The sequence below is a fragment of the Mya arenaria genome, chromosome 2, assembly GCF_026914265.1.
Source record: "Mya arenaria isolate MELC-2E11 chromosome 2, ASM2691426v1".
Taxonomy (NCBI): Eukaryota; Metazoa; Mollusca; class Bivalvia; order Myida; family Myidae; genus Mya; species Mya arenaria.
In genome coordinates this window covers 34,261,104-34,333,192 of record NC_069123.1, presented here as the reverse complement: position 1 = coordinate 34,333,192, position 72,089 = coordinate 34,261,104, and the positions used below count along the sequence as shown (strand labels likewise).

The following is a 72,089-nucleotide window of genomic DNA, read 5'->3' as shown; positions in this document are numbered from 1 at the left end:
GTGGCAAGAGTAAACCACCAATTATAACTAATGAAGACGCTTTCTTGCTTTCAGACGTTTGTCTGAAGACTTTTGATTTAGCTCATACTAGTACAGTAAGTTTGTTTTTGTTTCACTTTAGTTGGTGTAATTTACACGAGAAAATGCACATGACAATAAAACGTTGTAGCTATTAGGTTAAATTAAGTTAATGTACAGATGGTGTCAATATACACTTTCCTCATAAGTGTCACTGTCATGTCAGAATTTGACTGGATAAAATTGAGTTTAATACTTCATGTCATGTGCATTGTTTGTGTTGGTTATCTTGTTAAAAGATGATTATTTGAATTGTCATTTTTCTATTACAATACAACAAATACAATAAGAAGCATATGTTTTATAATCCATAAATATGATCATGATCAAACACGCCACAATACTTAATTAATGGTGTTTTTTTTTTTTAAATATTGAATTAAAATAATTGTTTTACTTATTCAAGCTTTGGTATTGTTTCCTTTTAATGAAAACGGTAATTATACCACCTTCATAGAGAGGGACACATAGCGTAGCAAATGTAATTAAAGTAGAAAAGAAATTGTCAGGGATTTTTATTGAATGTTTTTCATTTCTAGCTGACGAATGGTGAATTGCAAAACACCATAGATGGCTTGCACTTGACAAGTAGATCATCCTTATCAGTTTGAAGTATATTCGTGAAAGGTTAGGGTCAAAGTTAACACGTTCAGAATCATAACTAGGGAATGTTTGCATCGGCTTAGTTTAGCCTTTATTGTATACGTAGTAGTATTTAAAAATAGCTATTGTTTTACAAACGTTTCTTATCGCTTATGCAAAAACGTTTATGATACTTTCATGGACGTTGTATATGTATGTCATTTACAGTAAGTAGTAAAAGGTGAAAGGTGAGACCCTTATAGAAATATATCTCATTTAAAACAGCGGCAAACCAATAAGGAGAGGCCAAGTTTCCAAAACCAACATCCGTTCTAGTTTTATACGGTCAAATATTTTACAAAATGAAAAATCATTTGTTATGAGGCATATACGAACTATTGTAACAACGGTAAATCTTCGTCTACATTAACTTAATATATTAAGAAATGACCGAAAGTGTTAGGATGTGCCGAAACGCGTTAATATGGTAACTGAAATTGGCAATTGGTATAAATTAAACTTGAATTTATGTACAGTCTGTTCAAATGAGGGTTCACCAGTTGATAGTTGATGTTTTTGGCTTAGCAACATAAAGAAAATTAGGTGCTAATGGAAATATATGATAAAGTCCCTTTAATGATACGCACATATTGCAGACAAGCTGACCTTTACGAAGGTACTAAATCGTCGACGTTATCTCTATGACCTATGTATAAATCTTTCTTTGTTCTGTAATTTATGCCACCATGGTAATATTTCAATTTGTTGTGCAATTTATTTTCTATCAATGTCTGTGGCTTTCGATTACAGGTACTGGTTTGTTACGCCTTTTAAAATATAGTTTTGTTAATACGATTGTTTAGATACCAGGAGTACTAAGTGTTCGATATCCATTTTAGATTCATTGTATGTTCGTCGTTTTCTCCATGAACACACATCTCAATTAAAATTAGTTTATATCAGAAGCTAGAGAGATTTTACCGCCATCGTTTACATGGATAGATATTGGAGCCTGGATTGGCAGTGCCCGAGTAGGCGTTGCATTAATGCGGTCTGACAAAAATGCTTGTCTGAAAGATTGTCTAGAGCAAAGGTATTGAAATGAATATTAAGAGTCGCAGAGAACCTATATCAATGAAATTGATTTATTTTCTAATTTGTGTAGGATTGATTCCATTGCATGGCGCAATGTTTTCTTATACTGACAGGTTTTGTGGCCTGGTTGACCAATTAAACTGCCAATCGGTCAACTTATACCACTCACAAATTGTGTATAATCAATGAAAATGTGATAGAGAAATAAACAGACTACAAATGATACTCTTAAGGGTGTCTTTAACTATGTGATTTGGCGAAACATGCGTTGAAATAGGACTTCAACTTTTGAACATCAAAAATTTAGGACATAGAAATTGAACTTTGAACAGTTTAAACTATATGTATTAACGTTGACCCCTATGTTGAACGTAAGTACTCATGTAATCAAATCCCGTCTGATGTATAGATGCATGATGCACTCAAAAACAACAATAACCTTGTGGAATGGATGTCGACGGTTAAGTATTTGCATTATAATCGATCGATGAATTACCTCAAATAAACACATTATGATATATTAAGCGGTGCGCGTTGTATGTGCATTTATAAAATTTGAACAGTGTATTCCTACGTTATGCATGTATGTGTTTAGGTTTCGGAGACGCGTTGAGGTGTATGTCCTGCCACAGTACACCCACTATACAGCAGTGTCGGGAAACAACAGCATGTAAAGAACATGAGGTAGATATGATGACCCTACTAAATACAAATTACAAGCATACGTTGTTTTCAACACAATTTCCTACCATTATGGAAATTATGATTTATTCATTTTTTGTGAGACTGTTCAACGAATTGAGGTCATGAATGCATTTTTGGAGCAACTTTGTTCACAAAGATTCTAATTTCATTAAAATGGTTGTTCCTTTTTGACTGATAATATATTCCCTCATTGTTTTTCATTTTTAAACCTTTCTTTTCTGCCCCAACACAGCAATTTCTTGACACATTTAGTAAAAAAGTATAAGAACTTATCTTAAATATACCGTAAGAACTCAGCATTGATTTTGCAGATTTGTTCTGTCGAGGAGTTCATTTCTGCAACTGGCGAAATTAACTACAAACTTGGGTGTCAGTCTAAAGGGGTAATTGATATTAATTTCCGAATAATCGAACAGTGTTATAATAATCATCCATAACTACCAAAAACTTCACCATTTGTATTCGTTTAAAAGGTAAATATTATCATTAACTGTCATTGTTTAGCCAACTAATTGAAAATAACCCATTATTAATTTAATACATTTAGACATGCCAAAACTTAGGCATGGGAAGAAGGAGCGCTACTAACATTACGGGTGAGGAAGACGTTGGTGATATCGCCATTTGTGCAGAGTGTTGCTCCTCCCCGTTCTGTAATATGGAGGGCTGCGGGCAACCTGGTAATGGATTCTACTACTATATTTTTGCATTATATCGCTAAAAAACAACAACAGCAATATTAATAGCAAAATCAAACACAGCAAGAACCAAAGCAGATATAGCAATAACAACTACAATAGCAACCTGTTAAAGGATTCTACTACTATAATATATCGCTAAAAGACCCACAATAATTACCACACAACAAAAACATTAACAACAGCCAAATTATTGCTAAAGTGCTCTTAAAGTAGCGCATGAACTATTTTTTGCATTTCGTTGTTGCAATCTATTTAACATTTATGCATGGTATATTCTACAAGAGATTCTTTCCTACTAATATTTTTTTGTGTTTCTATTTGTCCAGCTCTTCCAACTAGTGAACGAGGACCCTATTGTTTTACGTGTGACAAAGCGTCCTCCCCAGATGGGTGTAACAACGTCACCGTCTGTGAAAAAGGAGATGTACGTTAACGGCACCAAATATGTTTGATAAGATTATAAAAAATAAAGAAAAATGTTGCATACAATTACATGGTATGTTTTAACTGTTAGTACTGCTTTGGGCGTGAGCTTGTTGTTGTTTTTAAAAATGTAAAATCATTTAAAAAAATCATATAAAAGTTATTTGTGACAATACAATATGTTTGTAATCGCCTTGCTTCACCATTGGGGTTGTTTCCAGTAACACTTATATTCTAATGTGGAATTTTGTGAAATAAGAATTCCCATGTTTTAGAGCTGTATGCTGTACATAGACGCCAGCAACCTTGGACAATCTGGAAATGTTTCATACACTAGTCTATGTGAGATAGATCTTGTAAGCAGACTTTTTTTTAAATGTTGCCATGCCCAAAATGTTCTTGCAATCGTTAGTTCTTTAATACGGGGGTCATGCTCAACACAATGCTTTGGTGTGTGTACATTTTGTGTAATACTTTCTTATTTTAAATAGTGTTTAAACTTTTTAAAGATGAACTATTTCCCATTTTCTAAAATAAATTTAAGATGGCAATCTTGATAAACCGAGAAAATTTGGCGGGTACTGTTAAGCATGATGTTTCTATTTATATTCGTAAACGTATTAATACAATATACAGTACATTGTATACTACATTATGATTATTACGTCAGGTTTGTTAAGGGCGACTTCTGCAATACAAAATGTGATGATATATCTACAACAGCGACATCCCTTTTGCCTTCAATAGACCATACAACTCACAGTAATGCGAGCTTGACAACACAAAAACTATGTAAGTTGTCCCATATACATTCATTTCACATAATACAGGGATTTTATTATTGTAAGTAGATTAAATGATTGTAAGTGTAACAACTTTACCATCAGTACATTTTGTTTGTAAAAATGTTCCTTCTGCATTATTACCTGTAGACTGTCCACCAGACCATAGTTTCGATTCATTATCGTTGCTTTGTATAAAGTTGGAGGAAGCAGCTAAATTCAACTTCAGCGAAGCCCAAGCGTTCTGTCGTCAAACCGGGGACGAACTTGTTACATTGGACACGTACGCTAAGTTTAACTTCGTACAATACGCCATCATACATCATTCAAAGGGTACGTATGTCTTGTTTGTATGATATAATTTGCAAACTAAGGCTGGTTGTGTATAACCGTTGAGTCAATTTTAAATGATAAGTATCCTGGTTATTATCAATAAGGATCACATCCCTTAATGCAGACGAACAGCAGCAAAGAAACTACTGGATCGGTGCACATGCAAATCTGACTTTATCAGGGAAGGTTGTTGGATGGGAAAGTCTGCGTACTTGGAACTTCACCGCCTGGGGACCAGGCGAACCAGATGTCGACCCGAGTCAGCTCTGTGGGGTGCTCAATGTCTTGGAAAATTACGAATGGTTTGACACTCGATGTGACAGTCCTTTCCATTTCATTTGTGAGCGCGATATTTTAGTAAATGGCGGCTTCACTACAGACATGCCACACCCAACAGCGTCCTCTAAACCATTAACGACACCATCCACACCTTCAACTTCTCTCCGACATCACATTCGTCATTGACTTCGTCGTCAACAACAGTCTTAAGTATGATTGTTTCGCAACTACGGTCGTACGCAAGAAACATGATTTCAATAAAAGACCATGATCCAAAATTAGTCTCAGCATTGCCAAATGAATATATTTATATACGCCTTGTCGATCCAATATACTTAACAAACGTGCGATGAAACTGTAAACTGTTTTGAACCATTAATTTCAGCTACAATGTCACAGCTAATCTGCGATACGACGATCGGTTTTACTCTTTTGTCCAATGAATCTACCAGTTTGTGTTTGAAAGTATACAATTATTCCGCTCCCTGGGACGTTGCTCGATCTATATGTCATTCTGTAAATGCTGATTTGGTTGTTCTGGACTCATATGAAAAAGGCTTTCTATTCAGACAATGGATATCTGGTAGGTTTTAATGACACGTTACCATAAATGCAAGATAATTTTCAGTGACATTCTATTTTTAGAATACTCAAGTCAAATTTTAATTAATATAGTCAAAATAACCTTATATATTACTTTTCATTGTGCATAGGCAATCTGTCTAACATAAATATTAACATTTAGCATAAAAACAATAAACATGTATTAAACCGCCTTTTATCCCTTTATTTGTTTTTGAATGATTTGCAAGGAGTGTTTTAACGCTGTCATCTTCATTATTCCGCAATCCAGGTTTTAACGATCCATTTTGGCTTGGAGCTAAGGACCACAGTAGTAGCAGCAATAACCGTCATCACTTCAAATGGATAAATCAACATCCTATAGACTCGCAGAGTGAATTTTGGGGGTCTTCTAAGCCAAGTTCAGACACTGGTCAATAGCATTGCCTCATTATATTCCGGTCCAACGACTGGCACGACAGACCATGTATGGAATCCCATTTGTTTATTTGTCAAAGAAACCTTTAAATAGTATTATATCATGTCGTTTTGACTTTTTCATAAGCTATGTTGATGACAATGCTTTTTAATGTATTCTGGTATTAAAAAATACACATTTGAAAAAACAAAGTTAGTTTTAATGCTTTGGTCGCAAACACGATGAAGTCTGAAACGACGAAAGTGAAACTTGATCATGTAATTATATAAAGTATTAATATTCATATGAAGTGGTACAATGTTTTTGGCAATTGAATAGCTATGGACTAGATAAATAAATTTTCAAAAATGAATACAAACACACTCTTTCGTCTTGTTTATGTAATTATAAATATACTTTTTTATATAACTATTTTAAAATATAAAGTAATTACGAAGGACGGACTGAGCGAGTGTTTCTTATCTCATTAAGATTTTACACAACCTGTAATAAATGGTTGTGGTTACAACGTGTTGTTCTGCAGGTAGGGGACCAAAATTAATTATAATGTCAACCTCATCCATTATGTGTAATTCTGTAGTTATAAAAACTACGATTTCTATATGATCCCATTATTAAGAAAATACCATTTCCCAATTGTGTAAACTTGTGTGGCAACTCATCTTGTTAAACATTTGCAATGAATTTGAAACGCCAATACTCATTATATTCTTTTGTTCAAGTATATGCATATATAGTTCACAATGCTCTGGCCAGGCCTGACTAAATAGCCCCGATGCAAACAAAAGTCTTCAAAATTTGAGATACATTCATATTGCAGAATTGGTGCAGGAGTAATATTGCAAAGTGCTTCAAAGAGATTGACTAAAGTTGTAATCGCGAGTTATATTTATAACAAACCTATACGAAAATTTCGAATAGCAAATAAAGCGGTTGTCCGGTTAGTTCAGTTGTAAGTGCACTGGCTTCTCACCTTCACGACCCAAGGTTCGATTCCCGGCCTGGGCGCATGTGGGTTGGTCTGTGGTCACCAAGTCGGACAGGTGGGTTTCCTTCGGTTCTCGATGCTGAAAAACAAATCTTTAAAGCCAAACACTGAAAATATAAAATATAAACTACGGGAAAGTAAAGATTTACCAAATCATCCTGATCAACTGATAAACGTGATAACAAAATCTATTTTTGCGTTTATATGGGATAATAAACCTGACAAAATTAAAGGAGAACAACTATACCTCTCCCGTGAAAATGGAGGATTAGGTCTCCAGAATTTAAAAATATTTATACAAGCTATTAAATCAAGCTGGATTAAAAGATTAATTGATGAGAGTAATCATGGGAAATGGAAAATACTTTTTAATAAAATACTTTATAAAAAGGGTGGAAATATCATATTTGATTGTAATCTGTATGAAAACGATATCAAAATTGTATGTGGTCAAAACGGGTTTTTTTCAAAACATCCTTACATCTTGGAACATGTTTAAAAAGAAGCAAGCCAACACACACATAAGAAAAGTCATAATTTGGAACAACTCCGAATTAAAATGTAATAATGAAACAATATATTATAAAGAATGGCACGACAAGGGGATACTCTATCTCGAACATATCTTCGACTTCAGATTTAAGAAGTTCATTTGATAACATGCGACTTCTGTACGAAATCCCCAATGGTGACTATTTAAAGTATCTACAACTTATCAATAATATACCGCAATATATGAAAAATGAACTAAAAATATCAGATATTACTGTTTTGGCTGAAAAAAATTCGATTTTGGAAAAAATTAAGACCCCAAAAACGATTACACAGTTTCTGTATAATAAACATATTCAAAATAACACTATTGAAATAAAACATTATAAAGAAATATGGGAAAACTCTTTAAACGAAACACTTAATTGGAAGAAAGTATATTCACTGCCATATATAGCAACAATTGACACATGTATACGAGCCTTTCAGTTTAAGATAATCTGCAGAATTATACCAACAAATATATATCTTTTCAAATGCAAATTATCCAATTCTAGTCTATGTAACTTGTGTTCCAGCTTTGATGAATTAATAAACCACATGTTCTAGGAGTGTTATATCATACAAAACCTGTGGAATGAATTGAAACGCTTTCTCCACTCACAAAATATTAGAATTAAACTAAATTTAAAAAAAAAATGTTTTATTAGGAATAAACGTTGAGAGCAACTATAGCTGCATTAACTTCATAGTTATACTTCTAAAATACTACATTTTCTGTTCAAAAACAGAGAAACAATTCCTTACTTCCGAAATTTTGAAAAATACTTATATATTCGAATCGATATTAAACATGAAATAGCTATTATGAAAGATAAGCTAAATGTCCATTTCCAAAAATGGGTTTTTCTTTTATAATCATCAGATATATAATACATTTTAGAAAGCCAGTTTATCTCTTTTCTTTTTAATTAAATCCATTTATGGGCATTTTTTTTTTCTTTTTTTAGCCCAATCCCCCCTTTTTTCGATATCAGGAAATCGCAAAACAACTGGTTTCTTCATACGAAAGATACTTTTTTTGGATACAAGTCAAATGTTTACTACGTATAATTGTATGAAGTGCTTTTTGTATACGTTTGAATGAAAAAAAAAAATTTACCAACAAAATAAAAGTAGAAACGTTTGAATACTACGGGATCTGCGTCTTCATTTTATAACGATGACAGAAACCTTAAAGGCTTCGATAGCGGTCTTATTTGTAGATACCTCCTGGTTTCATGAATGATTATACACATTCTTTTCATGCAGAATAACTCAAACCAAAATGTCAATTACGTACATCATCATGTGCTTTGTTCGTGTTATTTGTTGCCAAACTCGAAACTGATCGCCTTCATTTTAAACAGTGTAAACACAGTCAGACGGATTCGATTCCTGCTCAATCTCAATGACATCTGTATCATTGGCCATTTATCGTCCACAGATGTTAGTATGTTCCCATCAGATACTCACCACACGTATTCTTACAAACAAAACAATGTTACCTTAATACCTCTTGTGTTTCAAAGTCAATCTCGCTATTACACATTCATTGTGCAATTTTGTAAAAATACTTCTTTCATGAAAGGATTTCGATAATGTCGCTGTTTTAGTATTTCCGAATAAAGTGGTGATATGATATCTTTAAGTTTAAATTTGTATATAGGTCTTCTTTTTTCTCGAAACTTGGTAAAATGCAATGATAAAGTAAATATTACCTTGAACGTTTCTTTTACACGAATAATGTTTTATTAAAATTTAACACCGACAATAACGCCGTATCAAAAATGTTCAGCGCCCATATAAAATACATGGTGCGTTATCATATCAAGGTAGGGACAATCTAATAATAAAACATATAAGTCCATATATAACAGTTTCAATTTAAGGGTCTGGTTTATTTATTTAAAAGGGTAAAAGTCGTTCAGACGTTTAGTGTGGTTAAATCAGTCTGTACGTTGTGTCTTCCCTTTGTTGCTCCAAACTACTTTGCTGTTCTTTTCTGTTTTAAAATCCTTAATGCAAGGAAAACCACGGATTTTCATATCCAGTCCATGTCTTTTTTATCACGATTAGCTACAAGGTCCTCTCCATTCGCAATGTGGATGTTGCTTCTACCAAATTACTGGAATAACTTACAGATGTAACAGACGTACATTCCCGTTTTAACGATTGACGGAAGTACATGCATGTCACCATCTCTTCGTAAATTATCATACAAAAAGTAAGGTTGGGTTCTACCTCATTATTAACAGTAGTGTACTATTATATATCCATCATGAATAACTAATACAAGTTCAACATTTGGTGACAGCTCGTATTGTTTCGTCGGTACATCCGGAGACAAGAACTACCGTGGATAATACACAATTTAACGTCATGTATTCATAGAACTTTCTAAATTAATATTAATGAAGCATATTATATAATGTGAATGATAACCTTATACAGTCTGAAGTTTAAATTGCAATGCATGTCATCATGCTTTGTAAGAGTAAACTGCTTAAAATAAAAGAGATTGATGAAATCGTATGTATTGCAGGCCTATAATTTATGATATCGAGTCCAAGGTTGAGAATATTAATATTTGATTATGCAAATGTATTCTTTTTTTTGAGCTGCATATTGTTACCGAATATTGTTAAAAATGTTTCAAAACATGCATTTAATTTCAGTCATTTCTGTTCATCAGTGATTACACCAATTTCACGATGGCCAATAAGACGGTTTCAGTGGAAAACAAATTTAATCCATATTTGTCCCCAAGTAAAAAAAGACTGTTGTGATTCTTTTAATAGTGTGGCAATAATTGTATTTGCACAGAGTTGTCATTACTTAAAATGTGTGCACATTTTTTTAAACCATATATTGATACCAGTTAAAAAACAACAAGATGCCTTCGGCCATAAGGCTTATCCCTGCAGTTTGTCCTGTATTGCGATTAAAAACCAAACTGTAATAGAGAATTCAGCGTTAAGCCAGGTAATACTACTACATTGATTCATCAACTGTACAAATGAAAAAACGCGTTGGAATTTTCTGAGAAAGAAATTAGGCTCCGGAACGGGGGCTATTATCAGTGGTTGAAAGTTCAGAAATTCAAATAGAGCTTTTGTTCAACACTTTCCCTCCGATAATTATCGCATAAGAAATCATTTTTATGACTTTGGTAGTAATGATCTGTTATTTAAATCTAATATATTTTGTTGTTAGATTCGTTGAAGCTATTATACATGTAAACTTATTAATTTCCATGCAAATAATTTTTAACGGAGTTGATGGGATAGCGAGGCAAATGGGACCCATTGTTCAAAAGTAGACATTAGCAATGTGACACCTCGTCTCCAATGATGTGTCGCTTTGTATTTGGAAAACGCACCTCTGGAGAAAAAAAAATAAAAAAAAAACATCAATTGTCATCCATTTCAATAATAAGTAGAATCTGTTTGTCATAACCATTAAAGAATGAATTATTATGATGGAGCACAGATAATATTTTTATAATATGAAGTTCCCACATTCGTTTTTAGGACTGAAAAGGCAATAATGTAATGTTATTGTTCTACAAATAATATGATTTGTTTTAGATCTGATTGAAGGAAAACATATCATCACAAGAGGTTTGCGTTATTATAGCTTTACAAAAATACATTTAAATTTCCGTGTAACATACTTTTACACATAACTTCGTTAATGCAACAAATTATGCAGAGATACATCTTGTCTGTAGAGACATCTAATTTGACACATTACCGATGTGCGTAGCCTTTGACTGATCAGCATCAGTTCTAGCTAAAGAGCAATGTCAGGATAAAGGTAATGATCTCCGCTATATGACTCTGATGAGTGACTTATAGTACAGTCTAGCAATAAAAGGGCTCTTTGAGGAAGACGGTTGTTTTAGAGTTGTTGTCATCAATCCATCACTGCATTTTTATTTCAAGTGGTTTAGCTTGTCAAAAAGACTCAATGGAGAATCTTTTGAAAAATGTAACTACGCGGTAAAATATAACTTAAATTTTCGCAAGTTACAATCGACACATAACTATGCAAAATTATGAAACAAAACGTTTACAACGTCAACGTGATATAAAATACCAAAAAATGCAATTAAAAGCAAGGTTGTTTTTTAAGAGTTTTTCTTTCTTTACATAATTTTATGTAGTCTTTATAACGCACATACAGTACATACAGTATTTACAAATTGAGCTTCATCGCCAAAATATATAGAACTAATAATAACTCTTGTCTCATGTCCTTTTTACATGCAGCACTGATCAATTAACTGCATTTTAAATGGGGATGTTTATAAAACCATGGTTCTCTGTAAAATATGTTTATTTTGATTTTCAAATGAGTGGTTTCATTAAAAAACAATTGTTAATCTTAATTTATTTCGTCCGTCTGCGGTAGGGGGTTTTACAGGTGCACTGGTTCCTGCCGGCCAGGGATGTTTTGGCAGGTAATCGGGCGAAATTTAAGTACCTGCTGCCCAACCAATACAGCAATACCGTCATATGTTCGACTTATTTATGTGTTGTCGACTGCTGCTTGTTGATGAAAATGAAAGGGTTGTTTCTTTTAATGTGCTTCTTCAAAAATGACATGTCCCCACCTTTCTGGTTGCGCTCAAGCGTTCGTCTTTCATGTTTATAAATGATCTCGTACTTCTTCAATTGTTCCAGACAACAATATTATATTGCAGTGTTCTATTAATGTGGCAAAACATTAATTTACTACTCTATGTTGAATTATTCTGCGGTCTGAAATGTATACACCCGCGGGTAATTGTAGATCGGATACCCGAGACCCAATTATGTTCCTTCCCATGTCTGTGATCGTTTCGTTGAAAACATGCAAGCGATACTGTTTTCTTACAACAGTAAATTGCCAATAAACAGCCTCTTGCATATAAAATGGTATAAATTATTCTGTTATTGAATGTTTGTGACTACGCTGCTTCTATTACGTTTTCAGGAAAACGTTTAGGAAAGGAATAGTTAAACTTTTAAAACAAAAGATTGATTTAGTCCATCAAAATTGAATCAAGTCCCCATCTATTTCCCTTTACACACATAGAAAGTATTTCACTGTTTACAACACACCAAGAGGATTGACAAGTTCTTTGCAACTTACAATGTGGATGTTGGTCCTACTTAAGTTCTGCGACCACTGTGTTAGCTAGCGAACGTAAATACCCGTTTGTAATATTGACCAGTGTAAATTTATATAACCGTCTCTACGTAGAAGTTAGGTTGAACTCATTTTTACTAAGTGCCTGAGTAAAGTCAGATATTGCTCTAAAACGGGGTCATTTACGACTATTAGAAGCTTGACATTTAGCGATATGCTGTTCACCATTGCTGGGAAGTCTGTAGATATAAAGAACCTCGGATGTTTAACAATCGTGATCTCGTTGTCACATGTGACTGGATCTTTGATCAGAAAAACAGGCCACACAGGAACTCTCCCTGTCCCAATAGAGTAATAGGTATGACACTACACAAACGCAATTATAATCACCTTCGGAAGTCTCCAAATGGTTTCGTTTAGCGGCTTTCTGATTGATACTTTACCCAACAATGACCTGTTACTTAAATTGAATTAGGTTCTTGTATGAATCATTGAAAGTTTTTACTTCTTCCGACAAACAGAGTTTTCTCCCAGAAAGTAAACATTGGCTCCAACACCAAGTCAATTTACATATTATGTCTAATTTTGTGTTTCTCATGGTCCTTTTACTAATATATGAAAGGTAATGACAACTGTTGTTGTCAATACTCTTAATGTAACAGGCGAACTAAAACATCACTTAATGAAAAAAAAAAAAAAAAAAAAAAAACATACTTAGGTATTTTCTTGTCTAAAGAAACTGATGTCACACAATCATATTTCTTGATGAAACAAAATCACCAAGTTTAGAATTCCCGTGCGCCAGTTATATCAGAGCATTAGAATCAATCTGAACTTCTTCAAAACATATGTATTATATTGAGATACAATACAACAAATCAAATTAACTTCCAATGATGGTTATTCTTGTGATGTAATTAATTTTATTAAAGGTTTATTATTGTAATTGTTGCAATACATTTATATGAAAAACTACGGAAACAAACTCACTAGTCAAAAGTTTAAACATAAAACCCGTTTAATGACACAGGGTAAACGCCAAAGACATAGAACACAAAAACAAAAAATCGCAAAACAAGAAACATTGAACAAAAGCACGAAAGTCCACAAACAACACAGTGCATATATATATAATATATAAAAAAACAAGAACTAGGAGTGTTTATCAAGGTTGGTTACGTACCGCCTTGAAACGGTCTGTAAAATTACTAGGGGTTTAAACCTGTTTGAGTGCACAACCTCACTGTTTTCCCAACTATTCGGAATAAACTAAAAACCTAAAAGGTAAGTCTTGTAAAGCAAGACGACGCAACCCAATGACGCTATAAGACGTTCAAAAATACCATTATTAATTTTCGAAATTGATATAATGTTTTTAATAAGATATTTACTGCAGACTTACTGATGTCTTTACAATATCACCATTGCAAAGTTACTTAAACATGCAGTTCCATTTGGCTATAAAACAAGATGTCTGCATATTAAGCACAGCACGGCGAGATAACGTCGCTATTTCATGTAGTATTTGTCGTTTATTTGATGTTAAAGAACCCAGAGAATTTCAAATGATGACTTCAAACTGCAACATATAAATAATATTTAACTGTAATCACTACACTTATATGTACTTTTAGAACAGTTTTAAAAAGAAAACTTTACCTATAGGAAAGTTTACGAAAAATAGAATGAACTGTGCGGGACACATTCCAACGTCATCAATTTCTATCTCTCATATCAGTTTTAAAAGCTTGATTCCAATAAAGTTGGGATCAGATTATTCATTATTTGTTTTACTTACCAATAATGCATTAGAACACTCCATCACAAAGTTTGATAACATTCTACGTAGCTATATATGTCTTTTCACTAAAACATTTACATGCAACCCCCATTTTAGTCCTTGTGCTCCGTATCAGCCTTTTATTGTTTAAAAAAATCAAAATACCCAAATGTTAATGCATTTCATCTATTTTTCTGGCAGTATTTTTAAAATCACGTTCATTGATATAATCACCAAATCACAAACTTAATTACTTATTACAACGTTTATTTTAATGGCATTCTTTTATTTACAAATGTTTTGATGAGTCTGATAACGTGTTTTTATGATAGTTAACACGTCTGGTAAGAGGGAGCGTTACCCGGCGCTGAATTTAACATCCTGTAAGTCCAATTGCATCTAAAATCATTTTTTGATAGGATACATGTAACAGGATTGAGGTGTCTTTGTGAGCTTCAGGTAGTGTGAAGATATATTGAGTTACCATCGTCTGGTCTGGCGAGTAATTGGTTTATTGTTGTTCGCAGAGATTAAAAAATGTGTTATGGTTTCTAAGTAATCATTTTACTATTGTACCGTTTTCAGCATTCGACGACAAATTTGTTTCAAAATTGGTTTGGAACTTAAAGGTTAAAATATCTCTGCATGCTTTTGCATAAAATAAAACTACAGAAATTCCCAATGCAGTGGTTTCTATGCAAATGGGATAGTGGTTTGTACAATGTGTGTACGCATATAATCTTGCAAAGGACAGCGTAACTATCCGATGACGTTTTATTTTATTTGCACTTTGAAATATGACTGTAATACTATTGATTGTTCTGCAAACGTGGGTAAAAGAAACCATTGTAAAATAGTGGGTTATGTGTAGTACTTTTACCCGTTAAAACAACATCGAAACATTGATCATCCCGGGTGAATTTGTTCCAGCGCAAAACTCATCTGGAACATTTCAATTCATAAATTTGTCTTGAACGACATTTCCCAGATATCAAAACCGACTTCAATGATGCATACATAAACATCCATAGCTTATAATCGATCGAAATGAAAAATCAGATCACAAGCAATTCTTTTACAGAAATTTCCAGTTTTAAAACTGCACGAAAATAGCAAAACAAGGAGGATTTCAGTTGATAATTATTTAGTTTGTATCACCTAAAAATCAAATGTCTATGTGACAATATCTTTAAGTGCCAAAAACAAGACGTTTCAAGACGTTTCCGAAATATTTTCCCTTTTCGTCTTGCTAGTGCATTCTTATGTCATTTACGTGGAACTGTTCCTTTCAAGATATCGAGAATGAATAAATGCTTAATCAATTAGGATAAAGTAGCTTACCACAAATATCGGTTCAAATCAACTACACATCTTACCCTTTCATTTAGGAAGTAAACTTACGCAAAAACTTCTAAAACAGGGTTTCCGATATTTTAAATTAAGGAAAATTTTCTCTAAATTTGTTAATGGTCATTATAATCTCACATCAAAGTACAATAGTAGTCTTAAATCGCTCATTGCTGATAGTATTGCTCATCCCGATTTTATGGTGATGTTTTAAAGAAAATTCGTAAAATTAAAATGTTTCCAGCAGGCAGTTGGGCAGATAGACTTAATGAACTACTTGGATTTTATTCAAACCGTGGATATAAAGGCAATATTTTGAAGAGCACTTGCCTTCTTGTATTTGAAGATGAATACCTGAAACAAAATATTGGGTTGAATATAGCATCCTTTCATAACTAAACTTTCAGTGCTTTGATTTTATGAAGAATTTTCTAATTCATGTTATCTTTAAAACCGTTTTTGGCGGACTTAAATTTCTTCAAATATTTTACGTTTTCAAATCAATTGGAAGGAGAGAATAGCATATACTAGTATATACTATATATATAGTATTTATGCACTGTGCTGTTTGTAGAGTTGTGTGCTGTTCTATGTTTCTTGTTTGTGAATTTGTGTCCTATGTCTTTTGCGTTGCCCATTGCCACTAAACCGGGTTTATATTTAAACTTTTTGCTACTGAGCATGTTTCTGTAGCTTTTTGCATATATATTGGAACCAGGCCTTGCATAAATCAAAGCTCATTTTATATCTTGATCAAAGTGACTGCGACAAACAAACGCAACAGCATCCCTACCTTTTTATACGTTGTTATGGCATCCATCGTCTGTCCGTCTGTCTGTCCGTCCGTTAGCAATTCCGTGTCCGGGCCATAACTTGGTAACTAATAAAGCGATTTTCAAATAACTTTATACAAATCATCACTACATTAAAAGGATGTGTCGCGCGCAATTTCCAGGTCCATACCTCAAAGACTAGAATCACCATGGGGGTGCGTTAGCAAATCCGTGTCCGGGCCACAGCTTGGTCACTAATAAAGTCATTTTCAAATAACTTTATACAAAGCATCATTACATTAAAAGGATGTGTCGCGCGCAATTTCCAGGTCCATACTTCGAACACTAGAATCACCATGGGGGGGACGTTAGCAATTCCATGACCAGGCCATAACTGGGTTACTACTTAAGCAATTTTCAAATACCTTTATACAAAATCATCTCTACATTAAAAGGATTTGTCAAGCATGCTTTCAGGTCTGTACCTCAAAGGCTAATTTTACTGGGGGGAGTTAGCAATTCCGTGTCCGGGCCATAACTTGGTAACTAATAAAGTGATTTTCAAATCACTTTATACAAATCATCACTACATTAAAAGGATGTGTCGCGCGCAATTTCCAGGTCCATACCTCAAAGACTAGAATCACCATGGGGGTGCGTTAGCAAATCCGTGTTCGGGCCACAACTTGGTCACTAATAAAGTCATTTTCAAATAACTTTATACAAAGCATCATTAAATTAAAAGGATGTGTCGCGCGCAATTTCCAGGTCCATACCTCAAACACTAGAATCACCATGGGGGGGGGCGTTAGCAATTCCATGTCCAGGCCATAACTGGGTTACTACTCAAGCAATTTTCAAATAACTTTATACAAATCATCTCTACATTAAAAGGATTTGTCAAGCATGCTTTCCAGGTCCGTACCTCAAAGGCTAATTTCACTGGGGGCGTTAGCAATTCCGTTAGCAATTCCGTGTCCAGGCCACAACTTTGTGTTACTACTAATAAAGGAATTTTTAGAAAACGTGTCCTAGCCACAACTTTGTAACCAATAAAGCAATTTTTAGATAACTTTATACAAATTAAATTTGCTACATTAAAAGGATGTGTTGTGAGCACTTTCCAAGTCCTGCTACTTGTATTCTCAGATTTTCTAAGGAATCTTCTTCGGGCGTATAATGCTCCGTTTCGCGGTGCTCTTGTTGGTGTATGCAATCCGTTTGTTTCTAAAATAAAACGGACCATGTTGTTATGTAATGAAGGTTAAAGTACCGTGTTTTTGATTGTCAATAAGCAGCTCTTTTTGTGTTCTCATTAACTAGTGTCGTTTATCGGAAAACACTTACATGGCGCCGTCATTACAGAATAAGCGATGTTCAACAGGTCATCATCTTAACCGAGACCAAGGTATTAACAATCATGTTGCTAACAATGTTTTACGATTTATTTATCAGGTTCAACAAACATTCGCTATTTAAATTTCAAAGAAATACATGAAAAGGTGCTGAGGAATTGAACACAACGAATTCACCTTTATGGAAAGGCATACAAAACGAGTCCCGATTGAGGAAATGACTACCAAACTTCTCATCGAAATTAAATGTGCACAGCTAGCTATAAAGACATACATATTTTTATACACATTTTAAAAGCAAGTTTGTAAAGATTGTAATATATTTTTAATTTAAATGGGTCCGAGATAGTATGCTTGTAAACTGTGTTCAATAAGGATTGGAATAACAATTGTCGTATTGGAAAACGGACAACGTCTGATCGATCAATATCTTAATTGATCAGCCTGTCCTGACTGTTTTTGAAACTCATTGAAGTCGTTACAAAGTTTGGAAAGAATGAAAATAAAGATTAAAAGCGGATAAAGTCAATTCAGCCATTTCAAAAGTAAATATTGGTTCATAACCCCGGCGTTACTCTACTAATTAGGTTTTGTATATTTGCTTTGCTGAAATTTTGCCGGTCTAATTTATAGTCAAATGATAACTAATTGGTTACCTAGCACTTTGTTTATAGAGTGCAGTGTTTTTTTAATTGTTTACATAGTAAGTGTAGATATATAATAACAACGCTATTTAAATCACCATTCGTGACCTAAGAAAAAGTGAATGTTTAACGGACTTGATAAAGAAATCGACAAACCTTGTTAGCAACATGGTAATCAGTGGTGCCTTAATCTCGGTTAAGAGGGTAACCTATTAAATCCCGCTTAGTTTGTTATAACGACGCGATATGAGTGAAGATTTCAAATAGACGACACTATTGAATGAACACAAATAAACACCAGTCGGGTATTGGCCGGCTAGTTTGACTGACAGCGTTATGTCAATTAGTGACATGATCATTTGCTTTTAAAAACCACATGGCCTGTAGGTCATAAAACTATACAAAATACAAAAAAACACACATTCTAAAACTTATTAATTAATTCGACAGATTGCAGGAAATTTTATGACCTGATTAAATATAAATAATGGAAAATAAATACAAATATAAATAGCCAGCTTCCTCATCTCACTAATTATTGTATTTCAACTATTGTGACAACTATCTAAAATAAGAGGCATCTGTTTTCAAAGAAATTAGACGAAATACTTATTAAAATCAAGAACAATAATTATTAATTTCAAGTTTGCATGATATTGAAAGTTCTGAATTTAAATTTATTGTTCATCTTCGTGGTTATAAAAAAAACAGTTTAACAATTAAATCAAAATTTAAGAAGCAGCAAACCAGATTTTTTCTATTCCTAAATTTATTTTTGACGGCTGTAATCGTTAGCTTACTTTTTCATAGTGTGTTACCCATTATTAACTTTATTTTCATTGATAGCGGTTGACCCTAACCCATCCATTGGTATGGTTGCAATAAAGATGCCCTATCTTTAAAGTTGCACTCACTTAAGTTTGACAATTTTGACTTATTAATAATAATAATAATAATAATAATAATAATATTAATAATAATAATAATAATAATAATAATAAAATAATAATAATAGTAAATAAAATAATTTTGACATCTAGTTTCAATTTTCAAAAAATGCGTAAGTTTATGCCAAGATTTAGCTGCTGGTCATTTAACCAATCAAGAGCGTATAATCAATAGCCAATCGTAACAGCCGGATGCAGAAAGCTCGAAAATCGATAATATCTGTTTCATTACATGTGCCAAATAGTAACAAGGAAGAAGACCAAACAATTATGAGGTAAGACTAAGAGCTAGCATATTATAAGATATAATTGTAATTTGTTTTTTGATGGGACTTCGATTATTAGTTAGTTATTATGTCTTTGCACCGTGCATTGTTATTTATAATTTGAACGTGAACCATTCAACAACCGGATAAACTTTAATTCTGATGAAATGTGGGTTTGTTATTTTAATTAAGGTACAGCATTGTGAGCTTAAAATATTTTTTAAGTAGAAAAAATGCACGTCAGAATAAAGACGATAATCTAAAAGGTTTGAACTTTTGACATTAGACAATTTTTTGCTCGCTGGCACAATTTTGAGGGGAAACAAAATGATAAATAAGTATGCCTTTATGAATTAATATAAGCTATGTATTAGATTTACTTTGATTAAATATTAGTTGGCATACATTGACAATATTTTATAGAAATGTCATGTACAACACAGATTTATGTTTATGTATTATCATCACATCTGGAAATTGACTGGATGAATTGTTCAGAGCTGCACTCTCTCAGATTGACCGTTTTGACATAATTTTTTTTAAAGATTTAGCTAACTTTTGTATAAATGTTTACAATTCAAGCACAAAGATCACAGTGAAATGCTTAAACACTGTCAAAGATTACAGTTTTAATGCTTTGAGAGTGCATCTTTAACAAGTCTATACTTAGACATATATAAGTTGTGTCACATTTTCTAATAGTTTGTCTAACTTCATGGTGATGAATTTGTCATACTGCTGTATTATATCAAATGTCATAAGCTTGTTGTGTCTGTATTATTTCTTTTTTCAGTGACCTGATGTCCGTGCGTAATTTGACCTAATGCCTGAAGCCAAGTAATCGCAAAATGGAACTCATATTAGATGTGTAATGTTTTCTGTTTGTTTTAACAGCCTGTATAATTGTTGTTGGACAAGACAGTGGAATTTTAATCATACAACATTTTGTTTGAGCAAATGCCACAATAGAATGGTTATGTTAAGGCAGATCTAGAATGACATTTAACATTGATTACTCAAACATGCTTTTTTTCAATCTTATGAATTTATATAAATAGTAGATTTTCCTATTTCTATAAATAATGTTTTATAAAAAAAACAGCATGTATCTGTTATTTCTTATCATCCGTGTCTATAACACGGTCAAACCCTACCTAGGTCCATCCCGTATAAGGTTCGTACATTCATCCGTGTACGGAGTCCGTATTCCAATCCCTTACATGTTGCGTGTACGGGTCCGTATATCCATCCCGTACACGTTGCTTGTACGGAGTCCTTTATCCATCCCGTTCACGTTGCGTGTACGGGGTCCGTATATTCATAACATACACGTTGCGTGTACGGGGTCCGTATGTCCATCCCGTACACGTTGCCTGTTGGGATGCCTATATCCATCCCGTACACGTTGCGTGAAGGGGGTCCGTATATTAATCCCGTACATGTTGCGTGTACGGGGTCCGTATATTGATCCCGTGCACGTTGCATGTAAGGGGTCCGTATATCCATCCCGTACACGTTTCATGTATGGGGTCCGTTTATTCATCCCGTACACGTTGCATGTACGGGGTCCGTATATTCATAACATACACGTTGCGTGTACGGGGTCCGTATGTCCATCCCGTACACGTTGCCTGTTGGGATGCCTATATCCATCCCGTACACGTTGCGTGAAGGGGTCCGTATATTAATCCCGTACATGTTGCGTGTACGGGGTCCGTATATTGATCCCGTGCACGTTGCATGTACGGGGTCCGTATATCCATCCCGTACACGTTTCATGTATGGGGTCCGTTTATTCATCCCGTACACGTTGCATGTACGGGGTCTGTATATTCATCCCGAACATGCGAGTGTACGGGCTCCGTACATCCACACATATATTTTTTGCCAAAAAATGATCTGCATTAAATATGTATTCCATCAAAAATACGTAATTTTTTTTTTTAAATTACACATTTTTTTATATACATTGATACCTCCGTATATCCACGGGTACGGGGATGTATATACGTTAGTCCGTACACGTGGTGTTCCGTATACGTATTCGTGTACGGGTCCCGTACACGTTGGGTGTATAGGTCCGAACACGCCCGTATATTCAAGATGTACGGGGCCGTTCTCTCCCGTATATTCAACCATTTTCCGCAGTGGAAGTTAGTGGGTCAATGGTTAAATTCAATAACTGATGGACTCTAGGGCCTAAGTGAGCTAAAGAGATTTGGTGTACATCCTACAGGAATAACCCTTGCATCCGAACAAGCCTACAAGTAATATGAATAACAACATGAACTCTCAGTTAAGCAATAATGAATATTTGAAAAAAAAAAACAATGTAACACATTAAAATACTAACTTATTATTAACTAAATCAAGAAATTCTAAATTTTATGTAATTGAATTCTACTTGTATGATACAAGATCTGTTGAGTACCCATGTTTGCTTATTATTACCACTGTTGGCTGGTCGATCTTGACTGGTTGATAACACACATTTGCTGGTTGATAACACATATTGGCTGGTTGATAACCCTTGTAAGCTGATTGATAACCTTTGTAAGCTAATTGATAATCCCTGTGAGCTAATTGATAACCCTTGTTAGCTGATAACCTTTGTAAGCTAACTGATAACCCTTGTAAGCTTGTAGATAACCCTTGTAAGCTGATTGATAACCTTTGTAAGCCGGTAAGATAATCAATATTGACTGGTTGATAACCCTTGTATGCTTGTTGATAACCATTGTAAGCTGGTTGATAACCATTGTAAGCTGGTTCGATAACCCATATTGGCTGGTTGATAACCCATATTGTAAGCTGGTTAATTACCCTTTTAAGCTGGTTGATAACCCTTGTTAGCTGGTTGATAACCCTTGTAAGCTGGTTGAAAACCCTTGTAAGATAACCCTTGTAGGCTGGTTGATAACTCTAGTAAGCTGGTTGATAACCTATATAACTTAAATAAATTACTAAAAAATATTTTAAATAAAAAATATGTCTATTTGGATTTCCATACATCATCATTGTTCTTAAATCATGCCATCATCATTGTTCTTAAATCATGCCATCATCATTGTTCTTAAATCATGCCATCATCATTGTTCTTAAATCATGCCATCATCATTGTTCATAAATCATGCCATCATCATTGTTCTTAAATCATGCCATCATCATTGTTCTTAAATCATGCCATCATCATTGTTCTTAAATCATGCCATCATCATTGTTCTTAAATCATGCCATCATCATTGTTCTTAAATCATGCCATCATCATTGTTCTTAAATCATGCCATCATCATTGTTCTTAAATCATGCCACTATTGAGTAAGTATATGACAAGACGAAAATAATTTATTAAGATTAACTTAATGCATAACAGTTAACATATTTGCATAAAGAACATCATTTAACAAAGAGTTGGCAAAAAATGTAAAACATGAACTATAAGCTTTTCTACACTCGTGCAGTGGATCCGATACATTCCTTGTTGCAAACAAGCATGTAACAAACGGTATACAAATGAAAGATTTATAGAACAGTGTTAAATATTTCTCTTTAAGTAACACGATACTTATATGAATAGTATGCTTATTTTAGATGCCAGTTGACCCTGTAACATTTTGAAAAGTTTTAAATGTGTATACAAAGAATATGTAACATCTATACCAAACATTATATTCACAATGAAACCATTGGCCATGAACTGTTTTATATTTATTTAAAAACACTTTATTTGCAATGTCCTTTCAAATAATACCAATTATAGGCAGTCACAAAACATCAACATTCAAAATGATGAGTAATGGAAATATCTGATGACTAGTTTATTTGTTGGTAGGATGTATTAAGGTAAGGTTATAGCGGTGACAAGGAAGTTAACAAATTCACGTATAATTATGAGGTACAATACGCGTATTATTTTTTCCGGGTACTTTTGTATATTTATCAAAAGAAGAACACTTGTGTTTTTAATATTTACCTTATTACTATTTTTCTTCCGAACGAGACGAAAAATCGCAATTATTTTCCTGGGCTATTGTAAATGTGTCCATAAAACCTTCTTATACATAATATTATTAGAAAAGAACAGCTTTTATCAAATGTTAGTGTATAAAAGATGTAAACAAGCAAGATCGCCTGAATGTGTGATAATCCTGGTGTCAAAATATTTCAAATAAAATATTCACGTTGTTAAAGCCTCTAAATATGCCGCATTGTTTCAATAAGCGTTCCAATTTTTATATCTATAACGAAATGGTACTATAAATATATCATTCAGTACGTGTACGTCTATACTTTAATTTCATTGAGTGTCCAATGGATTATAATTCATTCGTTTCGAAAATAAGACATATATAGTATGCTCTTGAGAAGTTGAGATTGTCAGAAGGTTCTTCGAATTCACTGACCAAACTGACCGTGGTCTTCAGACGCTCTGTATGCTGTAACGTCATATTATGTTTCAACAGTTTCGAGAGACAGACAAGATGCGCCAATTATCAATACTTATTTTTGCGAAACTTAAATCTTACTAATGCCGTAATATAGACTGTCATATTGCAATGTTACTTGTTTAGAAAATGTGCTTTTTGTAAAAATAAACTTTAATATTTATTCATTTATTTGTTTTTCTTTTACAATTTTACATTCAGTAACAGTCTTTGAACATATCAGCGATATCCACAACGCAATACATATATAATCGGTGTCGAAGTAAACATTTGGTTTGACGGCTTCAACCTTAATAATTTTATACACTGACAGATATTTCATAAAAGAATTGGATTGTGAAACTCGGTTCCCTCGAGGTTTTAGCTCGGACCCCGGCGTCTTTGAGCGATCGCAGTTTTACTGTATATTACCTCTCCGCTACCATAGCCGCTTAATCCAGACCCCAAATTCGGGTGTCTCCTTTACCTCTATCGTACACCAGCGAACTACCGCAGCAGTGTAAACCGTACACAAATTTTCGGCTTCTGATTACCGCTATCGTACAGCGTGGGAATACCGCTTATTTTTATTGTAATTATTATTAATTTTGTACATGTTTTGCTAAAAGCAGAGACTTAAACCTCACGATTAAAATGCGTAAGCAATTAGGTAAAACGTTTATCAATTTCGAAACAGTACAAATTTCTAACACAATTAATGAATTTATTACAAACATTATATAGTACATAAAATTATATAATATAACACCCTTATTAAATCAAGTTTGCATTTCACGAATGTGACGTATACATTATCCTTAATTAGGTAATGTTCTAGTAAAAATGTACATTTTTCCTTTTACTTAAACTCCTTGATAGACATATTTATACACTAAAATGCATTTGATCGGTTTTATTATGTAAAGTAAATTAAAATATTAACTTATAAATAAATATGTCATATCGGCATAACTACGCTCTGGTCGGCTTTGGAAAAATACACAACTCTCATTAATACACTACGGATATGATGAATATTGAAGAAATGTAGCAATAACCGTAGACGTGTGTTGTAGTAATTTAATTGAAGATCATCATCAGTAGGTAAACGCACATGCAAGAAAGCGCAATGGTAATCCTGTGATATGTAAATGGTGGTATTTTTCATCTTCGGTATTGGCTACTTTCAAAAAAAACTCCTATAGGCGAGTTTTGTAGATAGGAATTGCTTTTTAACAATTTGTTAAATACATAAAGGATAATAATATTCATTAATACACTCTGGTAGTTCTAGTACAGACATTTCATCTATATGTATTTTAAAATTGCCGTAGACGTTTAATGTTATTATCAATCTTGAAATTATACCACGTGTGCGTGCATATACCATTGCTTCATCAACAGATATGTATCGATGCATGTTGTATTAAGTCATGCTACTTTCCCATACAGCTTCCATAAGAGAGGTCACTGTGAATCCAATGAAACCTTGATAGCGACCTTGGGATATTTGTCCAGTTGGTTTAATTTCTATTGCAGTGGTCTCCATGACAACTATAGAGCTATTTGGTAATGGATGGTCTGTTCATATATTTTGCAGTCACTTTGGTTTCCATGATAACGTTATAGCGACCAGGTAATAGGAAGCCGGTTGGGTTTAAAAGAATGTTATAGATTACATTTCAACAGTTAAAAGGAGCATAACTAGCGTTAAATGACCTTCAAATACAAATTCATTCGCCTTTGAAATGGGTTGTGTTATGTTGATTACGTATTATGTTTATACCGGAAATACCGCTGCGTAGTTTTGCATACTTCTAGATTCGAAAACGCTGCCAAAGTAAATTTAAGTGACTTATTATAGTTTAATTCAATCATGAAATGTCTACCTTATCGCAGCTAACATGCCGCGGCCTGTCAGTCAAACTCGCCGGACTATATCCGACTGACAAATCAGCGTCCAGATAAGGCGGGGCTTATCAGTTGCCCGTTGCTATCCACCATGACCTCCGACAATCTGCACTTACCAACAGTAGTGTAATTACTCTGTTTTCTGTATATTAAACACAAAATAGGTTTTTTAATAACTGAGAGATAGTAAAGACAAGGAAATTTATATACTGACATTTTCCCTTATTGCTGCTCAAATTATGCAAATTATGCATTTTAAATGTGAACGTACATATGATAATATACGTATCTTTTTCGTTAGTCATAAAACACGAAATATCCTTATGAGTATTAATGTATAATATTGACGACATCTCGCGATTTATTTATTTATTTTTGATTTTTTTTCTCAATATGCGTAAAGTTTTAAATCCGAAGCATATATATAAATTTGCTTTTAAATGTGTTTGTACAAACTGTTCATATAGCTAAAGGTCACAAAACGTATATACGTATAGATAAGACAAAATCATCTTCGTAAATGACGCAAATTAATGTATAAACCTGTACATTTATAATGACTATGATCACTTCTAACTCCTACATGTATGTTCCTTGTAAGAACAGTTTCGCATTTCATTTAATACGGATATTAATTCATAGAGCGAAATATTACGGTAGTTATATCAATAATAATAAATCACTAAACTTGTATAAAAGGTGTTTTTTTAATGGAGAAAGGAAGAAAAACAGCAAAATCCATTTTATCTAGACAATAGTCATTTTTTGTTGACTTTCGAAAGTTAATTAATGCATGTTTTGTGTCCCTAAATTTTATGTTTACATTACTACTGAAACAAATTCCGATGTTTTTTAGAAATTAATTATTTAAAAGTTTAGACATTAAATTATTTCTACCTGAATCAAGCATTGAATTTAATAAATTATAATAATTAACTGATTTAATGTTATACTTGTTTTTATTGCTATGTTTTACTATGTTCCATGCATTTTTTAGCTGATTGTAAATAAATTATACGATTATTCTGTATGATTATCGTCTGCTTCTGTGTTCATGTCGGAGGGCCCTTAATGAAGGGTCACGTGACACTGTAGGCGTAGCCTTATCGTAATCGGCGTGGTGTCAGTTAACACACAGATCAGTGAAACAAATCTCACAGTAATACCAATACGCAGTTTTGCTGATTTTTAAATTTAACAGTGATACCACAGCGTACTCTTGATACAAGAGGAAAAACATAAGCATGCTTTTTTATTAAAGCAAGTATACAAAAGCCAGAGCCGAAAAATGTTGAATGACGATTTTTAAAGAAATACCGTTGCTCATTTTTGCAAAGCTATTATATTGGAAAGAAATTCCGTAGTGTAGTTACTGTTTCTAAGACAAAGTACCATAGCGTACTAATGCTGTTTTTAAAATTCACAAACCTTCTTATTTTACCATAAATTTTGGAAAATGTGCGTTTTGCGGCTGTGGAACTGGATGTACCTATTATTTCGGTACGTTTTAGTCGTGTACAGTATTCCTACAGTAAAACAGTAGCGGTAACCAGCACCCTTGAACAATTGGTCTGCAGTAGGCGGTTACGGTAGCGCGTCGATGTCCGGTAGCGGTATTCGAAAGGATATATATATATATATATATATATATATATATATATATATATATATATATATATATATATATATATATATATATATATATATATATATACCCGCCGTCCTTGAGCGATCGCAGTTTTACTGTATATATATAATCTTGAAATTGATATTATTGTAACCCTCTATCTTCATTTCCTACACATTTTCTTGACATTGTTTTGAAAATAATATCGTGTTTAATATTCTAATTAAGATTTCTAATTTCATCTTATTTCTTTTTTCTATTCCTCCTGTTCTCAAGTTTGCACGACATTCACAAGTTACCAGCGGTCATTTTGTTCTTGCTTCTTATTCACTCTATTTCATGAAAACATCTTAAAATATGACCCCGACCGCTGGTTTGACACAATTATACGTCAAGTTGGAAAAACAGTGTCATTTTTATGTTTTCCATTCCAATCCTGTGCAGCGTATTAGCTCTGATTTCTCGTAAACATATAATGCTCCACACCCGAATGTCTATTGGTCGAGATTACACTAAATAACCGTAAGAGATTATAATTTGGTTCATTTTACAGACCCCCTAACTCCTCTACCACATTTTGCGATTTCATAGAGGATTCTGTGGGACTTGCCTTTGATACAGGAATTAGTGATATAAACATCACTGGTGTCTTAAACAACAACACCAGCAATATCAGTTACTACAGGTGTATTCAAACTTTATGTTCATAACATGGTCTATCGCAAGTGATAACAAAGCCTACTCTCTTCACTGAAAGTACCGCATCCACACTAGATCTGATTTTCAATGCCAACTCTAATATCTTGATAACATCGGGTGTTGGAGATCTTTTCCTTCCATCAAATATTCGCCACCATTGTCCCATATTTGGCATTCTGAAATTTGCAAAATGTAAATCAACCTCTTGCTCGAGACAAGTATGGTATAACGATAGAGGTAACTACGATGAGTTGCAAGGTTTTCTCGATGGAACTGAATGGGACTCTCTTTCTGATTTAAATATCAATATATACACTGAAAATGTTACCTATGCCATTTTAACTTTCGCAAAAAGATGTATCCCGACTAAAACAGTCGTAATTTGACCAGATTACGTACCCTGGATGACATAACATGTAAAATATATTATTCGCAAACGTAAACGTTACCATAATAAGGCTAAAAATACAAACTCAACTCAACTATGGGGTAAAGTTCGAAAGCTTCGGAAGGAAACAACTTTGGCCATTTGTGACGCAAAAAAATCTATTATTCTAATCTCTCAGAAAATATTTGCGCTGAGTCTTTCCAGTCTAAAGGGAGGGGGACGGATCTGAAGTCGTCTGTTAATCCTCAACCGAAGTCAAGCATTAATGTAATCCAAGATCCCTCTGACGGCGAACCTTGTCTAGATGACGCTGGTAGAGCTGAAAATCTCAGTACCCACTTTAAAAATCAATCTTTATTATATGATAGCGGTCGCGTTGCCCCTCCAGCAAACAAACATTACAGTTATCGCAAAATTGACAATTTCACAGTGCTATCCCACACTTCCTGTTAACTATCGTCTTACTATCGTTCCTTCAATGAAAAAGGTGTTCGAAAGGGCAATATCTAAACATTTCTTTAACCACCTTCATGACATGAACATTTTTACCCCGTTCCAGTCAGGCTTTCGGCCGGGTGATTCTACTGTCAATCAACTTACTTATCGTAACAATACATTTTGTATTAGGGATAGACGATGGCCTTGAGGTTAGAGCAGTATTCTTTGATATCGTTGTGTTCTATGTCTTTGGCGTTTACTCAGTGCTATTAAACCGGGTTTATGTTTTAACTTTCTCTACTGAGCTTGTTTCTGTTCACATAAGTATCAGTAAGGCATTTGATAAAGTTTGGCACAAAGGCCTGATGCCGACGCTACAGGAAACTGGTGTCAATGGCAACTTACTGTCGTGGTTGAGTGACTATCTTAGCAAGCATAGGAAAGGTGTAGTTCTCAATGGCTCCATGTCTGGTTGGGTCTTTCTTGAGGCTGGTGTACCCCAAGGTTCTATTCTAGATCCCCTTTTATTTTTGATATTTATAAATGACATTGTTGTCATCATTGGATGTAATGTTACAAAAAATACTATTTGCAAACGATACTAGTATTTATATTCTCGTTGACGAGCCCTTAAGGGCCACTGAAATACTGATAGCATGAGTGCATGGGCTGTTAAATGGCTAGTGACCTTTAATCCTGCAAAGACTGACTCAATTTTGTTATCCAAAAAACGACCACCGCGTATTTATCAATATTTGTCTGGGTATGGTCAACAAATCTCAGAAATTATTTCGCATAAACATCTTGGTTTTGTTTTTTCCAGTGACTGTACATATCATGAACACTTTGAGTACACCAGGAGTAAAGCCCTTAAAAGAATATGCATCAAAAAAAGCCCAAGTTCCGTCTGGACAGGAACTGTCTAAAATCTATTTACTTTTCGTACATTCGTCCTATTCTTGAATATGCTGATATTGTCTGAGATATTTGTACGGACTACGAAAAAGACTTACTGCAAAAGATCCAAAATGAAGCCGGAATAAAGTCTGTGAAGCTATTAAGTTAATTTCGATTTATGTTCTCCATGCGGAGCTATGTACACCAAGTAGTTTAAACCTTGTATCACCGCATGAAGATTTGAATTTTGTTTTAATGGAGCTGGCAGAATATTCTAGTGTTCCAATCTAAACCAACTTTGTTTGATCAATATTTACTTTTAGACCTGATAGTTGTGAAAATCTATATTAATCCTCTACAACAGTTTTCACTGTTTTCTCTGTATCATATAATAACAAAAATGTGTCCTATGTAAATTACAAAATCTTGTATTCCTTTTAATCGATACATATACCCATTATATCATTACAATACCTTATCATCTTAATAGAAAGGATTTCTGCACATAAAATAGATAAATATGGAGAAATTGGACCCCCATGTCTACAACCTATACCTATGTTAAAGAAATCTGACAAACATCCATTTAATTGAACATCAACTTCAGTATTATATACAAACGTTCTAATTCAACTTTTAAACATATCCCCAAACAAAGTTTATTTTCAATAAATCTAAACAATATATAATTAAACGCCTTTTCAAAGTCAATCAGCAATATGAGTCCAGGAATTTTCTTATCATCACACAATTTCATTACATCATACAATAATCTAGTATTTTCACTTATATTTCGACTTTTAACAAATCCAGTTTTTTCTTTAGAAACTAAAACATCTAATACAGTTTTAAATCTAATTGCTATGCTCCCTGAAGCTATCTTGTAAATAACGTTAAGCAAAGTAATAGGTCTTCAATTTTTCAAGAAGTGTTCAAGTTTTATTTTCCTTTGGTATACACACAATCGTACCTTTCTAGAAAACAAATAACAACTAAAGACATGGCTAATTGCTCTTACAACAAAATAGTTTTTATATTCCAAAACATTCTGTAAAAATTTACTGCAAACCCATCACGTCCCGAATTTTTTATCATTTTTCATGTGTTTAAGAGTATATGATACTTCATCATATGTCAGAATGCCCTCTTAGGAGCTCCACTGATGTTTGTTTAATACGTAATAAACACAGTTAGCTAGTTCTTCTTGAAGATCAGAATCAATAGATTCCCTTTGACAATAAAGATTTTTAAAATGTATAAGACTCCTTCAGAATCTCACCCTGTTCATAAATATAAGAACCATCATCTCTTTCAATAAATGGTATATGTTTATAAGCAAAAGTTTTTCTTTTCTGGATTGAAAAAATATGAGGTAGCCTTCTCTCCATTTTATATCCTTTGAACATATCAGCGATATCCACAACGCAATACATATATAATCGGTGTCGAAGTAAACATTTGGTTTGACGGCTTCAACCTTAATAATTTTATACACTGACAGATATTTCATAAAAGAATTGGATTGTGAAACTCGGTTCCCTCGAGGTTTTAGCTCGGACCCCGGCGTCTTTGAGCGATCGCAGTTTTACTGTATATTACCTCTCCGCTACCATAGCCGCTTAATCCAGACCCCAAATTCGGGTGTCTCCTTTACCTCTATCGTACACCAGCGAACTACCGCAGCAGTGTAAACCGTACACAAATTTTCGGCTTCTGATTACCGCTATCGTACAGCGTGGGAATACCGCTTATTTTTATTGTAATTATTATTAATTTTGTACATGTTTTGCTAAAAGCAGAGACTTAAACCTCACGATTAAAATGCGTAAGCAATTAGGTAAAACGTTTATCAATTTCGAAACAGTACAAATTTCTAACACAATTAATGAATTTATTACAAACATTATATAGTACATAAAATTATATAATATAACACCCTTATTAAATCAAGTTTGCATATCACGAATGTGACGTATACATTATCCTTAATTAGGTAATGTTCTAGTAAAAATGTACATTTTTCCTTTTACTTAAACTCTTTGATAGACATATTTATACACTAAAATGCATTTTATCGGTTTTATTATGGAAAGTAAATTAAAATATTAACTTATAAATAAATATGTCATATCGGCATAACTACGCTCTGGTCGGCTTTGGAAAAATACACAACTCTCATTAATACACTACGGATATGATGAATATTGAAGAAATGTAGCAATAACCGTAGACGTGTGTTGTAGTAATTTAATTGAAGATCATCATCAGTAGGTAAACGCACATGCAAGAAAGCGCAATGGTAATCCTGTGATATGTAAATGGTGGTATTTTTCATCTTCGGTATTGGCTACTTTCAAAAAAACCTCCTATAGGCGAGTTTTGTAGATAGGAATTGCTTTTTAACAATTTGTTAAATACATAAAGGATAATAATATTCATTAATACACTCTGGTAGTTCTAGTACAGACATTTCATCTATATGTATTTTAAAATTGCCGTAGACGTTTAATGTTATTATCAATCTTGAAATTATACCACGTGTGCGTGCATATACCATTGCTTCATCAACAGATATGTATCGATGCATGTTGTATTAAGTCATGCTACTTTCCCATACAGCTTCCATAAGAGAGGTCACTGTGAATCCAATGAAACCTTGATAGCGACCTTGGGATATTTGTCCAGTTGGTTTAATTTCTATTGCAGTGGTCTCCATGACAACTATAGAGCTATTTGGTAATGGATGGTCTGTTCATATATTTTGCAGTCACTTTGGTTTCCATGATAACGTTATAGCGACCAGGTAATAGGAAGCCGGTTGGGTTTAAAAGAATGTTATAGATTACATTTCAACAGTTAAAAGGAGCATAACTAGCGTTAAATGACCTTCAAATACAAATTCATTCGCCTTTGAAATGGGTTGTGTTATGTTGATTACGTATTATGTTTATACCGGAAATACCGCTGCGTAGTTTTGCATACTTCTAGATTCGAAAACGCTGCCAAAGTAAATTTAAGTGACTTATTATAGTTTAATTCAATCATGAAATGTCTACCTTATCGCAGCTAACATGCCGCGGCCTGTCAGTCAAACTCGCCGGACTATATCCGACTGACAAATCAGCGTCCAGATAAGGCGGGGCTTATCAGTTGCCCGTTGCTATCCACCATGACCTCCGACAATCTGCACTTACCAACAGTAGTGTAATTACTCTGTTTTCTGTATATTAAACACAAAATAGGTTTTTTAATAACTGAGAGATAGTAAAGACAAGGAAATTTATATACTGACATTTTCCCTTATTGCTGCTCAAATTATGCAAATTATGCATTTTAAATGTGAACGTACATATGATAATATACGTATCTTTTTCGTTAGTCATAAAACACGAAATATCCTTATGAGTATTAATGTATAATATTGACGACATCTCGCGATTTATTTATTTATTTTTGATTTTTTTTCTCAATATGCGTAAAGTTTTAAATCCGAAGCATATATATAAATTTGCTTTTAGATGTGTTTGTACAAACTGTTCATATAGCTAAAGGTCACAAAACGTATATACGTATAGATAAGACAAAATCATCTTCGTAAATGACGCAAATTAATGTATAAACCTGTACATTTATAATGACTATGATCACTTCTAACTCCTACATGTATGTTCCTTGTAAGAACAGTTTCGCATTTCATTTAATACGGATATTAATTCATAGAGCGAAATATTACGGTAGTTATATCAATAATAATAAATCACTAAACTTGTATAAAAGGTGTTTTTTTAATGGAGAAAGGAAGAAAAACAGCAAAATCCATTTTATCTAGACAATAGTCATTTTTTGTTGACTTTCGAAAGTTAATTAATGCATGTTTTGTGTCCCTAAATTTTATGTTTACATTACTACTGAAACAAATTCCGATGTCTTTTAGAAATTAATTATTTAAAAGTTTAGACATTAAATTATTTCTACCTGAATCAAGCATTGAATTTAATAAATTATAATAATTAACTGATTTAATGTTATACTTGTTTTTATTGCTATGTTTTACTATGTTCCATGCATTTTTTAGCTGATTGTAAATAAATTATACGATTATTCTGTATGATTATCGTCTGCTTCTGTGTTCATGTCGGAGGGCCCTTAATGAAGGGTCACGTAACACTGTAGGCGTAGCCTTATCGTAATCGGCGTGGTGTCAGTTAACACACAGATCAGTGAAACAAATCTCACAGTAATACCAATACGCAGTTTTGCTGATTTTTAAATTTAACAGTGATACCACAGCGTACTCTTGATACAAGAGGAAAAACATAAGCATGCTTTTTTATTAAAGCAAGTATACAAAAGCCAGAGCCGAAAAATGTTGAATGACGATTTTTAAAGAAATACCGTTGCTCATTTTTGCAAAGCTATTATATTGGAAAGAAATTCCGTAGTGTAGTTACTGTTTCTAAGACAAAGTACCATAGCGTACTAATGCTGTTTTTAAAATTCACAAACCTTCTTATTTTACCATAAATTTTGGAAAATGTGCGTTTTGCGGCTGTGGAACTGGATGTACCTATTATTTCGGTACGTTTTAGTCGTGTACAGTATTCCTACAGTAAAACAGTAGCGGTAACCAGCATTCGAAAGGATATATATATATATATATATATATATATATATATATATATATATATATATATATATATATATATATATATATATATATATATATATATATATATATATATATATATATACCCGCCGTCCTTGAGCGATCGCAGTTTTACTGTATATATATAATCTTGAAATTGATATTATTGTAACCCTCTATCTTCATTTCCTACACATTTTCTTGACATTGTTTTGAAAATAATATCGTGTTTAATATTCTAATTAAGATTTCTAATTTCATCTTATTTCTTTTTTCTATTCCTCCTGTTCTCAAGTTTGCACGAGATTCACAAGTTACCAGCGGTCATTTTGTTCTTGCTTCTTATTCACTCTATTTCATGAAAACATCTTAAAATATGACCCCGACCGCTGGTTTGACACAATTATACGTCAAGTTGGAAAAACAGTGTCATTTTTATGTTTTCCATTCCAATCCTGTGCAGCGTATTAGCTCTGATTTCTCGTAAACATATAATGCTCCACACCCGAATGTCTATTGGTCGAGATTACACTAAATAACCGTAAGAGATTATAATTTGGTTCATTTTACAGACCCCCTAACTCCTCTACCACATTTTGCGATTTCATAGAGGATTCTGTGGGACTTGCCTTTGATACAGGAATTAGTGATATAAACATCACTGGTGTCTTAAACAACAACACCAGCAATATCAGTTACTACAGGTGTATTCAAACTTTATGTTCATAACATGGTCTATCGCAAGTGATAACAAAGCCTACTCTCTTCACTGAAAGTACCGCATCCACACTAGATCTGATTTTCAATGCCAACTCTAATATCTTGATAACATCGGGTGTTGGAGATCTTTTCCTTCCATCAAATATTCGCCACCATTGTCCCATATTTGGCATTCTGAAATTTGCAAAATGTAAATCAACCTCTTGCTCGAGACAAGTATGGTATAACGATAGAGGTAACTACGATGAGTTGCAAGGTTTTCTCGATGGAACTGAATGGGACTCTCTTTCTGATTTAAATATCAATATATACACTGAAAATGTTACCTATGCCATTTTAACTTTCGCAAAAAGATGTATCCCGACTAAAACAGTCGTAATTTGACCAGATTACGTACCCTGGATGACATAACATGTAAAATATCTTATTCGCAAACGTAAACGTTACCATAATAAGGCTAAAAATACAAACTCAACTCAACTATGGGGTAAAGTTCGAAAGCTTCGGAAGGAAACAACTTTGGCCATTTGTGACGCAAAAAAATCTATTATTCTAATCTCTCAGAAAATATTTGCGCTGAGTCTTTCCAGTCTAAAGGGAGGGGGACGGATCTGAAGTCGTCTGTTAATCCTCAACCGAAGTCAAGCATTAATGTAATCCAAGATCCCTCTGACGGCGAACCTTGTCTAGATGACGCTGGTAGAGCTGAAAATCTCAGTACCCACTTTAAAAATCAATCTTTATTATATGATAGCGGTCGCGTTGCCCCTCCAGCAAACAAACATTACAGTTATCGCAAAATTGACAATTTCACAGTGCTATCCCACACTTCCTGTTAACTATCGTCTTACTATCGTTCCTTCAATGAAAAAGGTGTTCGAAAGGGCAATATCTAAACATTTCTTTAACCACCTTCATGACATGAACATTTTTACCCCGTTCCAGTCAGGCTTTCGGCCGGGTGATTCTACTGTCAATCAACTTACTTATCGTAACAATACATTTTGTATTAGGGATAGACGATGGCCTTGAGGTTAGAGCAGTATTCTTTGATATCGTTGTGTTCTATGTCTTTGGCGTTTACTCAGTGCTATTAAACCGGGTTTATGTTTTAACTTTCTCTACTGAGCTTGTTTCTGTTCACATAAGTATCAGTAAGGCATTTGATAAAGTTTGGCACAAAGGCCTGATGCCGACGCTACAGGAAACTGGTGTCAATGGCAACTTACTGTCGTGGTTGAGTGACTATCTTAGCAAGCATAGGAAAGGTGTAGTTCTCAATGGCTCCATGTCTGGTTGGGTCTTTCTTGAGACTGGTGTACCCCAAGGTTCTATTCTAGATCCCCTTTTATTTTTGATATTTATAAATGACATTGTTGTCATCATTGGATGTAATGTTACAAAAAATACTATTTGCAAACGATACTAGTATTTATATTCTCGTTGACGAGCCCTTAAGGGCCACTGAAATACTGATAGCATGAGTGCATGGGCTGTTAAATGGCTAGTGACCTTTAATCCTGCAAAGACTGACTCAATTTTGTTATCCAAAAAACGACCACCGCGTATTTATCAATATTTGTCTGGGTATGGTCAACAAATCTCAGAAATTATTTCGCATAAACATCTTGGTTTTGTTTTTTCCAGTGACTGTACATATCATGAACACTTTGAGTACACCAGGAGTAAAGCCCTTAAAAGAATATGCATCAAAAAAAGCCCAAGTTCCGTCTGGACAGGAACTGTCTAAAATCTATTTACTTTTCGTACATTCGTCCTATTCTTGAATATGCTGATATTGTCTGAGATATTTGTACGGACTACGAAAAAGACTTACTGCAAAAGATCCAAAATGAAGCCGGAATAAAGTCTGTGAAGCTATTAAGTTAATTTCGATTTATGTTCTCCATGCGGAGCTATGTACACCAAGTAGTTTAAACCTTGTATCACCGCATGAAGATTTGAATTTTGTTTTAATGGAGCTGGCAGAATATTCTAGTGTTCCAATCTAAACCAACTTTGTTTGATCAATATTTACTTTTAGACCTGATAGTTGTGAAAATCTATATTAATCCTCTACAACAGTTTTCACTGTTTTCTCTGTATCATATAATAACAAAAATGTGTCCTATGTAAATTACAAAATCTTGTATTCCTTTTAATCGATACATATACCCATTATATCATTACAATACCTTATCATCTTAATAGAAAGGATTTCTGCACATAAAATAGATAAATATGGAGAAATTGGACCCCCATGTCTACAACCTATACCTATGTTAAAGAAATCTGACAAACATCCATTTAATTGAACATCAACTTCAGTATTATATACAAACGTTCTAATTCAACTTTTAAACATATCCCCAAACAAAGTTTATTTTCAATAAATCTAAACAATATATAATTAAACGCCTTTTCAAAGTCAATCAGCAATATGAGTCCAGGAATTTTCTTATCATCACACAATTTCATTACATCATACAATAATCTAGTATTTTCACTTATATTTCGACTTTTAACAAATCCAGTTTTTTCTTTAGAAACTAAAACATCTAATACAGTTTTAAATCTAATTGCTATGCTCCCTGAAGCTATCTTGTAAATAACGTTAAGCAAAGTAATAGGTCTTCAATTTTTCAAGAAGTGTTCAAGTTTTATTTTCCTTTGGTATACACACAATCGTACCTTTCTAGAAAACAAATAACAACTAAAGACATGGCTAATTGCTCTTACAACAAAATAGTTTTTATATTCCAAAACATTCTGTAAAAATTTACTGCAAACCCATCACGTCCCGAATTTTTTATCATTTTTCATGTGTTTAAGAGTATATGATACTTCATCATATGTCAGAATGCCCTCTTAGGAGCTCCACTGATGTTTGTTTAATACGTAATAAACACAGTTAGCTAGTTCTTCTTGAAGATCAGAATCAATAGATTCCCTTTGACAATAAAGATTTTTAAAATGTATAAGACTCCTTCAGAATCTCACCCTGTTCATAAATATAAGAACCATCATCTCTTTCAATAACTGGTATATGTTTATAAGCAAAAGTTTTTCTTTTCTGGATTGAAAAAATATGAGGTAGCCTTCTCTCCATTTTATATCCAGTCTGCTGTAGATCTAATTATTAAGCCTCTAAGCTTACAGCTTTAGCTCAGTCTCTAAGATTAGTAACTATTATTTTTTTCTTATTTTCTGTCATATTACTTTGTAGTTTTTATTAACATTTAGCAATATTTCTCCTTGTTTATTTCTCTTTTAAGATTTATAACTTGCAAATTTAAAAGTTTTACCTCTAATTTCTATTAATTCTAAATATTCAAAATCTAATAAAAGTGAATTATTAAATTTCAAAAGGCCTTTACCATGCTTGATTACAGAAAAACATAATTCTTTGGTAATAATGGAATGGTATGATTTGTAACAAATATCTGTTTCACATTTCCTCACAAGATTTATCAAATTATTTGATATAAAAAAATAGGTCAAGTCTCCTCTGCTTAAAAAGGGTTTAATCATCTCCAAGTGTAAGTTTTTGTATCTCCATGCAGTTCTTACGGATCTAATAAGTTTTTATTAGAAACATAATTTTAGCAACCTTCTCCTAGCTTTAACATTATGATTAATTGATTGATAATTATTATAGTCTAATTCTGGAATTAATACTAGGTTATACTATCCACAAATCACATACTTATCTATATTAATAAGTGTGTCTATTTTTTCGAAAATCATAATTAAAAAAACTCTGGACAATGCATGTTTGGTGGGTAGATATTTGCTAACAGAATAGATACATCATTAAATAATATTTACACCTCAACTTCCATTTCTTAAATGAACTGCCTTTCGGCAATTGCATTTATCAATCGATGAACGCAACATCTTCGGATATGTTCGGATCGCAATTCATCGCATAACATATACATGAAAACTATTGATCTTGTTATTGTTTGTATTGTGTCAGCAGGTCCCGTAAAATATAAATCAACATTTTAGAAAGTGTTAATTTATTAAATTTTAAATGTATTGTTGCCATTAGTGTTTAAATTTTACGTTTAAAGTGATTTCAAGTGGTTGATCTTTTCCCGCGTTATTGTGACGTCATTTGAAAAAAATCGTTTCCGGTTACACTCGGGTCGTTCTATTTACCGAATGGGTAAGAAAGGATAACTGAAAGGTTTTCTTTAATGATATGAAGTATTTTTTTTAACCATTCTTGAATGAAATAATGTACTTTTGGTGTAAATATAAGTAATAAATTGCAGGATTGATGTCATTATCGGGGATATGAACGCAATTGGGCTGGTCAAAGTACGCGTGGAGTCCTTCGGACTCCACACACTTTGACCAGCCCAATTGCGTTCATACCATCTATCTTATGAAAAAACAGTTACAAAGATTTGAGCTCGGGGTAGTCTAGATATGATACAACATTGTTGTTCAGTTTAAGTTCCCTTCTTGGCCGTTTTACTTAAATATCTTATTATTCAAATGCATAAAAATAGACACATGTATTTGATATATTACGGGAGGACGAAATAAGTTTGAATTTAAAAAAAAACACCATTTACATCGTCGATTTTAACATCATTATACATGTATTATTAAACCTTAACACGCCTTAAGGTTAATGTTCTCATACACATTTCCAATTCAGATGAGTGTCCCCGCAAATGAAAAAAATAAGGTGGCACCAATCTAAATTGTCATTCTTTAGGCCTAAAAAATAAATTGTGTGGTTCGGGTCACCTTTGATCAATAATTATGCTGACCTTAGCTACATTATCATAAATGTTACACTTAATCCGTTCCTCTCTATGCGTTTGTGCAAACACTGGCCCATTAAAAACATGCAGTTTCTATCTGTTCGTGTGCATACAGTCTGTTTATCAGTCCGGTGTTCCGCCGTCATTATCTCTTTTAGCTTTCTCTTGATGGGCGATTGAACACTTTTGTTTATAGTTTTAATAAGTACAGGCCTTTGGCCAACCCCCCATGTCGGAATGCGGTGTATAACAAGTATTTCCTACTTAACAAGCTCCGCCCTCTGGGCCTTAAGGATAACGTCAACCATCTCCGTCAATCGCGCCTCGGTCTCGTCCCGCTCCACGCTCACGTCCATAATTTTGAGGTTGGTTTTACGTGAATGTGTTCATTGTAATATGAAAATTTTAAGGGCATCTGTCGTTTTATTTTCCTTGGTTAAAACTTTTTGTTGAACAACAGTTCTTTGTTTTTGTAAAGTGTGAGAAGTATTTGAAAGTATTTTAAAGTTTATCTTCCTGCTGCTTCCTGTAAAATCTTAAGGCGTCGATCAGGACGTGCAATTTTTAACTCTCTTCCGTCACTTTTTATGCTATTTCATTTTGCTTGTTCACTTCCAAAGTTTTCATAATGGTGGTGATTGTTCCCAAAACTAATTGTTCAAATCGCTAAATGTCATCGTTTTCATAACGTCAGCCCGTAGCCCTGATTTTAATGGTATGTAAGGACATACTTCTTTTGTGGGATAATCGTCAACCTTAGTTCTCGAAATCTAGACACACACACGCACGCGCGCGCACGCACGCACCCACGCACGTTTGCACGCACGCGCACACACACACACACACACACACACGCTCACACACACACACACATATATATATATATATATATATATATATATAGAGAGAGAGAGAGAGAGAGAGAGAGAGAGAGAGAGATAGAGAGAGAAAGAGAGAGAGAGAGAGAGAGAGAGAGAGAGAGAGAGAGAGAGAGAGAGAGAGAGAGAGAGAGAGAGAGAGAGAGAGAAAGAGAGAGAGAGAGATAGGGGGAGAGCGAGAGAGCGCACGTGCGAGAGAGAGAGAGAGAGAGAGAGAGAGAGAGAGAGATGAGAGAGAAAAGAGAATACTTGATTTCATCATTAAATAAAGAAAACATGATGAAAACAAAAGAAGCATCTTACGTACACGACACAATCTCAACTTTTGAGTATATGGTATTCTTCGGAAGAATAGGATGCTTATGTAATAATTTGGAGGCCAAGAGAACATTCTCTTGAAGGGGATCAAACTCAACATCTCTTGTGTGACATGCAAACCCATGACCTCTTTAGCGAAAGGGAGATACATATACCATAAGACATTCCTCATCATGGTTGGCCTTAACCAGGAACCTCTGTTTCTTTAAACAATTTACCTTTATAACATTGTTGGGACTTAAACTCTCGACCTCTTTGGTGAGAGGTGAACACCTACACTACTAGGGCAGTTTCACATTGGTAACTCAAACTCACCAGCTCTAAGGTGAGGGATGTACATCTTCAAAACTATCATCTCTCACATTCAAAGAACTCGAGCCAATGACCTTTTGTTTGACAGGTTGACACCTATACCACTACACCATTTGTAGAATAATTGGCGTATTAAGCGTCCCCTATTTACAATACGTTTAAAATTTACCATTCAATGTTTAAATACTATTTTGACAAATGTATAGCTTATTATTTTAGAAGGAAGTTTACAAACAGCTCAGGCAATAAATGTTTACCTCACACATTATTAAAATCGGAAGATTTTATGATATTTTGTTAAAATAACAAACCGTTCTTACACTGTTCTGATTGGACTAAAGCAAATGAAAGAAACTGTTTGACACATACAACATTTTCCGTCTTAGCTATTATAAATGCAACCTTGTTTGGCAAACGCTTAAGTCCGCATACAGGTTGTAAGCACGGAAGTCAATATTTTAAGTTGTGGACATCATTGTTATAACAAAATGTGCAGAATTGTGTTTGCCGTGTGTGGATACTTGGCGCTAAGCGGTGGCAAGTGCATTCATTTAAAACAAATTATTACGTTATTTAAAAAAAAAAAAACACTACATTTGAAGGAAATAAGAATGATTTGGAAGCTAAGGATATTATTGTAGTTTTGTAGATTTTCTCGAAAACGAAGTTAAAATATAATAAAGATCTATTGTTTTAATTTGTTTTATGTGATTTATTATATCATAATCTTATTTGTAACATTTCTATATAACGATTTCTTCAAACCTTAAAGCTCAGAACGGGCGGATCACAAAACGTTCTGAAATCAGTCAAAAGGTTCCTTAGCCGAATCTAAGACTTTTGTGGACGACATCTGCGCAGACAAAACAATCATTACCTAGCTAGCAGTATTTCTTACGAGATAATTTTTTTAATTAATTTAATCTTATTATTTCAGTTGTCGGCAACGTAATTGTATGCGAAAATTCAAAGGTCTACTTGTCATGCCCCGAGGGCCAAAAAATAGCGATATACAACGCCAACTACGGGAGGACCAGGGATGCAACCATCTGCCCCCATCCGCAAATTATAAGCCACAGCTGCTACTCGTCTGGTTCCTTCACCAAAGTCAAGAAGAGTTGTAACGAGCAAAACGTAAGTTTAACAAGTTCTTTTTGCAAATGTGTTTCTCTTTTGTAAACATTAAATGGCTTTAGCTTCTAAAAACCTTCAACTCCATTAAAAAGGTATCAAGAAAGATACCCATTCGACGTAAATTAAATCGTCCAATTTCCCGCAATACAACAAGGAAAGAAATGGGCGTCTTCAAATTATAGCTAAGATCGAAATAATTTGTACTTGTGCATATATAGTTTATGTAGTATTTTTAATCTATAATAGAACTAGACATTCCGTGGAGGGTCAAACTTTTCAAAATGTGTTTTATTTTTGTCCCTTTCTTGAGGAATTTTCTTTCAACCTTAGCCCTGATTATGTTACCAAATTTTCAGGGCAAGAAGTGCTATATTTATTTGTGTTTTATTAAGTATAAAGAAGCAATTGAGGTAAACTGCCTTCAAGAGCAATCACAATAGTTCATTATTCCATAAAAGTATTCACGAAACAATATGTTACAGCAATCCGATTAATTAATAATAAGAAATCATGTGGCAGCAAATTATTTGCTGGATATGTCAAAGTTTTTGTAAAACCAAGTCCATATGTTAAATACTAAAGGTATAGTTGGGAGGGGGGATGTGAAACCAGAATGAACAAATAAAAACATAATGTTTTCACGTGAAGCACTACTTTATTACATAATTTATTGTTTGGTTGCTTATTTTAAATTTGATGTATGTGTCTATTTACAGGAATGCACTTTGTACGCATCAAACTCGGTGTATGGAGATCCGTGTGGCGGCACTTACAAGTACCTGGAGATTCAGTACACATGCATCTCTGCATGAAAAACGTGGGCATTGAAAAGAACTTGATTTGAACTGGTTTTATATTATATTTTTTAATTTGATTGACTAAAAATAACAACTTTAAATATGAAGCTACAGGAATTATTGCTTACTGTAAAATGTTATAATGCAAATAAATTTACAACTGACTGTATTGAAGTTTTCATGCGCGTTCTCTGTGCAAAATACCATACAGGTATGTTCATAACATGCAAAATAGGTTCTATTAAAACACTTTAATATATTCAAATATTCGTGTATATTAAGCACCAACAAAGCGCAATAAACGCGTTTTTTCATTTGTCATATACATGACGTGTATTCCCTGAACCATAGATGCTTTAAAGAAAGCCTGCATGTCCTAAACCGAGCAAGAGACAGAAAAAAGGAAAGGTCTTTCTTAGAATACAACCCAGGTTTACAGCCAATGAAATTACAGAAGATTTGCAATCATTAAAACAAGGCTTAATCATTAAGAATTTCAACTTTCGAGGGGTTTTAAAAGGTCCGCCCACTGCTAACTACCCAAAGCATAATCCCTGCGTTATATTCTGCGTTTACAATGTTTCAGCCAATGATGTTGTATTCTAAGTCAGTTAGCTACGCTTATTCCGCCCTTCTTAATCACTAAGATTTTAACTGATGGTATCTAACTATTCCTTAAAGTTCATTTAACACAATTCGCATTGCACCCTTAACAACGGATAAACCGCCTTGAATTAATTATGTCAAGGGTTATAAAACAATAAGTTGGATTACCACCGATTAGTCAAGATAAATGTTACTAACTTATCTTGCCCACGAGTATTGTTTTCTTTAAAACAATAAGGAATCCCTATCAAGTCCGTTATTTTGGAAGAACCTAGTACAGTGACGTCACGTCAAAATTCAGGCCAACCTATGGATTATGTTTTTTCCGCATCAGTTCTGTATTTTTAAGTATTGTACGACGATTGTTATATCATGGACATCAGCACACAGTCGGGCGTTTCCAATAGTATTTTTATTAAAATGCTTTATGACATCAAGTTAAGATGACCCCATATGCACCGATGAAAGCTTTCAATACTATATGAAAGTATTTGATTAATATTATTAAAAATGTATATTTCAGATGTCCAAGATTAATGTTTGCGTGCGTGTTATTCATTCAGTCGACTTCCGAATTAATATCAGACAATGTATTTAAGGTTTGTGCTTTTATTGAAATAAAAAAATGTTTCTATAGTGCGATTCACAATTCTTAGTACTGCACGAAACAACAGTTTTCCATTGGTGTAATTAACGCAATTCGTATGTAGGCCGACATTAGAGGTTTAATATATGTGCTTTATTTCTGTGTGCTTTTTTAAATGTCGACGGAAAGTTCATTTGGTGAACATTGTAAGTGAGATGAGGTAAAGCATTGACATCTAAAACTGTGTCGCTTGGATATCAGGTTGTAACTCAAAAAAATGTGTTGCTTTAAGTTGATTAAATAATTTGAATAGACTTCATGTTGATTTGTGAGAACATTTTCCTGTCACTTAAGAACTTAGAGCTCTGTCCTAAAAATAGGAGAACTTAAATAAATGTCACTCGAAATGACAATAGCACGACAAAGTGTATATCATTTAAATGCCGAGTATCAGATAAAGAGCCTACGATCTTTGTGTTTTAGTGACATTATGAGAAGAGATTTGTACGGTTAAAGCTGAGAATGGATGTGAAAACAATGCAATCATGTAAATGTATTTGTTTTGCTATAGCTTATTTAAATACTATGGAAACTATTGACACTAAAAATACACTTGATATTATAAACTCGGCAACTAAACTGACATAGTTCCATTGGAAATAGAAAAAAACGGCTTGATATGAAAATATAGTGAGAACACGACATAGAAATAACGGACAGTATTATGGATTTGCGTTTGGTAGACGGAATAAAATAGCCCAAAACAAATGTTTGTTCCCGATTTTACTACCCGAAAAATAGACTGGTTGCAAACCGAGGGCAAATTTAATTACTGGCTGCAAATAATATCATTATTTATCAATTCGATTGGTCGCATACTATCTGAACGTTTTATTCATATTTTCAATTTGAACATTATATTCACTATACTACCGGAAACTGACGGTACACAATGAAATATTATCCCAAATGTACAAATGAACTTCAACCAAACACGGTATCATCGACATTAGAATTTTGATCAAAAGCCCATATCTATCACTCTTAGGCATTGAAAGTACAGTTATGTTAGAAGTCTGCGTGTGTCAAGTATTGATTTTCTTATGCCGCATATGTCCTTGAGTTTTTTTATCGTGTACTGTTGATATTGTTTAGAAGGAAACAATGATTGCAATTTAGTAAGCTAAAGTCTAATTACCTGAATAGATCAGTCTGTAAAATATCTGACTATATCCAGCATGAATATAATTTTGTATGCTATTATTTTAAACTGAAAGTGAACGCTTGACTATGATGTGCCTGGCTGTTTTATCCTGTTATGTTTTGACGATTTAACTGAATACATGCTATAATTCTAGAACCAGAAGAAATAGTTTGATGAAAGGGCTCAAAAGGATCTGCGTGTATCGTTAAGAGTGTTTCTCTTTGTAAAATGGTATAAAATAATTAAACATAGCATATTGATTTAACATATCATTTTTAAGAAAGCAGTATCATACCATTCAAACTGTGATATTTAGGTGTATTTTTGCCCATCAGCAAAATCATCAGCATACGACTTGAACTGGATATGCATTGTTCCCGTTTGACAACACAGAAGTATGTGTATAAAAGTCATTTTTGTTTGGAGTCCGATTATGAAATGTTCCGCTTAATGTTTTTTTCTTGCATACCTAATGAGAGTGCCAAGAAACGTGTAAAACAAATGTTGAAATGTCTGAAGACATTAGGCCTGTAACTGTAATGGTGTTCGACCAATTTTTTTGCCCCTACCAATTATAAATCCCCCTTTTAGCTGCCATGTTATGCAATTCAAAATAAGGATGTTCTCATATAAATGATTGTTTTTGTTCAATCGAAGTTTTAAAAAAGGAAAACTATAATTTATCTCTACAAATCAGAAATCCATCAGCAATTTGTTCCGGGCAAACATGTTCATACTTTACAAATAATAGATACCAAATATTTAAAATATTTAAAATGTCTTCAGTCAGGATTTATTTTTAAATATTTTTTACATCTTTTTAATCAATTCAAATTATTGGTACATAACGCTACAATTTCAGTTAATGTTTCTTAGTATTATGTGCACGTTAATTCGATCGTAAAATAAGCATACATAATATTCGGTAAAATTGTATTAACAAATAGTCACTATTTCTCGAGTAAATAAAGAAAAACTCCTATTTCCAGGCGAAAGGGGTTCCAAAACCAGTATAGATTTCAACTTCAGTAATAACATATGTATATAAACAAAAACTAACCAACAATCAAAGGATTCTACCGTAGTCTTTACAGACAAGAAAGTACATCAGCATACTTTTTTGTATAAAGTGATGTTTAGATCCTTTCTTTCAAAAGTTGTTTCCCGTGTTTTAATAAAAATGTTCGATTTTTCAATGTCTTATGTTGTGTAATTTTTAAAATGCAATTTAATTCTAACAACTGAAGAACAAATGAACAGCAATTTCAAAAAGAAGAAAACTTCGTTTAAGATAATTACTTTACAATCCCTTGTAATATTTCATGAGCGTGTGACAGTGAGTTATTTGTTTTTCTGTTCCACTGTAGTTGGTGGTATTTTCACGAGACAATGTACTTGACAATCAACACTTGGAACACTTTAGTAAATGTACAAAGGGTGTTGAAATATTGAGTAAATAAACACTTCCCTTATTAGTTTCACTGTTATATCACAGTACTTTATCAATTGTGTTGTTTTTAAAGATAAAAATTAAGACCCATTATATGTTCTTCGATTTATACATAAACACATGATTATTACATAGCAGAAGCTTAAAGGATTTTTCCGTCATAGTTTACATTGTTAAACCTTTGGGCCTGGATTGACAGTGCCCGACGTGGCGTTGCTTCAATGCCGTATTGCATAAATGCTTGTCTGAAAGCTTGTCTAGAGGTATTGAAATGAATTTAAAGAGTCAAAGAGGGCCTTTATCATTGTAAATTGATTTATTTTCTTATAAGTGTAGGGTTGATTCCATTGAAGTTCTAAATACTGGCAGTTATAGTTGCCAAATGAAACTGCCAATTTTACTTCATTATACACTTACGGGGGCATTTAAGTACGCGAGTAGGCTAAAGATGCGTTGAACTATGACTTCAACTTTAGAACATTGAAAGCTTAGGAAATAGCCATTGGACATTGAACATATTGAATTATATATGTTGAACGCATGTGAGCAAAAACCCGTTTGATTTATAGATGCATGATGCACAAAAAAATAGAAATAACCATGTGGAATGGATATCGCCGGTTTAGTATTTGCATTATTATCAGTCAATGACTGATCTTTAATATACATAGTATATTATATTAAGCAGTGCGAGTTGTATGTGTATAAAAACTAAACAGTGTATTCGTACGTTATGCTTATATGTGTTTAGGTTTCGGAGAAAAGTTGAGGTGTATGTCCTGCCACAGAACACCCACTATACAGCAGTGTCAGGAAACAACAGCATGTAAAGAACATGAGGTAGATATGATGACCCTACTAAATACAAATTACAAGCATTGTTTTCAAAACAATTTCCTACCATTAAGGGAAATTATAATGTATTCATTTTTTGTTAGACTGTTAAACTAATTGAGGTCATGCATGCATTTTTGGAGCATATTTGATAAACTTCCCTTTTTCACTTTTTTCATTTTTAAAACCTTTCTTTTCTACCCCAACCCAGCAATTTCTTGACACAATCAGTGAATTAAAATATAAAGACAAACTCATCTTAAATTTACCGTATGAGCATTGATTTTGCAGATTTGTTCTGTCGAGGAGTTCATTTCTGCAACTGGCGAAATTTACTACAGACTTGGGTGTCAGTCCAATGGGGTAATTGATATTATTTCCGAATAATCGAACAGTGTTATAACAATAATCCATAACTACAAAAAAACTTACCACTTTAAGTCGTTCAAAAGGTAATTATTTTCATTTACTAGACAGTTAACAAAAACTTACGCCATTCTTTATGGTTACATCATTTACTTGTCACTTCACCTTTTGTGCCAACTTATTGAAAATTACCAATAATTAATTAAATACATTTAGACATGCCAAAACTTAGGCATGGGAAGAAGGAGCGCTACATACAAGACGGGTGAGGAGGACGTCGGTGACATCACCATCTGTGCAGAGTGTTGCTCCTCCCCGTCCTGTAATATGGAGGGCTGCGGACAACCTGGTCAAGTATTCTACTACTATATTAATGCATTATATCGCTAAGATAAAGATCAACATCAATAACCACACAACAACAACATCAACAACAGAGAAACCAAAGCAGATATTACAACAACAACTATAATATCTACAACAGCGATATCATTTTTTATACCACTACAATTACCAAACCAAAATAACTACCTTTTTGTTGTCGTCGTCGGTTGTAGTGGCAAGTGCTCTTAAAGTAATGCATGAGCTCTTTTTGCATTTCATTGTTGCAATCATTTTCACATTTATGCATGGTATATTCTACAAGAGATTCTTCCCTACTTATTTTTTGTGTTACTATATGTCCAGCTCTTCCAACTAGTGAACGATGGCCCTATTGTTTTACCTGTGACCAGGCGTCCTCCGCAGATGGTTGTGATAACGTCACCGTCTGTAAAAAAGGAGATGTACGTTAACGGAATCAACTATGTTTGAAAAGATTTTAAAAAATTATGAAAAATGTTTCATATACTTACATTGTATGTCTTAAATATTAGTATTTCTTTGGGCGTGAACTTGCTTGTTTTCTAAAAAAAAATGTAAAATCATTGAAAATGTTATATAAAGTTATTTATGACAATATAATATGTTTTTAATCGCCTTGCTTCACCATTGTGGTTTTTTTTCCAGTAACACTTATATTCTAATGAGGAATTTTGCATAATTAACATTCCCATGTTTCAGAGCTGTATGCTTTACATCGACGCAAGCAACCTTGGACAATCTGGAAACGTTTCATACACTAGTCTGTGTGAGATAGATATTGTAAGCAGGCCTTTTTTTATAAAAAGCTGTCATTGCCAAAATGTTCTTGCAATCGTTCGTTCCTTAATACGGGGGTCATGCTCAATACACTGATTTGGTTTGTAAACAGTCTGTGAAATACAATTCTTATTTTAAAAGTGTTAAAACTTTTAAAGACTAACTATTTCCCACTTTCTAAAATAAGTTCAAGATGGCAATTTGGATAAATGAAATAGATACTACATACTTAATCGAGAAAATTGAGCGTGTACTGTTTATGCATGTTGTTTCTATTTCTATTCGTAAACTTATGAATACAATATACATTATACTGTATGATACATAATGATTATAACGTCAGGTTTGTTCCCCCTTGAACACGCACATTTGAGCAGCATGTGTCCAGCAACCGGCTGTAAGGGCGACTTCTGCAATACGAAATGTGGTGATATATCCACAACTGCAACAACAATTTCGCCGTCATTAGACCATACAACTCATAGTTCTGCGAACTTGAAAAATCAAAAACCATGTAAGTTGTTCCATTCTCATTAGTTCACATAATACAGGGATTTTATGTTTTTAGTACAAATACATCTTCCTTATTGTTCCGCGTATACGAAAGGTTCGAATACTCGAGTCCATACTTTTTTTATGCTATGTTAGTGTTACAACTTTACGACCAAAAATGTTTGTTTGTACAAATGTTCCTTCTGCATTATTATCTGTAGACTGTCCACCAGACCATAGTTTCGATTCATTATCGTTGCTATGTATAAAGTTGGAGGAAGCAGCTAAATTCAACTTCAGCGAAGCCCAAGCGTTCTGTCGTCAAACCGGTGATGAGCTTGTTACACTGGACACGTACGCTAAGTTCAACTTAGTGCAATACGCCATCATACATCATTCAAATGGTACGTATGTCTTGTTTGTATGATATAATTTGCAAACTCAGGCTGGTTGAGTATAACCGTTAAGTCAATTTAAATGATAAATGTCCTAGTAATTATCAATAAGGATCATATCCCTTATTGCAGAAGAACAGCAGCAAAGGAACTACTGGATCGGTGCACATGCAAATCTAACTTTATCAGGGAAGATATTCAGATGGGAAAATCTGCGGACTTGGAACTTCACAGCATGGGGACCAGACGAACCAGATGTCGATCCGAGTCAGCTCTGTGTCGTGCTAAATGTCTTGGAAAATTACGAATGGTTTGACACTCGATGTGACAGTCCTTATCACTTCATTTGCGAGTACGATAGTTGAGTAAATGGCGGCTTCACTACAAGCATGGCACACCCAACAGCGTCCTCTAAACCATTAACGACACCATCTACACCTTCAACTGTCTCTCCGTCAAAACATTCGTCATTGACTGCGTCGTCAGCAACGGTCTTAAGTATGAATGTTTCGCAACTACGGTTGTAAGCAAGAAACATGATTTCAATTAAAGACAATGATCCAAAATCAGCCTCAGCATTGCGAAATGAATACATTTATATACGCCTAGTCGATCCAATATATTTACACGACGATCGGTTTTACTCTTTTGTCCAATGAATCTACCAGTTTGTGTATGAAAATATACAATAATTCCACTACTTGGGACGATGCTCGATCTAAATGTTATTCTATATATGCTGATTTGGTTGTTTTGGACTCATATGAAAAAGGCTTTTTATTCAGACAATGGATATCTGGTAGGTTTAAATGACACGCTACCATTAATGCAAGATAACTTCCATCTAATTCCGCAATCCAGGTTTTAACCATTCATTTTGGCTTGGAGCTAAGCACCACAGTAGTAGCGGCAATAAACGTCATCAATTCGAATGGATAAATCAACATCCTATAGACTCGCAGAGTGAATTTTGGGGATCTTCTAAGCCAAGTTCAGATACTGGTCAACAGAGGTGCCTTATTATATTCCGGTCCAACGACTGGCACGACAGACCATGTAGGGAACCCGACGATGAAGTCTGAAACGTCGAAAGTGAAACTTGATCATGTAATTATATAAAGTATTAATATTCATATGAAGTTGTAAAGTGTTTTTGGCAATTGAATAGCTATAGTACACTTTTGTATTGTTTATTTAATTGTAAATATACTTAACTTTATTGTAAAATTTAAAGAAATTACGAAGTACGGACTGGGCGAGTGTTTCTTATCTGATTAAGATTTTACAGATCCTGTAATAAGTGGCTGTGGTTATAATGTGTTGTTCTGAAGACAGGGGACGAAATTAATTATGATGTCAACCTCAACGATAATGTAATTCTAGTTGAATTTTTGCAATGAATTTGAACTGAAACGCCATTACTCATTATACTTTTATGTGTTTTGGTGGAAAACGTATTATGCTCATTTCTAATACCTTCATTGCATTAATAACAAACTTTTGATTAATAAAATTTTAAACAATTAAATATGTGTTGGAAAGCAGCCCTACATTAGTCTAACGTCATTGGTGCATTCAAATTGTTTTGAGCAACAAAATTATTGAGAATTCATTGCTTCAATGGTTCTGTACTTGGTTTCTTAGCAATTATATTTGCCGCAAACTGTACACTTTGGCACAGTCTTTATTTCAAGTATATGTATTTATCATTCACAATACTCAGGCCAGGCCTGACTAAATAACCCCGATGCAAACAAAAGTCTTTTAAAAATAAGATACATTAATATTGCAGAATTGGTGCAGGATTGATATTGTATAGTGTTTCAAAGAGAATTCTGCAATAGCAGATTAATCAGGAATGATCAATGCTTTAACTCAAGTTGTAATCGCGAGTTATATTTATAACAAACCTATACGAACATTTCGAATGGGAAATAAAGCGGTTGTCCGGTTAGTGCAGTTGTAAGTGCACTCGCTTCTCACCTAGGCGACTCAGGGTTTGATTCCCGGCCTGGGCGCATGTGAGTTTGGTTTGTGGTCATCAAGTCGGACAAGTGGGTTTTCTCCGGGTACTCCGGTTTCCCCGACAACACAAGACTACACTCTCGCGCAACATCGTGCCAACAAGAGTAATTAATATAAGATGCAATAGCTTGTTTCACAATCGCTGTAAAATAAATAGGTTTAGACATAAACTAAATAAAGCGGTTTACATAACTTCAGTATAATATTTATCAACTATAAAGTTTTCGTTGATCGACAGGGAAGAAACCAACATAGAATGTTGTTTGAAACTGATGTCATCAAATGTGTATTTATGCCTCAACTAAATCGATATTGAAAAATAAATCTTTAAAGCCAAACACTTAAACAAGTAAAATATAAACTACGGGAAGATAAATATTTACCAACAGAATAAAAGTAGAAACGTTTGAATACTACGGGATCTGAGTCTTCATTTCATAACTATGACATAAACCTTAAAGACTTAAATAGCAGTCTAATTTGTAGATACCTCCTGTTTTCATATTGATTATACACATTCTTTTCATGCAGAATAACTCCAACCAAAATGTCAATTACGTATGCTTTGTACGTAATATTTGTTGCCAAACTCGAAATAGATTGCCTTCATTTTAGACCGTGTAAACACTGAATACAGTCAGACGGATTCGATTCCCGCTAAATCTCAATGACATCTGTATCATTGGCCACTTATCGTCCACATATGTCAGTATGTTTCTATTAGATACTCACCACACGTATTCTGACAGACAATACAATGTCACCTTAATACCTCTTGATTTACAAATTTAATCTCACTGAATCACATTCAATTTTGTAAGAAGACTACTTTTATGAAAGGATTTCAATAATGTCGCTGTTTTCTACTGGTATTTCCGAATAAAGTGGTGATCTGATATCTTTATGTTTAATTTTTGTACAAAGGTCTTCTGTTTTCACAAAACCAGTTAAAGTGTTTTAATAAAGTTAATATCGTCACCTTAGTGCAATAACTCAATAACTGCATATAGATATAGAAGCAGATATTGAGTTCTTGCACTAAGGTGACGATCATCATGTTTTATTAAAAATTAACACCGCAAATAACGTTGAATCAAAAATGTTCATTGCATATATAAAATTAATTATGCATTATAATATCAAGATAGGGACAATCTAATGATAAAACACGTGAGTACATATATAGCAGTTTCAATTTAAGCGTCTGGTTTATTGATTTAAAAAAGTAACAGTCGTACCGACGTTAAGTGTGGTTAAATCAGTCTGTACGTTGTGTCTTCTCTTTGTTGCTCCGAAGCACTTTGCTGTTCTTTTCCGTTTTAAAATCCTTAATGGAAGGAAAACCACGAGTTTTGATATCCAGTCAATGTCCTTTTTAACACCTTGCCTGTATTAAAAACCATGAGGAATAGCTACAAGTTCCTCACCATTCGCAATGTGGATGTTGCTTCTACCAAATTGCTGGAAAAACTTACAGATGTAACGGACGTAAATTCCCGTTTTAACGATTGAAGCATGTACATGCTAGGGCGAGCTATGATAGATGACTGTCTGAATGACTATATCGTACCGTTGAACTGTAATTACTGTTGCTCCGTCCAAATCATTTGCAGGTGATGTCAGTATTGGTCGTTTAGTATTTCAAATTTATTCATCAGCAGTTAATAAGTTAGTTTAACAATATTCGTCATTGTTTTCAGGTTGATGGAGGCTCTGTTGAGGTTTATATTTTTAACTATTGACAAATGAGGGAATAAGTGTGAAACTAGTTAAATCCCCAGTGAGCTCGTGTTCATGTGTTCTCGTACTTCAATGACCGTTCCAATGCGATAATCACATTATAAATATATAAAGCTATTTTGATGTAGGTGTAGTATGCTTGTTGTGTTTGTTATGCTCAATCAACGTCAACGTCCATTAAAAGGAGTACAATATCGTCATAAATGTTTAATTCGGCACCTTTAATACTTTTTATTACCCAATTTGCTGATTACATAAATTGTCGGCAAAAGCTTTGTTGAGATTATTTCAAATGTTCAATTCAACTGTAATAAGCTCACTTAAATTATCATCATTAAAATATTAATATATATCGAGTTTGTTAATATTCACTACAAATCCAAATAAGATATATGTCGTAGTAAACATCATGCAGTGCTCACCAGAAACCCTGTAATCATTGGAGACTTGTAACATTATATGGATAAATCCGACATGAGGGCAGGTGCGAAGGCCGGTAACGAGACTTGCTTAGTGCATGGGAGTCGGATTTTAGATAGTTAGATAGCACGACAAACACAGTTAACGATACTTCAACGTTCACAGAAATCACGAGCCCGTGTCGGAGGTAACACTTTGTATCTTGTAGAGAACTCTGTTTGACAGAACCAACAACTTCAATGAATCGTACAACAAACAAACTTAATTTAAATAACATACCACTTTTAGTTGAAAACTTGAGTAGTAAGCCCCTAGACGAACGCATTAGAAGGCTCCCTAAGGTGATAATTATTGGCGTGAAAAAATGTGGGACCAGAGCCTTATTTGAATGCCTGAAACTTCACCCTCTAATAAAAGCCCCCGGCCCAGAGCCTCACTTCTTTGACAGAAACTACCACCGCGGACTTTACTGGTACAGGTAGAGCCCTTTTTCTTTTTTTTTCTTTTGTGTGTATGTATTTTATTAATACTCTTTTAGTTTTTTTATATACATTATTATATATAGATGATAGCTATACGAGTAGTGGCATTTTTCTGTAAATATGTTTGCATTTATTTTTTCGTTAATTGTTTAAGCATGATTGCATTTACGTCTGAAATTGATTCTATAAACTATATAATAAAACATGTATTTAGAATTGTTTTAAAATGCATAGAGATTAATTCGATTTTTTCGCAAATGATAACTGCCCCTATTAATTTCACTTCGCGTATGTTGCATTCATTTTTTGTAAATCAAACGCTTAGTGTGATTTTGTAATAATAGAGTAAAACAAGGATTGAGCTGTAAAATAAAATTATAGTAAACGCGCCGTAAGTGTAGTTTTTTGCGGTGGATACTACCAATAGATTCAAACAGAGATTATGTGCATTTGAATGCTATATTTCAGATCAATGATGCCAGCAACGAAGGAACACGAGATCACCATGGATAAAACTCCAAGGTACTTCGTGTCTCCAGACGTACCAGCAAGGACGTACAACATGTCTCCAAATACTAAACTTGTTATAGTTGTTCGTGATCCAGTTATAAGAGCACTATCTGATTTCACTCAGGCAGTTAGTAAACATGAGGTGGAATCTAATATGACCTTTCGTAGGAGGGTTTTACGTAGAGATGGTGACACCAATATACACTCGTCAATCGTTCAAACGGGAATTTACGTTCGCTACGTCACAAATTGGTTGAAGTATTTTGGAAGTAGCAACATACACATCGTCAGTGGTGAGGAAATTGTTACAAATCCTCTAGCTGTGTTAGGGACCGTGCAAGACTTTATTGGTGTTGAAAGAGAGATAGATGGAAACCTTATATATTTCAACAAAACGCGTGGATTTCCTTGTATCAGGATATTAAAACTAAAAAGTACAACAAAGTGTTTTGGAGAAACTAAAGGAAGAAACCATGTACAAACTGATTCAACAACACTTAAACGTCTAAACGACTTTTATCGTCCCTTTAATCAGTACAGTATTTGTTTAAATTGATAAACAAGACGTTTCAATGGAATCTCATACAAAGAGAACAGTAATCATTAGTGAAGTGTTTCTTGAATGCTTGCTCGCCATTACGTATTAAAATGTTTTATAATAACATTTGTGTAATCTAGATGCATTCTGATGCGCAAACGTATTAATATTCATGCTGAGTATTTTATACGATAGTTTTTGTCATTCCGACATTTCAGTATATAACGTGTTTCGTATATAAGAAACGTTGAATTGGAAATATGTAAATACTTTACTTTATTGTCGCAGTTTTGAGAACATAAGAAGTCGCTCATTCAAACAAAACTGGATGTAAGTATCGTAGCTATCATATCACACCATACGAAACTTCCAGTACAAATCAGCAACATATCTAAGATCCTGTTAATTAGAAACCTTCTGAAAAGATTGATAATATCTCTAGGAGATTTACGTTTTGGCCCAAGTGGTATTAAAGTGGCATTGTCTTTTCAGTCAGAAAACGTGCGTGGAATATTTGATAGAGAAAAACTGACATCTGCAGACGATTCAAGGTTAATATTCGAGATGTTATTGCAATTGGGCAGAAATCAAATTCGTGTTTGTTCATTGTTTCAGCAAATAACACGTTATAAACATACTATATTGGCCTCATTTTGCTGTATTGTTTTTCGGAAGTTTTCTCAATGAAATGGATTTGTACATAAAACTTTTTCGCCAGAAACAGGTACTTTTAGTCCGTGATCTTAGTCTTTATAGTTTCCATCATTGTTATGATATAATGCACATACCTCTTCTACTTCTAAAGTTTCAACACTTAGTCAGTATATATATCCTAAATGTAACTGAATTTATTCTTGTTTGATAACCTTCCTGTATTGGTTTTAAAATGACATTTCAGAATAAGTTTATGTTCACTTTCCCCTCTTTTTATGTTAAATATATTTGATACTAGAGTTACATAAACAACTTCATACTGCTATTTCGAGAATGCTATCGGTATGTTGTCAATATAAATCGCGATTACAACTTCCTTCGGATCATTGATCATTCTAAATAAATCTGCTCATATGCGAAGCTCCCGTGGACTGTGTCAGTGCATTCATTGCCTTGAACAATATGTTCCGGATATCTAAACCGGGCTCAATCAGGCAGGCATACACAAATATTCGCAGTTTATTTCTAATTGACAACGATATAACAGCGTTGAACAAAATCAATACTAAACAGAAATCCCATTGAAGCATTATCCAATCTCTATCCGGCGCCAATTTTGCATTAATCATATATTTGTTCTTAGTTTGTTAAACAAAATGAACCCGGGTTGGGTCAAATTGACGCGACATACTTGTAGAAAGACAAATGGCGTATTTGATTCTATCACAAAGAATGCAATTTGATTAGTGAAGTGAGTGAGAATGCGTAAACGCAAATATACAGTACTATGTATTTACAAGAACCGTTCTATTGCACACTATGCTAAAATAATGCTCTAAAGTCTCAAATATAAACACACAATTACTAAACCACTGCTGATTCTGAATAATACCTTGGACATACTTGTCCATATTTTATCATTCATGTTCCATTCAATCTTCAACCAATTGGTCATCACCTAGTCTTGGCAGTCAGATATTTTAAGACATTGATCAATTTGACTTTGTCTGGTCACCGGACACGTTGAAATAAACATATTTCAATTTCTATATAAATGTAATTACACATACGACTGTGCATATTTTATTGATACGTTTGATATGCGTTCCCTCATATTACGTCTTGTAAATGCTATCAACGAAACACATTTGCTTATTTTATTGGTTGAGCCGTTGTGTTCGATACGTAAATCATATTTCAGTGCATGGTTGGGACATGTGTGCCTAATGGCAATTTAAACCTGTTAAAGCCTCAGTAGACATGTGTTTCAGTGCACTCGAATTTCACTGTCAAATCCAAGGTGACGATCCAATCATTTATCGATGAAGCTATTTTGATACGTTTGTGTTCTGTGCGGTGTGTTTGTACATAATTATGCTTATGGTGCATGTGGTGTTTCTATGTGTGTGTGTGTGTGTGTGTGTGTCCAGGTCAGGGTCGTTTTGGTCCTTGCTTTGTGGCTATAAGCAGGGATAATAATTGTTTTCTTACAACTGGTTGTGTCAATATAGCTTTCAATGCATTTTGATTGTTGCAATAGCTAATTTCAATGGATATACTTAGAAAATCATTGGATGCAATTTATTTGTAATTTAATAGTATAATCTTAATAGTCGCTTTTTCTACTTCTTCCGAAGAAGCAATGTTAGCGAATATGATCGATAAACGACACTAGGTATTTAGTGGTTAGAATACAAGATCTCTAAGATATGCTTGTTGACAATCAGCAACAATTCCTTAAACGTTCAGGACATTGAAGCATGGTTGGTTGTAATTTAGTTGCAATCAGATGATATTCACTAAAATATATGGCTATCACATTGAATATTTGTCGCAATATTTATCTTATACTTAGTTATAATGCCATGTTACATAAATTCAATAAAGATCATTCTAAAACAAACGTTAAAAACGTCCTTGATTACGTCTGCCTTTGTCAAAATGAAAGAAATTGCCACTAAAACAGTTTATACTGATGTTATGCAAAGTAAGAAATCAACAATTTAAAACATATATTGCAGCTTTAGGACTTTAAGAAGGTAAAGCTTTAATGGACATGTCGGTAAAGCATTGATTTGGCTATATCTGCTGTCACAAAAAATCGAAAATACACGATGAATATTAGTGCGTGCTTGATTGAAGCCGGTTTAGATATCCGGAAAATGTCGTTCTAGACAAAGTATGCACTGACACAGTCCAGAGGTGATTGCATATGGGCTTATATACCCGGAATGATCAATGTTTTGACTAAATTTATAGTGACGGGTAATTGATGAAAACGTTTTTGTTCATTTGTTCTTTGTTTGTGATTTGTTTGTGAGCGTAAGTGATATATGTACGTCTCAGTGTTGACAAAGGAAAGCAATACAATATGATAGAACTTAACTTTATATAGCAGTGTTCTATTTTAACACGTTGATATAATAATACTGAACGTTCAAACCTCATCAGTAAATACATCTCGGAAGCCAAAGGCAAACGCTCACTGAAATGACATGAAAGCTAAAACATTATAACAACATAACTCCGAATCGGTTGACTTTTAAATATCTGTAACTACTACAGCAATGAATCAGTGAAGCGTCAGACAAAACGATGCGGTTTTAATATCTTTGTAGCACAATGTTAAGCTCCCACGTACACATCAGTATTGAGTTATCGGTCTTCTACCATAACAGGATTTAGATCCGTAGATTGGAATTATGGATTGTTACATTCAATCCCGGTTAACAATCGTTATAGAAAGATGAAGTATTTGTCATTTTTAAAACCCCTTTACGAATTAATTTTTAACGATAACAAAAGTTAATATTTAATAAAACACAATGATTGCAAGAATCAACCACAAATTATAATCAAGAAAGACTATTTCTTTTTGTGCAGACTTTTAATTGTGCACAAACCGATATTTATTTCCACTGCTTGAGACTAATGGCTTTCCGATTGGTAATATGGATGACACTATTAAAATAAGTGATGATCTTCGAATAAAAAGAATAAAAATAACTTTTGTAACCATTACCAAGCTCACCTTGGTGATATGAATCAATTAGCGTAAAAGTTATGGAATTAAATTATAATTTTATATTATAACATAAGGATTAAACATATATTGTTTATAAATTAAGTGATTTATTTGATCTTCATTTAGTATAAACATGTTTCAGATATATATCATAGCTTTACATTGCATTATCCATGCAGTCACACTCACTGTGTGTCCATTCGTATTATTCATTTTGATTATTCTTGCAATTTATACTAACACATTGTCTGCCATAACTGTTTACGTATGGTGTTATACTCATGACTTCGTTTAAATATATATATTGGTTTTCTTTTAGAAAATGCTTAAAAAAACGTTTAACTTGTTTAATGGCGGACGGGAGACGTTTAAAAGGGAATAAATATTTTTTTGAAACACTTGTATAATATTAAGACTTTGATTGCTTATATTTGTAAAAAACGCCCCGATCCCTGGAAACACATACAACTTTATTAGAGTAGATACGTCAGCTCGTCAGTCATTTATACAAAGCTTATTAGAAATGTAATTTTGTCTCTAAGAGACGGCAGTGGGTTTCTTTGATGTGTCAGAAAAGGTATATGTTTAGTTACTGTTAAATCTGAGAATGGTGTACAGTTATTTTCGATAATGTGAATATTTATTCAAATATAATGGAAACTATTGAAAATAAATGATAAACACAGCAATTAAAAGAACATAGGTCGAACAAATGACGGCATTCCCTCATTCTAGTTCGGACTGTTACACCCGTGTACCGAAAAGAATTACTTTTAAAGGCAACGCTTTTTCCAGTTTTGAGCTGTTAAATTTGTCATGGAAAATTAAAAAACCAAGCAGAGGTAAAGATGTAAATGTTAATATTATAAACGGGGTCAAAATAGAAAAAAAAAGGATTTCCAATGTAAAATTCTCTCCAATATCTAATGTGACTATCAACTGGCTATCAAATTCAATTGTGTAAGTTATAGGCACGTGCAACTTACCCTGGTTGTAGCCTTTCAGAGTATACTAGCAAAATAAATGTACAAAACGGTAAGTAGATACTGCAGCAGAAATACTAGTCGACAACTCTTTGTATTTGTTAAAGTTAGCCGAAAAGTATATCAATTTGCCAATATTTACCCCATATTCAGTATTAACTGTTTTCATCAATTAATTGAGTAACCCATCCGAAAAATAACCTGAAGTCAACTGCAACAAGCGACATTAAAACGGAGTGTTCATAAATTGTTTTTATCGCAACCAATAATTGACATTACTGGCATTAAAGAAATTATTTAGCTTGCACTTTACACTAGCGCAAAATTAAGCCAGTTCAATTTAAACCTGGAAATAAAACAAAAAATCGGGGCACTTAAATTAATTGATGTTATTGGTGGATATGTTAATACCACAATACAAAATTATTTGATCCATATATAGGATATAATCGGCACATTTGTCATTTCAATGCGAATGACATTTTCAACAAAAGTTGTTACTATTTGCATTATGAACTAAGGATCCATTGAATTAGCTTTAAGAACGTCTAAGCGTATTGAAACAGCAGATTCAAACGTCTGGAGAGTGTACTTAGCAAATGCTATTAGCAGTTATGTAAAGGTAACAAATATGCCTTCCTTTGCATTTGAACCTTACAGGGTAGGTTTACCAAGCAGTATCCACTGAGCCTCAGCGTTTTCTCTGAACTTCAAATGGCATACTTTGTATGTAAGAAGCAATTCACTCTTACGTCCTCTTTGAAATCACACGCTCGGTTTTTACGATAGCCTTTGGCAACTATCATTATATGATACAACATAGAGTGCAAGATTATATCGGTTAGTAAACGAAGAGCTTATCCTTCTAAAACTACAGGTGAAGTAAACGTTAGATGGCATGAAGCTAACTCTTAATGATTAAGAATGTGCGGAGTGAGCGTAGTGAACGAAAAATTATTTATAATAACACTATTACATTTTAGGTCATATTCATTCATTCCATTCAAACGTTTTGTTTAAAAATCTAAACAAGTACTGATTACAGGAACTTCAGAAATCGTAAAGACAGTGTTGCTGACTCAGTTTGTATGAGGTTTACTGCTTATGTCATAGGGTGTGACTTTTATACAACAGCCGGGCCACCTCTGACCTCTACTGGGCGGTAGATGGGGAACAGAACAAACGTGAATTCGTGCCAATCGTTTTAATAGTACCTATACCATCGACGTCATCGTCATCCTCCTAAACAATGCATATATAATAAAGTAATCTAACATAGAACATGTACAAATACTCGAACACAGAATTTCAGATAAACAATGGCGCGATCATCAAACAATACATTGAAACAATGTAAATATCTCACGACATACAAAAACCTATAACACTATAAATCAATACAAAGATAACAGATTATAATAACGGGATTAAATGAATTACCTGCAGTATTCTAAATAAGTAGCTGCATAAATTGGATAGAAAAGCACCGTATAAAAATGGCGTCGTACGTGAAGATTTATTGACTTAAAAGTGAAAGTAGTAATAAGTTGATTGGTTAATTTAAAACACTGACGTATTAGTTTTAGGTTAATATATACTATAACTCGATATTTAACAAACTACACTACACTATATGTAAAAGTTACCAAACCTGATAATTTACGGGACGGAGTAATAAATGAGAATTAGGGTATTTTAACAAAATACGAATAAATATATTTGTAACACTTTTATTGAAATATAAAAGTCACACCCTATGACACTTATGTTACTCCAGAGCACTTAGCTCTACCATTTTAATATCCTTTTACAAAGAAATCCACACATTCTGTTAAAATACACCAAGTCCTTTCTATCTCCCAACACCTTTAGAGTCTTGCACGATATCCAACAAACAAAGAGAACAATCTATCTAAGTTCATCAACACTCACAATGTGGCTTTTACTCATTCCAAAATACTAGAAACTGTGTGTGATATGGCGAGCGTAATTAATCATTTTAGCGATTGGCGAATTCATATTGATATATCCATATCTACGTAGAACTCTTCGTTTAATTTCACTTCACATTTACTAATTTCATGAGTGAAATCAGATATTGCTCCGATCACGGAGTCATTATAACTTGTACAAGTTTAACGTTTGTAGACATGTTGTACATTTTTGACGGTACATATGGAGTTACGAAAAGTGACGAGCTTTCTTCATAGTGATCTCCTGAGTGTGTGTTGCCGGCATCATTGACCTGAATAACAAGATTTGGATATACTAAAACTATCCTGATACTTATTTATAGTACACGTCGTATAAAACTTTACAACAGTAGTCTTAGCTTTAATATATAGTATATAGTTTGATGCTACATTCAAATTCATTTTACATCATCACAGACAGTGTTTCATTTCCAACATAAAAGTCATAAGTAAGGTTAAGTTAATAGCGTCAGTTTATCATTTTCTAATCCATCAATTGTAACGTCGTGTATTAAGAGAATAAACTCTAAAGTTATATCTTCAAACATCTTGTTGTTAATAATAATTATGACATTCGACTACTTGGCTAGTCCTCACTCCATATTGGTTTCATTGTATTATTAAATACATCGAACGTTGCTCTATATTAAAGAAGATCTCTTACTCCCAAAAAAGATTTACAACAATTAAAAATATTGTTTAAATATTCCTTAATGAATGAATAAATGTCGAAAACAATTGTTCTTATGAAGGATACCGAATTTAATTTGAAGGAAATGTGCATAAAACATGGTATTTCTGGCTTAGGAGACTAAAGTAGATCACAGTAATCTTTTAGCATTCACCAATCATTATATTTGCGCTTTCTGCTATCAAATACATAGTTACAATTTTGTTTTCAGTTTTTTCCATACATGCATTATTTAGTAGGTAGTTAAAGATTTATCAGTCAAAATTGATGTTTGTGATACACGTGTATGTACTGATTTTGAATTAGAGCGTCACTTTAATATTTTTAAAAATGGAAAATTTGCTATTAATTCCAAACACGTTCACACATTTTCTTTAAGGGTGACACGACCACAGCGACATTTTATGTGTTCAAATGAACTCCAGAAAGAGTCTCAATAGCAAAATGAACCAGTTTTACTTTGAAGGAAATGCAGTATATTGATATTTCACGCTGTGATGGAAACTCTTATAGTGTGTGAAGTTGTTTTTGCCAAGCATCAATCGTGCGTTGTAAGAGTTAACTGATAAACAGACAAACAAACGAACACTATGTTGCTCGTAATTGTGTCTGCATGCCCATAAGGTGTGATGTTGATTCCCTGGTGGTATGACCTATACTTGCAAAATGTGCAAATCAAATCTATTTTTGAGCGACAAATAATTGGATAATATCTTTAAGACAAACATCATGACAGGTATTTGAATGATGGTAGTGTTAATTCTGGTCATAAGAGAGTAAGAGACTTCTTATTCCACTATAGCAAATTATAGAGTTTTCAATACAATTATTTTTTAGCTATATTTGTTATTGTTTAAATACCGATTCATTTGTCCCTTAAAAAGCTTTAAAGATGGTGGCAATATATTTTGTTCGCACAGGGTGGTAATAAGTAAAGTAAGTACACACTTTTTTTAAAACGATTGATTTTACAGGAAAGACGACGCGAGTACAACTATTGTTTGACAGTCTGTCTCTGTAGTTTCATTGTATTACTACTGTTATAAGACTATCATAGCGAGTGCATCGTCACAGGATAAGGATTAATGCAAGTAATGAAATGACATTATCTGTACCAGTCGATATGGCAGTGGTTTAAACTGTCAAGTAAATGAGGCTCTGACCAGGTGATTTTTATAAGCGGGTGAAGTTTTGAGTGTTCCAATAGAGCTCTGGTTCCATACTTTTTACTCCGATAATTGTTACCTTATTAATCCTCATAATGGCTTCGTTTTGCGGCTAACTGCTCTGACTTTTAGCTAAAAATTATCTGTTATTTAAATTAAATTTGTTTGTAGTTTGATTCACTGAAGCTTTCGTTGGTTCCGACATTTACAGGTTCCTTCGAAACAGAAAACGTTGCCTCCGATACGATCTAGTGATTTTCTTTCTTTCGTGGTGTTTGCTACGTAATTTTAAATGAAATATCCACGATAGTGAAACAAGAATATGGTAGACGTATATTCACTTTTCGACAAAACACTTTATCTAGAAAAGAGAAATCTAGATAGATATATCCTTGTTTGCAAATTATTCAGACCCTTGTACAAAATACAATTTTTACCAGACGAAGGTTTTTTAGATCTCATTACTTGACGGCATCTTTTATGCTTCTACAATTAGTTTCTTGGAAACAATTGTCGATAAAACTATTGGCGAGGCAATTGGAAGCCACTGTTCAAACGAAGGCAACAGTATTTGACATCGGTAGCCTCGACACCTCGTCTCCAATGTTGTGTCGCTCTGTATTGGCAAAACACATGCAGAGTATCGGTTGGAATAATACCCTTAATAAATCGTCATTCGTTCAAAAAAAGCACGGTTGGCATTTTTGGTATATGGACTAAATAATTAAATCCGTATTTCCATGGTAAATATGCAAATATGTAATACAAGTTATCTATCATTAAAATCAATTATTCAGTTTCAAAGCGGTAATCCCATCAGTTATCGGTAATCTATTTTTGATGAGTGTGTGATCTGCTGTTGGTGTATTTGTGTAAAGGGTGTTTTATATGTTTGTGTCCTTTGGGTCCTTGCCTTATGCCCCTAAACAGGGCTTATTTTTGAACGTTTGACTACTTGTCTTGTCCCTGTAATCTTCATTGTATAATTCATACCTTTAAAATATTAACATTGGATTATATTTGTGTTTTGGTGGTTTTATAAGTATATTATGTATTATAAAAAGTTGACAAGTGTTGCTGTCAATATAATTACTGTGACCAACATTTTAAACGTCACTTATTGTCTACAACAAAAGACGCTGAAGCTTTTTCTAATAATTATTATGTGAGATTGTTGGTTTAACACACTATTGGTTTGTATAGCCTTTGATTGAACAGCAGAAACAGTCCAAAAACACAATCAGTTGTAACTGTACAGTAGATAATTATGCAATATGATTTCCTCTGGTGCATTTAGGTATTAAAAAAAACCTACTTACCATAATTTAATTAATTTATATATTTTCATTGTTCTGCCTGCTCTTGCATACTGTTCCCACGTATACAAGTTATGTAAATACACACTGTTTAAACAAATTTAAAAAAAGAATAATGCACCTCTTAATTGACTTACTTTGTTCTTATTTGCTACCATGTTATATAAGTTCTGTCAATTAGTAACAAGTCAAATCGTTTGTTCATTAGCATATTGACATAAAAAAACATCGCCGATAAATTAGTGAGCTCGCAGACGTATGAAATAAATTCAAAAGAAAAAACAACATCCATTATTATCATTGAATTAAATTTTAAAACAAACAATTTTCACAGAAGACCATGTTTTGTTTTGTTTATAATAGCACAATAATAAACATACTGATTTATTAACCCCGTTAAGTGGTCAGAAGACGGCTAGCATTCTTTGTATATACGTATTTTGGTAATATAGGCAGCTATTTAAAACAGGACTAGTATTTACGATTGTTTGACAACATCTAGTGTTTGTAAAGCAACAACACTTTCTTAAATATGCAGCCAATTTCACTGCATTTCCTTAGTTTACTTTTTGTTCACATGTTTGTGTTATTACGACAGTTTATTTCACAATGCATCAACCATATATCGGTTGTCAGTTAAAGTCGCGCCCTTACATATTACCGTATTGACAATCTTTTTATATGGAAAACAATATAAGACAAAAGTACAAAAGCCTTATTTTTAAAGATGATCTTTACATTGAATGACAAACTTACCACAATGTGCTTCTAACTTATTTTAACGTGCATGGAAATCATCACAAACCTATCAAATACAAAGTTCATGTGATCAGAAATAATATTGGCATACGGTTCTGCATATTTCTTAAAATCATCACGAGCTAAACGGTTTTTCTTTTACTACCCGATATCCTACAGGTGTCTTGACAATACAGAGCGACACATAATTGGAGATGAGGTGTCGCATGGCCGATATCCAATACTGCTGCTGCGTTTGAACAGTAAATGCCACTTGCCTCGCCAACAGCTTAATCGACAATTGTTTCCAAGAAAATAAATGCTTTTACATTCAGAAGCTGTGGTGTAACGATCTTAAATGCTTCCTTCTGGTGAAATGTATTTCTAATTGTGGACTTACTTTTATTGAAGACACGGGGTATTAATCTGGAATTGGTATTTCCAGATATGGTAATTCGTGGAAAAGTGAATATATTTTATATCTGTATGTTTGTTTTATTTACGTGGATATTGCTGTTAGATACAACGAGAAACACAGTTAACGATACTTCGATGCTCACAGAATTCACGAGCCCGTGTCGGAGACAACGTTATCTATCTCGTAGAGAACTCTGTTTGACAGAACCAACAACTTCAATGGATCGTACAACAATCAAACTGAATTTTAATCACATACCACTTTTAGCTGAAAACTTGAGTAGTAAGCCCCTTGACAAACATATTAGAAGGCTTCCTAAGGTGATAATTATTGGCGTGAAAAAGTGTGGGACCAGAGCTTTATTGGAATACCTGAAACTTCACCCTCTGATAAAAGCCCCCGGTCCAGAACCTCACTTCTTTGACAGAAACTACCACCGTGGACTTGACTGGTACAGGTAGAGTCCTTTAATTGTTTTTTTTTTGTTTGAATGCATTTTATTATTACTCTTTTAGTATTTTATATACATAATTATACATATTTATTAGCTATACGAATATTGGCATTTTTCTGTAAAAAGCAAAACATGTTCGCTTTCAATGTTTTATTTATAGTATAAGAATTATTGCGTTTACGTCTGAAATAGATTATATTTACTATATAATAAAACATGAATTTAGAATGGGTATAAAATGCACAGAGGTTAATTTGACTGTTCCAAAAATTATAACCACATCTAGTAATTTCACTTCGCGTATGTTGCATTCGTTCTTAGTAAATCAAACGCGTAGTGTGATTTTGTAATAATAGAGTTATACAAAGTATAGAGCTGTAAAAATAGATATTATAGTAAACGCGCTGTAAGTGTAGTGTTTTGCGGCGTGTACTATCAATAGATTTAAGAAGAGATTCTGTGTATTCGAACGCTGTTTTTCAGATCAATGATGCCTGCAACGAAGGAACACGAGATCACCATGGAGAAAACTCCAAGGTACTTCGTGTCTCCAGACGTACCAGAAAGGATTTACAACATGTCTCCAAATACTAAACTTGTTATAGTTGTTCGTGATCCGGTTATTAGAGCACTATCTGATTTCACTCAGGCAGTAAGTAAACACGAGGTGGAATCTAATATGACCTTCCGTAGGAGGGTTTTACGAAGAGATGGTGACATCAATATACACTCGTCAATCGTTCAAACGGGAATTTACATTCGTTACGTCACATATTGGTTGCAGTATTTTGGAAGTAGCAACATCCACATCGTCAGTGGTGAAGAACTTATAACAAATCCTCTAGCAGTGTTAGAGACCGTGCAAGACTTTATTGGTGTTGAAAGAAAAATAGATGGGAACCTTATATATTTCAACAAAACGCGTGGATTTCCTTGTATAAGGATATTAAAACGAAAGAGTACAGCAAAGTGTTTTGGAGAAACTAAAGGAAGAAACCATGTACAAACTGATTCAACAACCCTTAAACGTTTGTACGACTTCTATAGTCCCTATAATCAGTATTTGTTTAAATTTATAAACAAGACGTTCAAATGGAATCTGATACAAAGAGAACAGTAACCATAAGTGAAGTGTTTTTTGAATGCTTGCTTGCCAGAAATCCTGTAACTGGTGTAACATGAACAATACTGGAAGGTATTATATATTTTTATGTTCTATAATTACATTTGTGTAATCTAGATGCATTATAATGCACAAACGTATTTATATTTCTGCTGAGTATTTTTATACAATAGTTTTTGTCATGGCGAAATTTCAATTTAACGTGTTTCGAATAAAAGAAACTTTGAATTGGAAATATATAAATATTTCTTTTTCTTGTCGAAGTTTTGAGTAAATAAGAAGTCGTTCATTCGTACAGAATTGGATATAAGCGTCATAGCTATCATATCACACCATACGAAAACTCCAGTACAAATCAGCAACATATCTGAAATCATGTTATGAAAGAAACCTTCTGAAAAGATTGCAAATATCTTTGCGAGATTCACGTTTTGGCTCAAGTGGTATTAAAGTGGCATTGTCTTTTCAGTCAGAAAACGTGCGTGGGGTATTTGATAGAGAAAAACTGACATCTGCAAACGATTCAAGGCCAATATTCGAGATGCTATTGCAACTGGGCAGAAATCAGTGTTTCAGCAAATAACACGTCATAAGCACATTATACTGTCCGCATTTTGCTGTATTGGTTTTCGGAAATATTCTCTATGAAATGGATTTGCACATACGACTGTTACGCCAGAAAAAGGTTTATTTAGTCCGTGATTTTAGTCATTGTTCCCATTATTGTTATGATATAAAGTCACATACCTCTTCTTCTTCTGAAGTTTCAACATTTAGTTAGTTGTTATATCCTAAATATCTCTCAATTTATCCTTGTTTGATAACCTTCCTGATGTATTGGTTTTAAAACGACATTTCAGAATAAGTTTATGTTCACTTTTCCCGCATTTTTTTGTTAAATATATTTTATTCTAGAGTTACATAAACAGCTTTATAATGCTATTTGGAGAATGCTATCGGTATGTTGTCAATAAAATACGCGATTACAACTTCCGTTAGATCATTGATCATGCTAAATAAATCTGCTCATATGCAAACCTCCCGTGGACTGTGTTAGTTCATTCATTGCCTTGAACAATATATTCCGGATATATAAACCGGGCTCAATCAGGGAGGCATACACAAATATTCGCAGTTTATTTCTAATTGACAACGATATAACAGCGTTGAACAAAATCAATACTTAAACAGAATTCCCATTGAAGCATTATCGAATCTCTATCCGGCGCCTATTTTGCATTAATCATATATTTATTCTTAGTTTGTTGTAGCAAAAATGAACCCGAATTAGGTCCAATTGACGAGACATACTTGTAGAAAGACATATGGTGTATTCTATTTTATCACAAAAGTGCAAATTGATTACTGTCGTGGGTAAGAATGCGTAAAGGCATATACAGTACTATGTATTTACAGGAACCGTTCTATTGCACATTATGTTAAAACAATGCTTTAAAGTTTCAAAAATGAACACACAACTACTAAACCGCTGTTGCTCAAAGCAACTTGAATGCAACATTGGCGTGACAGGAATATTAAGTTCATAATTAGTCTTCTTGCTAACTTACAGACCATAAACATAAATGGAAGTATCGGACAGGTAGGATATTGATGTTTTGTCTATGTTAAAAATTGTTATGTAATTTTCTATCTTTAACTTCCAACTTTGAACAAAATCTAGATAACCCACCCGTTGTCATTTGATTGTGAATAATACCTTAGAAATTCTTGGCCACATTTTATCTTTCATACAAAAACGGTTATGAACTCGCTCGTTTATTCCGTTGTAATGGTTTTCTAACCTTATTTTTCCTTCAATCTTTACCAAACTTGGATCTCACCCAGTCTTAGCAGTCAGATATTTTAAGATATTGATCAGTTTGACTTTGTCCAGTCCCGGACACGTTGAACTAAAACTTATTTCAAATAATTTAAAAATGTGATTACACATACAATTATACGACTGTGCATATGCTACAGATACGATTGTTATGCGTTCTCTCAAATAAGGACTCTTGTGAATGCTATCAACGAGACACATTTTATTATTTTCAGTTATGGTTGAGCCGTTGTGTTCGATATGTAAACCTTTTTGCAGTGCATTGTGGGACAGGTGTGACGTAATGGCAATTTAATTGTTGAAGCTTAAGTAGACTCGTGTTCCAGTGAACTCGAATTTCACTGAAAGTTCCAAGGCTGTAATCCAATCATTATCGATGGACTTATTTTGATGCGTTTGTCTAATATGCGTTCTCTCAAATAACGAGTCTTGTAAATGCTATAAACGAGACACATGTGCTTATTTTATTGGTTGAGCCCTTGTGTTCGATACGTCGTAAACCTTATTGTAGTGCATGGTTGGGACATTTGTGGCAATTAAAACTTGTTTAATCCTCAGGTAGACTCGTGTTCCAGTGAATTTGAATTTCGCTGACTATTTCCTAACATGCTTATTACAATAAATGTTATAACACGATTTTTAACGGCATACACTACAAATAAATGTCTCTGTAGACGCATCATATGCCAAGTTAATTAACAGCTGCAAACAAGATTAGTATCCCTAGCACATGGTTAAAATCACAATCACACTGCATTGGGACTGTCTATAGCCCCAAGAACTTTCTGGGAAGGCCTGAAACGAATGTGAACTTAAGTAAAATGTATATGTCTTAATGTTGACAAAATAACGCAATAAAATAAGATTGGAAACTTTATAGTGATTTTTTATGAGAAAACGCTGAAAAACCGTTTCTAAAACATTTGAATGACGGACGGGAAAATATTAAAAGGGAGAAAAGAATGTTAAATGTTCCTTTGAAACACATGTATAATTATAACTTTGATTGATTATATAAGTATGTGTTTTTGTAAGTGTTACCAGAGGACTCCCCGATTCTTGGTAGAACATATGTTCGAGGGATAAAAAGGAACTGCATTTGAGTGTACAGGTGTTTGTCAATCAGTTACACAAAGCACCTTTGCAATGTCACTTTGCACCTAAGAGACGGTGACTTTGAAATGCCCGTACATCGGATTTGAACAT

The 72,089-nt window shown here is 33.6% G+C and overlaps 2 protein-coding genes across 2 annotated transcripts; both read left to right on the top strand.

Moving 5' to 3' along the window:
• Positions 1-42,101: 42,101 nt before the first annotated feature.
• On the top strand, positions 42,102-43,879 carry LOC128224387 (D-galactoside-specific lectin-like). Its single transcript, XM_052934213.1, has 3 exons — positions 42,102-42,320; positions 42,721-42,917; positions 43,634-43,879. The coding sequence occupies exons 1-3, from the start codon at positions 42,272-42,274 to the stop codon at positions 43,727-43,729; spliced, it is 342 nt and encodes a 113-aa protein (XP_052790173.1). The 5' UTR covers positions 42,102-42,271; the 3' UTR covers positions 43,730-43,879.
• A 23,805-nt stretch (positions 43,880-67,684) lies between these two features.
• Positions 67,685-69,040, top strand: LOC128214346 (heparan sulfate glucosamine 3-O-sulfotransferase 2-like). The gene is made up of 2 exons (XM_052920769.1): positions 67,685-67,923; positions 68,404-69,040. The coding sequence occupies exons 1-2, from the start codon at positions 67,685-67,687 to the stop codon at positions 69,038-69,040; spliced, it is 876 nt and encodes a 291-aa protein (XP_052776729.1).
• The last annotated feature ends 3,049 nt before the right edge of the window (positions 69,041-72,089 follow it).

Excerpts from the sequence above, each read along its gene's own strand:
- LOC128224387 (XM_052934213.1), top strand. The coding sequence starts at position 42,272 with ATGTGCAGAATTGTGTTTGCCGTGTGTGGATACTTGGCGCTAAGCGGT. Across the intron at positions 42,321-42,720 it reads ATACTTGGCGCTAAGCGGTG|TTGTCGGCAACGTAATTGTA; the intron begins GCAAGTGCATTC and ends TTATTATTTCAG. Across the intron at positions 42,918-43,633 it reads AGAGTTGTAACGAGCAAAAC|GAATGCACTTTGTACGCATC; the intron begins GTAAGTTTAACA and ends GTCTATTTACAG.
- LOC128214346 (XM_052920769.1), top strand. The coding sequence starts at position 67,685 with ATGGATCGTACAACAATCAAACTGAATTTTAATCACATACCACTTTTA. Across the intron at positions 67,924-68,403 it reads CGTGGACTTGACTGGTACAG|ATCAATGATGCCTGCAACGA; the intron begins GTAGAGTCCTTT and ends GCTGTTTTTCAG.